General features: G+C 41.5%; 3 protein-coding genes across 3 annotated transcripts; all 3 read right to left on the bottom strand.

Moving 5' to 3' along the window:
* Positions 1-9,345: 9,345 nt before the first annotated feature.
* Positions 9,346-11,427, bottom strand: LOC136418914 (golgin subfamily A member 6-like protein 25). The gene has a single exon (XM_066405124.1). It carries the CDS (start codon positions 11,425-11,427, stop codon positions 9,346-9,348), a length of 2,082 nt encoding a protein of 693 aa, XP_066261221.1.
* Positions 11,428-57,947: 46,520 nt separating this feature from the next.
* LOC136418913 (odorant receptor 10-like) lies at positions 57,948-59,579 on the bottom strand. The gene is made up of 8 exons (XM_066405123.1): positions 59,574-59,579; positions 59,135-59,494; positions 58,877-59,083; positions 58,584-58,825; positions 58,426-58,525; positions 58,268-58,372; positions 58,058-58,213; positions 57,948-57,992 (listed from the first exon to the last, which is right to left on the bottom strand). Exons 1-8 carry the CDS (start codon positions 59,577-59,579, stop codon positions 57,948-57,950), a joined length of 1,221 nt encoding a protein of 406 aa, XP_066261220.1.
* Positions 59,580-60,241: 662 nt separating this feature from the next.
* Positions 60,242-65,363, bottom strand: LOC136418912 (piggyBac transposable element-derived protein 4-like). Its single transcript, XM_066405121.1, has 4 exons — positions 63,659-65,363; positions 63,367-63,416; positions 61,027-61,312; positions 60,242-60,309 (listed from the first exon to the last, which is right to left on the bottom strand). The coding sequence occupies exons 1-4, from the start codon at positions 65,361-65,363 to the stop codon at positions 60,242-60,244; spliced, it is 2,109 nt and encodes a 702-aa protein (XP_066261218.1).
* Between the last annotated feature and the right edge of the window lie 6,726 nt (positions 65,364-72,089).

Raw genomic sequence — 72,089 nt, 5'->3', positions numbered from 1 at the left:
CTGTCTCCTTTCCATCAACATTCCAAATCTCAAGTGTGCTTGGCCCCCCCCAGAATCCATGGGGCCAGCGCCGGCCACCGGGGCTTTCACCCGGTCGGAGCCGGCGGCGGGATTATTACCCGCCTGGGGTACATTACATTTTGGCTCACTCATCATCCCTCTTGTTGTGTCTCTCTTTGTCCGGTCCCTCTCCCAGGACCCGTCCGGCACGGTTGCACCCACCGGCATGGCTCCTGGGGTCGCAGGGACCCTCAAGCCCTCCCACCACGTCAAGGTGGAGACACCTCGGGAGGGAACCTGAACTAACCTGAACTAACCTGAACTAACCTGAACTAACCTGAACTAACCTTTTTTTTTTTTTTTTTTTTTTTTTTTTTTTTTTTTTTTTATAGAGGTAGGGGAAATGCATTTACGCACTTCCGCCAGGCCGTTGATGTTCTGTTGGTAAATCGACCTGGCTGTGTGGGGCTCCGGTGTACAGCAAAAAATGCCGACTACCCACTAAAACCCCCTTCCTCTCTTCCACCGTATGTTACTCCCCCGGAACCACCTTTCGGTATTACTTCGGGGGAGCGGTGGGAACCGTGGGAACATATTTCCCGGCCGCTATTCGGCCCCTTCCACCTCCCCGCCGACGCGGGGGACCAAGCTTCCATTCCTCCTCCTTTCGTTCTCTTTCACGCCCTTCGCCTTCATGATTCTCTCACACAATCTTTCGAATGAGTCCCATTTAGACTCACTCGCTACTATTTCTCTGCCAATTGCGTTTCGGTCCAGGTTGAGGCCGCCCTCACGGGCCGCAACGCGATCGGCCTCCCACTCAGGACACTCCCACAGCGTATGCGCAGGAGTGTCGCACACACCCTCTGTCTCGTTCCCGCAGAACCAGCAGTGGTCACTACGCTCGACGCCTATGCGCCGCAGATACTTCCCGAACACCCCGTGCCCAGTCAGCACCTGCGACACCGCGTAACCGGGCTTCCCCCATGCGCACTCGGACCACTTCCTGATGCTGGGTACGAAGACCTTCATCCACCCGTCATAAAGCGCCCATTCTTTCTCCCACTCGCTCATAACCCACTCTGCCACGTTACTCGCACTTTCACCTTCTGCTTTCATGCACCTTTCTCTTACTCTCAATCTGATCGGCGGGATTTTGGCCAGTGCCATCACCGCCGCGCCCGGTGCCGTCCTGTAAGCACAAGCCACCCTAAGAGCGAGCATGCGGTTTGCCCTCTCCAGGATGCCTTTGTACTTCCGGTAAGCCATCTCCGATTGCCAAATCGGAGCGGCGTAAAGCAGGGCTGACGATGCCACCATAACCATGACCCTCCGCCTCTCATAACTGAGCCCGTTCACACGGGGGAGGATTCCTTCCAGTTTCTGGACGATCCTCCCCACCTTGTCGACAGTTCGGCGGACGTGCTCCCCGAAACGAGCGTTCCTGCCGAACCACACCCCTAGGTACTTCACGCATTCCGCCGTGTCATACCTCACTTCGTCCACCGTCAGTCCCATACTTATCAGCTTGCGCCGTCCGGCCAAGAGCACCATCTCGGTCTTATCGGTCGCCATGCTAAGGCCCTTCCTACGGAACGTGTCGGCGACCAGTTCCATAGCCCGCCTGACTCTCGCTTCCAGGATTTCCCCGTTCTTTGCCTCCACGACTAACGCCAGGTCGTCCGCGTATGCCACCGGAGTGACACCCTTTGGATACCCCACCGTCAGCATTTCGTCGTAAAACAGGTTCCACAAAACGGGACCCAGAACGGACCCCTGAGGAACCCCACACGACAGCTCGCGAACCTCCCCGTTAGGCAACTCCAGAAATCGGTCCTGCAAGTACGATTGCACCAAGTCAATCAGGTACCTGCTCACGTGTGACCTCCTCATCACCTCGACGATGAGGTCCCACGGTGCCGTGTTGAACGCGTTCTTAACATCGATTGTTACCATAACGCAGAAGCCCGCGTGCGTGTAACTCTTCCCCCTGATCGTCTCTACTATCCGCATGACCGCCCGCATGGCGTCCATGGTGCTCCTGCCTTTCAGAAACCCAAACTGACGTTCGCAAATCATGCCGCGTGCAGTCGCTTCTTCCAGCAGTCTGGTCTTGATCACCTTTTCAACCACCTTCCCGAGTCCGTCAATAAGACAGATGGGCCGGTAGCTGGGCTCCGCGTCCGGATCTCGCTTCGGTTTCTCCACCAGGACCAGTCGAGCCCTCTTCCAGGCCTTGGGGAACGCGCCCGAGGTCAAGATGCGATTAACGCAGCCGGCCATACCCTGGGGCACTGCCCCAAGATATAGCTTCAAGACCTCGTTCGGTATCCCGTCCAACCCTGGAGCCTTGCGGCTCTTGAGTTCCCCGACCGCCCGGCGGATCTCCTCCGCCGTAACCCGAGGCACGTCCTCGCCTCCAGGTTCCCTTATAGCCCATCTGACTCTTTCCTTCGTCGGGAACAGCTCGTCCACCTTCCGAAGCATTTCTGCTTCTGGGAGGTGGCTTTTCCTGAGGTGTCCAAGTTTCCCGGCCACGATCTTATACCCCAGACCCCAGACATCCGACTCAAGGTCAGCACACAACCTCCTCCACGACTCCCTCTTTGCATTCCTTACGGACACCTTGAGGGCCTTTCTTGCCTCTTTCAGCTCCTCCTCTACCCTTTCCCATTCGCTTGCATCACGCCTAACTCTCTCTCTCGTAACCCGTCTCCGGGCCCTCACACACTCTCTCCTCTTTTCTGCAACCTCTTCATTCCACCAGTACGCAGCCTTTCGCGTCCCACTTCGACCGACATTCTTCTTGCGAAGACATACATCGCAGACGTGACTGATCTCCTTCACTATTCGTTCTGGATCATCAGCCACGTCCGTGCCCCTTCTGTCCGCCACGTACTGCCGCAATTTCTCCAATCCACTAGGATTCACTATCCAACCTTTCTTACTCTCTCCCTGTAAATCTGCTCTTGGTGCCCCTCCTCCTCCTCGTATGGAGAAGGAGACGTACCGGTGCCCACTCCCACTCTCCGTTTCACTTTCCACTCGCCACTCTTCGACCATGCCTGACGCAATCGCACCAGCCATAGTTACGTCAATCAGTGACCTCCCGTTCCGGTTCCCGAAGGTCCACTCCCCTCCATGATTAAGGGGGGAGAACTCACCCGCGTCTAAAAACTCATCCAGTAACAAGCCGTAGGCATTCCGCGCCCGGGAGCCGAAACGCCCACTCTTAGCATTTAGGTCCCCAGCAATGAGAACCCTCCTGCCGTCCAGACCCCGCACGTACCCCTCTAACCTGCTGAGAAAGGCTTCAAATTGTGCCCTCCCCTTGTTCGGCGAGAAGTACGCCGAAACCAGCGTAAGCCATCCCAGCTCCACGGCCACAAATCCCCGCCCCCTATGGATTGACTTCGCCTCCACATGGTTGGCTAGCCATATGAAAGCGTCATCGCACCGATCCCGGATTTCATTTCCCGCCGCTTTGTTCGGTTCTTGTCCCAGTACAACGTCGACGCCTCTCTCTCTGATAACCTGGTGCAGTAGGTCGGTAGCCACCCGTTTCCTGTCCAGGTTAATCTGGAGGCATCTGAGTTCTCTGATATCCGGAGCCATGACCTCGTTCACAACTCATTCGCAACACACACAAGTCTTTCGTTCATCCAGACACACGCACACACACGCGCACACAACTCACCTGCCTAGTCCTCCGCGTCGCCGCCGTCCGGTCCCGGCTGATCGGCGCACTCTGCCTCTTCCTCGGGCTCCATCCTTTCCTCGGTGGAGGATGGGGAGCGGCAACCACTTTCCGCACTCCGATCCCTCCCCATCTCAGGAGGAGGGAGGGATCGTGTGTCTTCCCACTCTCTTTCCCTCTCTTCCTCCCCGTCCTTGGGCGGAGAGGAAGATCGGGTCACGCGCGCACCTCTATCCCTTTCTCTTTTCCTCCCTCCTCCCGAGGAGGGAGGGCCAGACGTTGCACCCCTATTGGGCACCTTCTCCCCCGCCCCGCCCTTAGGCGGAGAGGTAGAGCGGTCGCCCTTCCTATTTGTTTTCGCCTGCAAGGGCGCGGACTTGATAGCCCTTTTGGCTCCTCCCCCACAGTTTGGACCACCCGCGCTGTGGCCGTCCGCATCGCAGAGGGGGCAGTACCGGGAGTTCTTACACTCCGCGGCCCTGTGCCCCTCCTTGGCGCATCTGGCGCACAGGCGTGTCCTATCCACGCCCTTGCATGATCCGGCCTTATGGCCCTCGCCCCAACAGCGGTAGCAGCGTCCGGAGTCTCTCAGTTCCCTTAGTCGGCATTTGCTGATGCCAACCCGGACTTCGGTGACTTTCCGGGCCCTGCCCACCGCCTCGTCCCCCCCAATGATTCGAAGGGTGGCGGTTTGGCAGCCTCCGAAGCTTTTGCGCAAGCCGACCAATTTGACTTGGCCCGGCGCAAGCGCGGCCGCGGAAGCTACCGCCCCTACCACCTCCTCTCCGGTCGCAATGGCGTCCAGGTTCGTCACCCGGAAGGTGACGGACCTGGATCCAAGCCCCGTTCTTGTCCGCCCCGCCCCCAATCCCCGGTCGAGGATGGAGCGGATCTCTTCCCCCTCTTTTTCTCCCCCCTTTGGCAGCACCAGGAGGAGCTCGCCGTTGCGGGTCTCCCTAACGCTGCCAATGTCCACTTGCGTCTGGCTCTCCGCCACCAGCGCGCGCACCTTTTTTAGGGTTTCCCCGTAGGTGGCGCCCTTCTCTTTCGAGACAAACACCACCTCTTCATCCCTTCTACCTCCGCCCCGTTGGACGGGCGCAGGAGGGACGGCACCCCCTTCTGTCTTCCCCGTATATACAATTACCGTCAGGCCGTCATCCCGATCCATGGCCGCCATCTCGACCAGACGCCTAAATTCCCAGGGGTTCGCCCCAGGAACCATCGGGATAACGACTCGAGTTCTCCCCTCCCTCTCCATTGTTATGAAAAGCGCCCGGAGTGCTCCGAACACTTCTCTTGGGCCCGTGCTCTTCAATTTCTTGAAGAACACGTGCCTCTCCTTAGTTTCGAGCGCCCCCCTCCTGCGCATCGTGCACGATTGGCGCAAGAAGGGAACGCCCTCCCCCCAACCTTCACACTCGGCGTCGTCCAGCTCTCCCAGTTCCGGAAAGAGTTGAAGGACCCTCCCCCTGAGAGGGCTAGACTCCGCCCCCACAATGACACCCAGATCCGCCCCGTACCCGTGTTGTAACGGATCCCCTTGGCGGACCTCGGTGGCAGTATACATCCCCGCGTCCCACTGCTCCTTCAGAGCATCGGACAGCCTGTCGTCTTTGACAAGCTGTCCGATCCTGAGTCTTTGGAGTTCCCCCCTCATCTGCTCCTCCGTCTCGGTCTGGCAACCGACCGAGGCAGTAGAGCAGCCTCTCCCCTCTTTTCCCTCCCCCTGTCCAGTTCGTCCGTCAGTCTTCGTGTCCGTCTCCATTGTCATTTTGTCCACTTGTTCATACCGGTGCTCGTCAAGCCACTGCTTTACGATGTTCCGGTTGAACAAGTCAGTCTGTTTGCGCATCTTCCCCGTGATCTCCTTGATGTCCCGTTGAGTATTGCGCTCAATCTTCCCCTCGAGCTCGGTGACTAGCATCTCAATCTGGCCTATGGCCTCGATGATGGTGAGAATCTCCGAGCTCTCCTTCCTCTTATACGCCCCTCCTCCGGAGAGAGGGGACGTGTCTCCCACCTTTCGTTTCGTCCCAGTCGTCGTCGCGGTCGTCATCGTCACCTCCTCGTCTCTTCCTCGCACGCTGAAGTAGCCCATGGAGGGGTCCGAAGGACGCCTCTCCATGAACTGTCTCCGCGTACGGGTTAAGCGTGAGTGCCCCCCCCCAGAATCCGTGGGGGCAGCGCCGGCCACCGGGGCTCTCACCCGGTCGGAGCCAGCGACGGGATTTTTACCCGCCTGGGGTACAATATTACCCTCATCGCTCATCCTCATGGTTTTTTGTGCCTCTCTTTGTTTTACGTCTCCCCGGTCCGCCGCCTCCTCCCGTTCCCGGCAAGAGTCGGCAGCCCGACGGCCGTACTAAGCCCCCCCACCACGACAAGGTGGAGACACCACGGGGGGGAACCTGAACTAACCTGAACTAACCTGAACTAACCTTTTATTTTTTCTTTTTTTTTTTTTTTTTTTTTTTTTTTGCGAAGAAAAATGCTTTATGCACGCCCGGCTGTGATGTTTGGCCAGCCGGGGAGTGTGGGACTCACGTTCCGTCCTACCCACTAAAAAACTCCGCCTCTTCTCCTGGAACCACCCTTTCGGGTATTACTTCAGGGTTATCTCCTGTCTTTCTTTCCCCAACTCAGTCCTCTCCTCTCTCTCGGTTCTCCTCTTCATTCGCCCTCTCCCTCCTTCTTTCCTCCTCCTCCTTCCTCTTCATTATCCCCCTCAACATTCGCGTCACTGCATTCCAATCTCTTTCGCTTCTCAAGATAATTTCACCCACATTACTAGTCGTGAGTCTCAATCCGCACACTTCCTCCGCCTCCCGTCTAAACTCCGTAAACTCCTCGCACTGGAACACAGTGTGTTCCACAGTATCCTCATTTGCACAGAACCAGCAGATATTCTCTTCCCTCCTCCCAATTCTCCTCAGATACTCCCCAAAGATCCCGTGTCCCGTCATTGCCTGCACCACATACCAGTCCAAGCTCCCAAACTCCCTCTCAGTCCACTCCTTCACACTTCCTACAAATCTTCCCGCCCATCCAGTATATCTCTCCCATCTCCCCTGCCACTCTCTGTACATTTGCTCCTCTGCTTTCTCTTCCATCTGTGTTCCCCCCTCCCAAACTCTCCTTCTTCTTTCCGCCAGTAGATCCAGCGGGGGGATTCCCGCCAGAGTCGTCACCACCACAGTCGCCACCGTCCTATACGCTCCCGTAACCATCAAACCCAGCCTCCTATTCACCCTTTCCAACTGGTCTCTATACTTTCCATATTTCAATGCCCTCACCCACACGGACACCCCATACATAATTGCCGAAGTTACCGTACTCGCTATCAATTTTCTGTTTCCAGTCCTCAGTCCTCCTGTCCGGGGCATCACTCTGGACAGGACGCTTATCATCTTATGTGCTTTCTCCGTACTTCTTTTTACATGCTCACTCATTTTTAAGTCCTTATCTATCCATAGCCCCAGATATCTTATACTCCCCACACTGTTCACCGTTATATTTCCCAATCGTATCTCGCACTTTGTAAATTTTCGCCTTCCCTCCAAAATTACCATCTCCGTCTTTGCCATCGCGACTTTCAATCCCATTTCTCCTATTTTCTTCACGATCCTGTTCACGTTCAAACTTGCTTTCTCTTCCAATTCCCTCCCGTTTCTCGCCACCACCACAATGGCCAAATCATCCGCATATGCCAGAAGTTTCACCCCCCTTTCCACTTTCGTTTCCAGTATCTCGTCATATGTCAAATTCCATAGCGTTGGCCCCAATATTGATCCCTGCGGTACCCCTCCAGTTAATGTATATATTTTCCCATTTTCATCAACTATTTTTCTCTCCATCAAATATGTTATTATTATGTTTATCAAATATTGTTTCATTTTTTTCCTTTCCAATGTTTCTATAATTAAATCCCAACTAATTGAGTTAAATGCATTTTCAATATCGACAGTAACCATGACACATACTTCCTGATTCTTTACCGCCTTCTTCTTTATTTCATTCCTTATCTGCATTACATTTTCCAGCGCATTCATCGTTGATAATCCTTGTCTAAACCCAAATTGTTGTTTATTAAGCATATTTTCCTTTTTTATTTCAATTTTGATTCTGTTGTTCAGTAGTATTTCCGCTAGTTTCCCTATCCCATTAATGAGACAAATTGGCCTATATGTTTTTCCCTCATTTTCATTTTTTTTTGGTTTTTCTATCATTACTAATTTTGCTGTTTTCCATCCCTTATAAAATTCCTCCCTTTCTATTATCAGGTTATACATTTTTAATAACAATTCCGGAATATTTTCAACGCATGCTACTATTATCTCTGGTACTATACCATCGGGCCCTGGCGCCTTTTTAAGTTTTATTTGTTTCACAGCCTGTTCCAATTCGGCCATTGTGAATGGACTTCCTTTCGTTCCCCCTTTTGTTTTATCTTTTATTGTTGTATTTTGCTCCGGAAAAAGCTTCTTGATTTGTTTTTCTAACTCGTCTTTAGTTATCCTTCCTTTATCTATTAGTTTCATTCTTTTTGTTATGATTTTGTAAGCTTTGCCCCACACATCCCCATCCAGTTCCTCGCATAGCCCCTTCCAATTTTTGTTTTTACTTCTTCTAATTTCCTTCTTAAGTTTCTGCTTTTCTAACTTATATGCATTTCTCATCTCCGTCTTTTTTGTTTCGTCTCTTTCTCTATTTACCCTTGTTACTTCTCTTCTTGCCGCTATGCACTTCCTTCTCTGTCTCGCTATGTCCTCACTCCACCAATACACCGGTTTCCTCTGTCTTCTCTCTTCCCCTCTCCTCCTTAAAAATGTATTGCATCCCTCCACAATGTATTTCTCTATTTCTTCCGGTTCACAATTTCTATTTATATCAGCCCTTTCTCTCATTTCCTTTTTAAATGCTTTCAACCCTTCCGTATTCACTTTCCATCTATAACTGCATTCCATTTTATTATATTTCTCCTTCTCTCTACCTCCTATTTTAAAACTAATAGTGCAGTGATCACTTAAATTTTCGATCTCATCTTCCACATGCCATTCCGTTATTTTTTCCGCCACCTTCCGCGTTGCTAATGTGAAATCTATTATTGACTGTCCCTTTGGCCCCCTGAATGTTGATTTCCCCCCTTCGTTTAACACCACCAACTCATTTTCCGCTATAAAGTCTTCCAATACTCTCCCTCTCTCGTTTAAATTTTTTGATCCAATTGCTGGTGTCTTGGCATTCAGATCCCCTGCTATAATATATCCCTTTTTCTTAAGTTTCTTTACCAATCCATCCAGGCTTCTCATGAATGTTTCAAATTCCTCCACCCTCCTATTAGGAGAGAAGTAGCACGATATGACCACCATGTCCTTTAACTCCGCTGACACAAACCCCTCCCCCTGGATTATAGACTTCACTAACAACATATTTTGTATATATAAATAGGTATCACATCTTTTATCACAGTTATAGTTTCTTTCTATCACATACTTTTCATTTGGTTCTTGTCCTATCACAATATCTATCTTTTCTTCTTCCACATATTTATCCATCAGTTCTTGTGCTGCTCTACTTTTGTTCATGTTAAGCTGTGCTATTTTTAATTCTATTTTACCCTCCATTTTGCTTTATATATATTTATCTTATTCTATCTCTTTCCCTCTACTATTTTCCTTTTTCTTTTCCATTTCTTGTTTCGTCACCTCTTCTTCATGTTCTTCATATTCTTCTTTTTTCTCTCTCATCTTACTATTTTTTCTCATCCTTTCTCTTTCTATTCTTTTGGTATTTGCGAGGGCTACCCTGTATAAGGGGCATTTGCCCGAGCCTGCTATGTGGCCCTCCTTTTTACAAGAGAAGCATTTTTCGTCCCCTTTACACTCTTTATGTATATGTCCACCTTCCCCACATCTAAAGCACACTTTTTCTTTTCTTTCCACTTTACATTGTTCTATTTTATGATCATATAGTCCGCATCCATAACATCTCTCCACCATCACGTGTTTTTCCACCACGCATTTTACTAATCCTATTCTGATCTCACCACATGTTACCAGTTTATTTGCTTCTTTTTCTTGCATACTTACTGTCACCGCTTTTGTACCGTAAGCATTTGGCCTGATTTCCCCTATTTTTATTTCCCCCTCATCTTCTTCCCCCGTTCCTAATAGATTTATTATTGCCTTCTGTATCTCCTCCTTTGTCACCGACACCTCCAGGCCTCTAATGTGAACAGCACATTTTTTCGTATATTCCCCACTTTCTTTTACTTTCAGGCTAGTCCCTTTCTGCACCTCTTTTCTTATCATTTCTAATGCTCTATTATTCTTTTCCAGTGTTATTAATAAATTACCTTCCCTTGTTTTCCTTATTTCCCTGATTGCTTCTTTTTCCGGTACGTTTATCAGTTTTTCTTTTATTTTCTTCATCGTTCCTTCATATTCTTCTTCTTTACTACTCACTATTAGTGCATAAGTCTTATCAAACCTTCCTTTTTGCTTATTTTCTGTTTCTTTTCTTTTCTCTTTTGTTGTATATATAGTTACTTTATTTTTACCCCCTCTAAATCTCACTTCTGTCATTTTCGCCATTTTTTCAGCTGTCATGCTCTCTAAATGGTGTAACGCTACCTCTTCATCCCATTCTAAATCTTCTCTAATTTTTCCCAGATACTTCCACACCTCCTCATCTGAGTGTTCACATTTAATTTTGATAATTTTTTGCACTGGTTTATTTTCCTGTATCCCCGTTCTTCTTTTTATTGTTTGTTCTATAACTTCATAGTCTTCCTCAAACTCTAATATCTCCGGGAATCTTTTTTTGTATAGAAGTTGTATACTTTTTTCCATCTTCAAATCGTTTGGCTCTATCCATACTACTTTTACTGTTTTGGCTTTCGTTTCCAGTGGATTACCCTCCTTTATTTCCGTGCATTGAAACAGATCCCTCTTCCATCTTTTACATTCTACTTTTCTAAACTCTTCCACATTTCTAATTTCGCCCAGCTCTTCTATTTCTGTCTCTCTTTCTTGTATTTCTATTTCATCTTCAAAGCTCTCTGTTTGGGTACCAATGCTGGCAGTTTCTTTTATTTTTTTGATGTCCCCCAATTCTTCATCTCTTACGTTTAGAAACATTACATTTTGCATTTCCGTCGTCATAATTCCGCTTGTAATACAATTCAAGTTTTCAGCTATTTCCTTAATTTCTTTTTTAGTATTTTGATTTTCCCTTGCCACTTTTCTTAAATGTTTTACTTCTTTTTCCATTCTTGCTAGTAGTTTTCTTAATTTCCTTTTTAGTTTTTTATCTGGCGATCCTCCCATTCTTTCTGTGTCATTATCTTCTACCCTTTTTCTTTTGACTGATTTATGTTCTTCGTCATCCCATGTCAAGTCTAGAAAAGTTATGTTTTTTTGTGTTTCTCTCGCTGGTGTCTTGCCGGGAGTATAATACTCCGATGGCGACACAACCATTGATAGTTTCTTTAGTTTTTGCGTTTTTGTAGGCGTTCTCTCTTTATTTTCCTGTTTCTCGCTGCTCTCCTGTGTTTTCTTTGTTCCAGTAGCCGTAGCCAGCGTCCCGGCCTGGTTCCCTGCCTGGGACGCTGAGAGGATGCTTGCTAACGGTCGGGGGGGGCCCTCTCGCTCACCCACCTCGCCGACCGGCACTAAGGTTTCCCTCCTTTGCGCCGTAACCGATTTTTCTTCCGTTCGTTCCATCATCTTAAAGTATTGTGGTTTTTATTCGGCGCCACCTTCCTAGACCGATTGCGTTCACCTCCGCTAAAAGCTCGGTCCGCCTTCCCCCACCCCCCTTTGCTAGTTTTGGTCCGCCCCGACTATTTGATTTCATCGGTACCATCCATATCTGGAAAGCATTCCCCTATCCGCCACCCGGGGAGGCGCCCGATGGGGGACTAGCAACCCCACACGAGAACCTGAACTAACCTGAACTAACCTGAACTAACCTGAACTAACCTGAACTAACCTTTTTTTTTTTTTTTTTTGTATAGGGAAGGAAAACCTTCATAGGTACCCGGCCTGATGGTCTGGCGACCGGGTTATGTGGGATTCACCCCCCTGAAGGGAGGGCGCCTACCCACTAAAAACCTCCCCTCTTCACCCTTGATCCCCCCCGGAACCGCCCCCCGGCATTACTTCAGGGGGGGGTGGAATTTTTCCCTTTTCTCCTCATTTCAATCACCCGTCTCATTATTTATACATATATTCCTTCATTTGTTCATTCTATTAATCCATCAATTTACAAAAAAAAATTAAAATTTCAAAAAACACCAGTTTTGTGATAATTTTTTTTTCTGATGCTGCATTTTAAAAGAAATTGCTCTAATATGGCAACGCAGCAATCAATTTAAAAAATGTTTAATGCATTTTTCTTCTAAATTAAGGCTTCATCAAATGGCGTAAAAAAACTATGGGCTGTTATTTAAAAAACTATAACTTTGTGCTGCACACAGCGAAAACTGAACACCCTGTATAAACAAAAATATTATTAAATCGTGCAGCTTTTCAATATAAACGAGTACAGTAATAAACGTTTTATATTGACATTTATACAAAGACACCAGGAACCGAGGCCGGAGTAATGATGGCGAACCCTGTATGGAAAGGACGAGTTCGAACTCTTTTCGAACAGATCACAAACCTCTTGAAGTAATATTTAGATCAAAGTGGCGACCACGTGCACGCATTGAGAGAGGGGTGCTTCGCCTTCAATCTTTTAGGCACAAAATTATTTTTCGGCCTAGAAAAGTCGGTATTGCCGATTCTTTGTCGCCAGATCGTGCCAGATCGGTCCACTTCCTTTTGGAAATCAAAGTCATGTACATCAAATAATAGAATATGCTACTTTTCGACAGCTGTAACTCTAAAGGAAATCTGAGAAAATTTGGAAAATGACCAAGAGATCCAAAAGTTGATAACTGGCATTAACGCGAATATATGGATATGAATCGATTAAATACTGTCGAACGTTCCGAGAGGAATTTTGTAAGTGCGAAGGAACCCTCTTAAGCGGCACAAAAATAGTTATTGCTAAAAAATGGAGGAAACGAACTTTGGCGGCGGCGGCTCATGAAAGGCATCCGCGAATCGTAGCCACGAAAAGTAGATCAAGAACGAAAGTTTAGTGGCCCAGGATCGATGAGAATGCCGTAAAGAAGGTAAAATCATAAAAGGGTTACACATTAGAATCTACTCCTGTTTCATCAAATCCCATGAAAAGAAGGTCGATGCCAAGTAGTCCCTGGATAGATGTAGCGGTAGACTTTATGGGGCTGTTACCAAATGGCGTTTATCTTTATGTCATAGTTGATTTCTACAGTCCATACAAAGAGGTAAAAGTTATGTGCACTATTACCGCTGATAATACTATAAAGATACTAAAAGAAATCTTTCCAAGGCTTGGATTGTCTATATCTATCACGTGTGATAATGGCAAACAATTTACAAGACGGAAGTTGAGAGAATATTTTTTGAACAAAATGAAATTAAAATTGATCACGCGGTTCAAATCAAGACTCAGTTTACTTGTCTGAGCAATTTTTGAAAATTTAACCTTTAGAGTGCTTTTCGGAGTCTTAAAGAAAACTCTGTTTTGGAAACTTTTTGCGTGGTGAAATTTTTTTAATATGATTGTAATAATCTTGCAGAGTGGATTTTTTTAAGGTATGCTCCGAAAATTTGATCAAAATCGAAACACAAATAAGGGAGTTACAGCCTTTTTAATCTGGCCAAAAAGTGACGATTTTCAAACAAAATGATGAAATCGGATCATTTTTGGCTATTTTAAAAGGCTGTAACTGCCTTATTTGTAATTCGATTTAAATCAAATTTTCAGGGCATACTTAGAAAAATCCACTCTACAAGATTATTACAATCATATTAAAAAATTTCGACCACGCAAAAAGTTTCCAAAACAGAGTTTTCTTTAAGTCCCCGAAAGGCGTCTAAAAATTAAATTTTCAAAAATTGCTTTAACAAGTAAACTGAGTTTTGATTTAAATTTTTATCGTGCTAAATTTTAACAAAATCAAGTTTCTACAGGTTTTTTGTATTTCTTAAATACGGGCTCGTACTTTTCCTCTCCCACTTTCAATACTAACTTGTCAGGAATAAGTGGATATGATTCCCATAAAAATCCTATGAATCTAATTTCAAAACTGGTTAAGAACGAAACGTCTAACTGGCATATCTCGTCAATGTCAAACTGAGGATGAGCCGATGAGCAAACCTTTTCATAGAATGTTTCAAAATTCTTTTCAAAGGTGGTCAAGGATAACTTCCACTCACAAAATTGTTTGATGTTTTGTTCGGCAAAGAGTAGAAATCTTCTTGTTCTCCAACTATGGGTTCCCCTTAATTTCTTATTATCCAACATATTCAAAAAACTTCGTAATTCAAGAAGTTTTAGGTGTTTAATATTTTCCCAATTAGAAATCATCTAAAAGATACCAACGACAATTTACATTGATTCACAGCAATTAAAGTGACGTTAACTTACTAGTTCGGTTCTCATTGTCATGACCGCAATTTCGATATCTTTTTTATGGATTTCTAAATTTTTCTTTTCAAGCTCAGTCTCGAGCCTGGTTTTAGCCTCTATGAGCTCTGTATTTTTCTTTTCAAGCTCAGTCTCGAACCTGGATGTAGCCTGTATGAGCTCAGTCTCGAGCCTGGATGTAGCCTGTATGAGCTCAGTCTCGAGCCTGGATGTAGCCTGTATGAGCTCTGTATTTTTCTTTTCAAGCTCAGTCTCGAACCTGGATGTAGCCTGTATGAGCTCAGTCTCGAGCCTGGATGTAGCCTGTATGAGCTCTGTATTTTTCTTTTCAAGCTCAGTCTCGAGCCTGGATGTAGCCAGTTCCAATGACATTGTTATAACTTTTTTGTCTATTTCACGTATGGGAAGCTCTTCTACAAGTGCCTCCAAACCAGACCCCGCACGTACCCCTCTAACCTACTGAGAAAGGCCTCAAATTGTGCCCTCCCCTTGTTCGGCGAGAAATACGCCGAAATCAGCGTAAGCCATCCCAGCTCCACCGCCACAAACCCCCGCCCCCTATGAATTGACTTCACCTCCACATGGTTGGCTAGCCATATGAAGGCGTCGTCGCACCGATCCCGGATTTCATTTCCCGCCGCTTTGTTCGGCTCTTGCCCCAGGACTACGTCGATACCCCCTTCCTCGATCGTCCGGGACAGTAGGTCGGTCGCCAACCGTTTCCTGTCCAGGTTGATCTGGAGGCACCTGAGTTCGCTGACCCACGAAGCCATGACCTCATTCGTATCCACACTCTCTCACTCACTCACTCACTCACTCACATCAACACAGTCACACACCCACGTTACACACTCACCTAGGAATCCTCCTCGGTCGCCGCCTCGTCGGTCTCCATCTCCTCTTCTTCCCGCGGAGGAGTTGGTGTCCGGCTGCCCCTCTCCTTTTCTCGATCCCTCTCTCCGTCCCCGCCCCGGGGTGGGGAAGTAGAGTGATCGCCCATTTCCCTTGTTGTTTCCTTCACCGCAGGTGGGGGGGGCTTGTGCTTTTTACGCCCTCTTATTGGGCCCCTGTCTCCGCCCTGAGGCGGGGAATGGGAACGGTCTTTACCCCCACTTTCTCGGCTCCCCTCCCCTCCCCTGGGCGGGGAGGTGGGCTGTGCCCCTACTTGTTCGTATCCCTTCCCCTCCTCTCCATCCTGAGATGAAGAGGCGGGGCGGACGCCCTTTCCCCTCCTTTTTTGCAAAGGGGCGGACTCTTTGTTGTTCCCGGTCCCAACCGCAGGGGGGGCTCCGGCTGCCGGCCGTTTGGCCGGTGCCTTCGCTGTTTTCTCGACCCTCTCCCCGCAGCTCGGCCCACCCGCACTGTGTCCTTCCGCCTCGCAGAGGGGGCAGAACCTGGAGTTTTTGCACTCCGCGGCTCTGTGCCCCTCCTTGGCGGATCGGGCGCACAGTCGGGTGCGGTCCGCCCCTTTACATTTCATCGCGCGGTGCCCCACCCCCCAACAGCGGAAGCATCACCCGGAATCCCCCATCTCCCGCAGCCGACACCGTGAGATGCCGACTCCAATGTCCGAGATCTCCCGAACTCTGCCCGCCGCTTCCTCCCCATAAACCCTGATGATGGCGGTTTGGCAACCGCCGAAGCTTCCGCGTAGGCCGACCAGTTTTATCCGGTCTGCGCCCAGCTTGGCCGCGGCAGCTACCGCCCCTACCACCTCTTCCCCTGACGCGATGGCGTCCAAGCCCGTCACCCGGAAGGTGGCGGTCCTGGACCCAGCCCCTGTTCGGACCCTCCCCGCCCCCAGCCCTTGGCCAAGGATGGAGCGGATCTCCTCACCCCCCTTTTCCCCCCCTTTCGGCAGCACCAGAAGGATTTCTCCTTTTTTGGTCTCCCTGACGCTGCCGATTTTCATCTTCGTTTGGCTCTGCGCCACCAACTGTCTCACCTTTTTGGGGGTGTCGCAGTAGGTGGTGCCAGCCTCGCGCGAAACAAAAACAACTTCATCGTCCCTCCTGCCTCCGCCCCTTGGGGCGGGCGCAGGCGTGACTGCTCCCCCCGAATTAACCCCCATGTAAAGGAGGACCTTTAGGCCGTCATCCCGATCTAGGGCCGCGATCTCTATGATCCGCCTCATGTCCCAAGGGCTCGCCCCCGGGATCATCGGGATGACCACCCTTGTCCTCCCCTCCCCCCTCATTGTCTCGAGAAGTGCCCGGACGACTCCGAGCACCTCCCGAGAGGCTGTGCTATTCAGTTTCCCTAGGAACACATACCGCTCCCTATTTTCGGTCGCCCCCCCCCTGCGCAGGCTACACGTCTGGCGCAGGAAGGGTACGCCCTCCCCCTCTGTGTCTTCCAGCTCCCCCAGCTCTGGAAAGAGTTTTAACACCCGCTCCCTGAGGGGGCTGGAATCCTCTCCCATCACGACACCAAGGTCCGCCCCGTAGCCGTGCTGTAGCGGGTCCCCGTGGAGGACCTCGGTGACGCGGTACATCCCCTCTCCCCACTTCTCTCCCAGTGCTTCCCCCAGCCTGTCCTCTTGTACAAGCCGGGTAATTTGGCGTCGCTGCTCGTCCGCCTTTAATTTCTCCTCGGATTCGGTCTGACACCCGACCGAGACCGAGGAGACCCGAGTTTCTCCCCCCGGCTGTCCGTCCGTCTGTGTCTCTATGTCGTACGTCAGTCTGTCCACTTGTTCGAAGCGGTGCTCGTCAAGCCATTTCTTAACGACGTTCCGCCCGAATACGTCCGTCTGTTTGCGTAATCTCTGCGCGATTTCTTTGATGTCGCGCTGAGTATTTCGCTCTATCTTCTTTTCGAGCTCGGCGACAAGCCTCACCGTCTGACCCATGGCCTCGGCGATGATGAATGCCTCCGAGCTCTCCTTCTTCTTGTATGCCCCTTCTCCTGAGAGAAGGGACGTGTCACTCGTCTTACGTTTTGTCCCGGTCGTCACCTCCTCTTCCTTCTCACGCACGAAAAAATAGCCCATGGAGGGGTCCGAAGGACGCCGCTCCGTGAACAACCCACGCGCGCGTATTGAGCGGGTTTGCCCCCCCCCAGAATCCGTGGGGGCAGCACCGGCCACCGGGGCTCTCACCCGGTCGGAGCCGGTGACGGGATTATCACCCGCCTGGGGTAGTATATTTTCTACCTCGCTCTTCATGTTTGTTTTTGTATCTCTCTTTGTCCGGTCCCTCTCCCAGGACCCGTCCGGCACGGTGGTACCCACCGGCATGGCTCCTGGGGTCGCAGGGACCCTCAAGCCCCCCCACCTCGACAAGGTGGAGACACCACGGGGGGGAACCTGAACTAACCTGAACTAACCTGAACTAACCTTTTTTTTTAAATTTTTTTATTTATTTTTTTTTTTATAGAGGTTTAGGGCAAAAAATGCATTTATGCATCCCAGGTCGTGATGGTCCGTTGTTGTGTGACCTGGGTATGTGGGACTCGGCGTGCGCATGCGCAATACCCACTAAAAAAAACCCTTTGTTTTCCTCTCTTCACCCTTGATCCCCCCGGAACCGCCTCTCGGTATTACTTCAGGGGGGGTGGTATCTACTTAGGCTTCGCCCCCTCTAGGAGGCGGCGCGGCCTTTCTTCTTCTTCTGTCCTCCTCCTTCGCCCTTGCGAGTGCCCTTCTGAATTCCTCACACACTCCTGATCCCGTTCTATGTTTGTTACTTCCACAGCTGACGCATTTTTCATCGTTACAACATTCCTTCTTCCCATGTCCCTTCTCCCCACACTGGTAACAGTTTCCTCTCCTATCCTCCCCCTCACAATTTCTCTCATCATGATCAAATCCCCAACATCTTGAGCATCTCCCCACTTTCACCTTCTCCTCCAACCCACAAATTGAAAACCCCACCCTAAGGCGTGGTTCCCTTATTAATTCCCTTCCCCACTTCTCCTCCATCACCACTGTTACTGCCAGAGTATCCCCTCGGCTCCCTCTCATGTTTCCCACCGTAATTTCTCCCTCTTCTATCCCTTGTATCTTATCCATTATTTCCCTCCGTACCTCCTCTCTGGTTGTTGTAACATCCATCCCCCTCACGAATATCACTATCCGTTTGTTCTTGGTCCCACCATCCTGACATTGGTCACCATCTCTTCTTGTACCCTCTTTTTCACTTCTTTGGCGGTTCCCTCTTGTCTCCCCAATTGCACTAAGATCTTTCTGTGGCGGAGACAGCAGCACTGTAATGGATTACTTACTCTACAGCTATGGATTCCGGGAACATGCACCGACGAGTGACACTCACTCGAGCGACACTGGATAGGTGACAGTACCCGGAAGTGTAGAAAGGGTTGGTTACCTTTAAAAGGAGCAACAGCCCTGTGGAAGCTCTCTTCTTCCTCAGACTCTTGATCCGACCTTCGTGCTATACACGTCGCTGCTGAACGCTTACTATTCTGATTGATTTAGTCAGTTATCTTTATTATTTCAATATATTTATTTTCGTTATAAAATAAGTGAACGATCCTGTGTCGTGTGTTTTGATCGCCCTAGCCACTCCTAGACAGCCGATCTGAAAACCCCACGTAGACAACCAGGACATTTCCTTCCCTTGTCGTCCTCAGCCCTCTTACTTCCTCTTTTGCCCCACATTTTTCAATTGTTTTCTTTATCCTGTCCACTGTATTTTCTATCTCTTCTCCCGGTTTTCTATTCAAGATCAGAGCATATGTATTCTTGTTTTTGTTTTCTTGTTTTCCGTTGTTTGTTTTATTTTTTGCATAAATTGTAACGTTTGTGCTTGTTCCGTGATAAATGCTTTCCACAATTTTCCTAAACCTCTCTATCGACACTTCTTCCAGCTCGTGCATTTCTACCCATTCATCCTTTTCCGTTTCCTCCTTTAATTCTCTAATCCTTTCAAACAGTTCCTTCTCAGTCCCGTCGTACCTTATTTTAACCACCTTTCTCAAAACTGGCTTAACCCCCCCTTTAGTCCTTATTCTGTTCTCCTGTTCTATGACCCCCATATTTTCTTCTATTTCTGCAAGCTCTGGGTATTTTTCATTAAATTTTTCTTGTATGTTATTATTCCCGTTGTTTTCTTTTGGTCCTGTTATTAAAACTTTTGTTCTATGATTTTTTATTTCCAGAGGATTTCCTTGTTTTATTTCGGTGTTTTTGTATTCCTTTTCTTCCCACTTCTCATCTATCTGTCCCAAAAATCCCTCATAACTGTTTACCCTTTCTATCTCTCCCGTTTGTGTCCCGATTTCTCTGTATTTCTGTTTTTCTATTTGTGACTTTTCTGTTTGTATATCTATGTCTATTGTCATTATTTCTGTTTTTTCGTATTTGTTCTGTTCCAAGAATTCATTTACTATTTTTAAGTTCATATTGTTTACCTGTTTTTCTAATTTGCATATTAATTCTTTTATTTCCCTTTTAGTGTTTTTCTCTATGTATGTCCTTAAGTTTCCCACCATCCCTGTCATTGCCTTAATCGCTTCCGTCAGCACAAAAACCTCTGGTCGCTCCCTCTTTTTATAAATTTCCCCTTGTTCCACTCCTTCCTCCCTCTTCCTTTTTTTGTCCGACTCGCTGAGTGTCCTACTCTTTTCCTGCATCCTCCCCTTAAACCTATCCACATGCCCTTCCATTTTGTCCTTTTCTTTCCTTTCCGTTCAACCCATTCCTTCATCCCATACAAACTCCAGCGAGTACCTCCTGTCCCTCATCCTCTCACTACTACGCCCAGAGTGCACTTGGCCCCCCCCAGAATCCGTGGGGCCAGCACCGGCCACCGGGGCTTCCACCCGGTCGGAACCGGTGGCGGGACTATCACCCGCCTGGGGTACAGTGTTTTCCGTTTCACTCATTCCCATTCCTTGTCCTTGTGTCCCTCTTTGTCCGGTCCCTCTCCCAGGACCCGTCCGGCACGGTTGCACCCACCGGCATGGCTCCTGGGGTCGCAGGGACCCTCAAGCCCTCCCACCACGTCAAGGTGGAGACACCTCGGGAGGGAACCTGAACTAACCTGAACTAACCTGAACTAACCTTTTTTTTTTTTTTTTTTTTTGCGAGGAGGAGGGAATCTTCTTAAGACACCCGACTTGGTCCACAGCCGGGTAGTGTGGGATTCGACCGACCATTACGTCGACCGCCTACCCACTAAACCCACCTCCCCTCTTCTGCCCTGGGACCGCCTCACGGCATTTCATCAGGGCTTCCTTGGTCTTCTTGACTAGGTGCGAACACGCACCCCACTTTTCTTCCTCTCGTTCTCCCTTGCAATCTTGGCCTTCAGGATTTTTTCCGTCAGGCCCACAAATGCTTCCCATTTTCTCTCACTATCCACCAATTCATTTCCTATCTTGTTTCGGTCCAGGTCGAGTCCGCTCTCCCTGGCCTCCACTCGATAGCCCTCCCATTCTGGACATTCCCAGAGCGTATGCTCCGGAGTGTCCTCATTCGCATCGCAGAACCAGCAACGCGCACTCCTCTCCACCCCGATGCGCTTCAGATACTTACCAAACACACCGTGCCCGGTAAATACCTGTGACAGCGCATACCCGCTCTTACTCCACTCGCACTCGCACCAGATCCGGATCCGGGGTATGAAGGTTTTTATCCAGCCCTCATACTTCACCCAGTCCTTCTCCCATTCTCTCATCGCCCATTCATTCGCCTCGCTCCTACCCTCACCTTCACTCAGCATACTTCTCTCTAGCACTCTTATCCGCACCGGAGGTATCTTGGCCAAAGCTAACACCGCCTCTGTTGGTGCCGTTCTGTAGGCACTGGCCACCCGGAGCGCGAGCAAACGATTTGCCCTCTCCAGGATGGCCACGTACTTGCCTCACGTCATCTCCGTCTTCCAGACAGGAGCTGCGTACAGCAGAACCGACGATGCCGCCATCACCATCAACCTCCGTCTTTCATACCCCAATCCTCCGACTCTAGGCAAAATGCCTTCGAGCTTCCCAATCACTCTAGATACCTTTTCGGCGGTCCGGCGAGCATGCTCTCCGAAGCGAGCATTTCTGCTGAACCACACTCCCAGGTACTTCAAGCATTCTTTCGTCTCGTACGAGACGTCGTCCACTCTCAGACTCATACTCCTTATTTTCCTTCGCCCGGCCAGGAGAACCATCTCGGTTTTTTCCGTGGCCATGCTAAGTCCCATTCGTTCGAACGTGTCGGCGACCAGTTCCATGGCCTGCCTAGTCCGCGTCTCTAGGGTTTCCCCGTCCCCGGCCGTGACCACCAACGCCAAGTCGTCCGCGTAAGCCACCGGAGTGACTCCACGCGGGTACCCGGCCGTCAGTATCCCGTCGTAGTAGAGGTTCCACAAGACGGGGCCCAGCACAGACCCCTGAGGCACCCCACACGACAACTCTCGGACCCCCCCGTCTGGCAACACCAAAACCCGAGCATGCAGGTACGACTGAACTACGTTCAAGAGGTACCCGCTCACCTGGGACCTCCTCAAAACATTCATGATGAGGTCCCACGGTGCACTATTGAAAGCGTTCTTCACATTTATCGTTACCATGACGCAGAAGCCCGCATGCGTGTAACTTTTCCTCCTGATCCCCTCCACGACCTGCATGACAGACCGCATGGCGTCCAGGGTGCTCCTGCCCTTAACGAACCCATACTGCCGATCATCAATCATCCCATACCTCGTCGCTTCTTCCAGCAATCTGGTCTTGACCACCTTTTCCGCCACTTTCCCGAGTCCGTCCACTAGGCATATGGGCCGGTACGTGGCCTCCGCACCCGGGTCACGCTTCGGTTTCTCCACCAGCACGAGTCGAGTCCTCTTCCAAACCTTAGGGTACTCGCCCGAGGTCAAGATGCGATTCACGCAACCCACCATACCCTGGGGCACTGCCCCAAGATACAGCTTCAAGACCTCGTTCGGTATTCCGTCCAGTCCCGGAGCCTTGCGGCTCTTGAGTTCCCCGACCGCCCGGCGGATCTCCTCCGCCGTAACCCGAGGCACGTCATCCGGCACTACCCGCACCTTTTCCCACATTACCCGCGGCTTCACCGGGAACAGCGTGTCCACCTGCCTGTGCATTTCTGCCGTGAGCAGGGGACCACTTCTCAGTCGGCCAAGTTTCCCGGCCACAATCTTGTAACCGAGTCCCCAGACGTCCGTTTCCAGCTCCGCACACACACGATTCCACTCATCTCTCTTGGCCTTCCTTACGGACGCCTTGAGAGCTTTCTTTTCCCTTTTATACATGTCGGCTGCCTCGATCTCGACCGTTTCGGATCTAGACCGGTGCCGCCCCCTTCCTCTCTCTCTCGTCCACTTCCTTCTTGCTCTCACACATGCTTTCCGCCTTTCGGCGACCTCTTCATTCCACCAGTACACCTCTCGTTTCGCATTCCCACTCTCACGTTTCCTTAAACACTGGTCACAGGCTTCACTTATCTCCCGAACTATTCCTTCGGGAGTTTCCACTTCGCCCAGACCGTCATTCACCATCACGTACTGGCTCAATCGCCCTAACCCCTTCTCGTTCACCTTCCATCCTACCTTCTTCTCCCTACTGTCCATGCCAACAGGTACTGTTCCCCCTCGCGCCAAGCGATAGGAGATGTACCTGTGGCCACTTCCACTCTCCAATCACGCACGCAATCATGCACAGTCGTACCTGCCATGGTCACGTCAATCAGCGACCTGCCGTTTCGGTTCCCGAACGTCCACTCGCCCCCGGTGTTGATGGGGACGAGTTCCACGGCCTCCAGGAACTCTTCCAGGACCCGCCCGTAGGCATTCGTCACCCAGGAGCCGAACCGCCCACTCTTGGCGTTCAGGTCCCCAGCGATGAGAACCTTCCTGCCGTCACGCCCCCTGACATACCCCTCCAGTCGCCGAATCCACGCCTCGAATGAAGCAGTGGACCGGTTCGGAGAGAAGTACGCGGAGACGAGAGTGACGCCGTCCAGCTCCGCCGCAACGAACCCCCGGTCTCGGTGGATTGACTGCACGCTCACACCCGGCGCAAGCCAGATGAAAGCGTCGTCGCACCTGTCCCTTACTAGGCTCCCTTCAGCCACGCACGGTTCCTGACCGAGCACCACGTGGATGCCCTGCTCTCTGATCACCTGGTACATGAGGTCCATCGCGAGACGGCCCCTCTCCAGGTTGATCTGCAGGCACCGCAGTCCCCTGTCCGACGCCATGACCCCATACAAACCCACACCAACACTCACATTCACGCACACTCACCCGTGTCCGCTCCTAGTCCTTCCCCGTCCCTTCCACGGCTCCTTCATCTCCATCGACCACCAGCGACCGCAGGAAGCTGGTTGATGGAGAGTCCTCGCCATCCTGCTCCGTCCTGGGGGTGGAGGCCGCCACCGGCCTCTGCCTGGTCTTCGGGGTGCCCTCCGACCCCTCGCCCTTGGGCTCGCCCTTCGTCTTGGGTTTCCCCCCTGCTTTGGGTTCGCCCTTGGCCTTAGGTTCCCCCTTGGCCTTGGGCTCACCCTCAGCCTTGGGTCCTCCCTTGGCTCCGGTTTCCCCCTTGGGCTTGGGCTCGCACCCGGGCCCCCCAGCACTGTGCCCCCCCTTTTTGCACAGGGGGCAGTACCGCTCCGCTTTGCAGGCGGCGGCCTTGTGGCCCCCCTGCGCGCACCTTGCGCAAAGCTGCGAGCGGTCCTCCCCCTTGCAATCCCCGGCCTTGTGGCCTCCCTGCCAGCACCGGTAGCATCGACCGGACTCCCTTCTCTCCCGCAGCCGGCACCTCGAGATGCCAACCCGGAGATCCGCGATCCGCCGGACGCTCGCCGCTACCTCGGCCTCCACTAGAATGGTGGCGGTTTGGCAGCTTCCGAAGCTGGGCCGGATGCTCAGCAGCCGTAGCCGCCCTTGCTCCACCCCCGCCGCGGCCGCCACCGCCCCTACCACCTCCTCCCCTGTGGTAACCCCGTCCAGGCCGTATACCAGGAAGGCCACCGGTCTCCCAGCCCCCCCCCCGTACACGTCCCCCTCCCAGTTCCTTGGAGAGAAGCTCCCTCAGCTTCTCCCCCTTCCCCCCCTTGGGCACAGTCAGAAGGACCTCGCCCTTCTTGGTTTCCCTGACCGTGCCCACCTTCACCTCTCCCCCCCGGTCGCGACCACCTGGCGTACCCTTTTCAGGGCATCCAGGTAGGTCGTCCCCGCCTCCCTGGTGACGAAGATGGCCTCCTCCTCCCTTGAGGTGGCCCTCCCCGTCCCGCTCTCCCCGGCCCCTGCCAGATAGAAGCGGAGCGTAACTCCGCCTCCCTCCGCCGCCAGTTCCCCCAACTTCCTCATCTTCCGGGGGTCCGTCCCCTGAACATGAGGGACCACCACCCTGCTCCTGCCCTCCTCCCTGGCGGTCTCCACGAGCTCCTTAAGGGCCTCGTAAACCCCCTCCGAGCTCACTTCCCCCTTTAACCTCCGGTAGAAGACGTATCTTGTGTTCTCCTCGGTTCTCCCCCCCTTCCGCAGCCGGCACGATTGTACCAAGAATGGCACCCTTCCTCTCTGGTCCTCCCCCATCTCTTTCAGTTCGGGGAGCATCCTCAACACCCCGTCCCGTGCCGCGGAAGCTTCCTCCCCCACTATGACCGCCAGGTCACTCCCATACCCTTCCCCCCATGCATCCCCACTCACCTGCTCCGTTTGAGAGAACAGACCCTCCTCCCAGCGCTCCCGGATCGCCGCACGCAGCTCTCCAGATGCAACTAGTCGGCGGATCCGCTCTCTCTGCTCCCTGGTCCTCCGCTCCTCTTCCGACTCCGTCTGGGTGGCATAGTCGACCCTCTCCACCGCCGTCCTGCCCTCCCTCTCCATCGCCTCGATCCTCCTCCTTAAGGCCCCGTTCTCCTCCCGCAGCCTCTCCGTCTCCTCACACGTCCTATTCTCCCGGGCTGCTCTGCGCAGGACGCTCCGCAGCCCGGAGACAGCGTTCACGAAGTCCTGGTTTGGCCTGTAACTCTTCTTGAGCTGCCTCTCCAGGTCCTCCGCCCTCGCCACGGCCTCCTCCAGTGCCGTTCCTCTCTCCCCGGTGGACTGGGAGAAGCTGTCCTCCGCCTCTCTCCTTCTTTTGCCCCTCTGGCTAGGGGTGCTTGTAGGTGGGGGCATCTCCAAGGAGAAGGCGGAGAAGAACTCCTCCCCCCCCAGGGCGCTCACCGCTCCCTCCGATGCCCTCCTAGTGGGTAGTGCGTCGGACACCGCCAGCGACCTCCACACCTCGCCCGGAGCAGTCTCCCTGCGAGTGGGCGGGGATCGCTGCATCCTACCACTCCTCGCAAACGGGCTCTCCATATCCCGTTCCTCCACATCTCCAACGACGCCTTCAGCGTCGGAGCGGTTCTGGCCCCCCCCAGAATCCTTGGGGCCAGCATTGGTCACCGGGGCTTTCACCCGGTCGGAACCAATGGCGGGATTATTACCCGCCTGGGGTACACGTTTGGGGTGACCACTCATCATGACTGAAAATTAAACACATATACGGACGCCACACATCCAGGTAAGTATTGGGTAAGTATAGGTTATTTAGGATAGGAATAGACTAGTAATTTGGATCATTTTCAGGATACTCCGAGGAGGCGGCTCATCACAAGGATAAGGATAAGGATAAGGTAAGTGGATAAATTGCACTTTGGGATTGAAGTACAATTTCAGCTCGAGTACCGCAGATTCGCCACGTCTGTGTTCAATGGATGAAGGTGAACCCCCACGGAGCCGCTAGGAACTGGTCTTCCATCCAGCCACGCATCCCTTCGGCGCGCACCCCACCTTAGGATTTGGGAGGTGTTTATAGTGGCCTCACCACGCGATCCCGGAGGATCCCCACGCACCCAATCATCCCGGATGTTGACCACATCGCTGCAGCCCCCACCAAGACCCATCGGCTGTTTGCGGTTTGCTCCTTGGATAGCGATGGAAGAACAGGATACTCCAGCGAGTTGGAATTTCAAAGGACGACAGGTAAGTTGGGAGAAGTTGCACTCTTTGAGGTAAGTACAATTTCAGCTAAGGTACCGCGCGCTCGCCAAGCCCGTATCCGCAGTGTGGACCCCTTCGAGGCCGCTGAGGACTGGGCTTCCCCCCATCCTTGCATCTCTTTGGCGCGCGCCTGCCACGAGAATTGGAAGGTGTTACAGTGGCCTCACCACTCGATCCCCGAAGGGATCCCCGTTCACCTGATCCACCCCGGCCCCGAAGACATCCTTGCCCCCGTGGCCGAAATCCATCAGCTGTTTACTGTTTGTTAAGCTGGTCCACGGCGGAAGTTTTCGTTCCGGACTTGCAGTTCTTAGGCTGAAGCCATCACTTATCACTCCCACTAACCAGTGACCTCGCGAGAAGTCCTGGCCGTTCCCCTATCCGCCACCCGGGAGACGCGCCCGATAGGTTGCTCAATCCACGGGAACCTGAACTAACCTGAACTAACCTTTTTTTTATAGAGGGGGGGCGGGAATCTTCCAAAGACACCCGGCCTGCTGTTTGGCGGCCGGGTAGTGTGGGATTCGTCCCTGAATGGGACGCCTACCCACTAAAAAACCCTCCTCTCTTCACCCTAAATCCCCCCCGGAACCGCCGCCAAGCATTACTTCAGGGGGAGGGTGGAACTCTTCCTAATTGCGCTGCCTCAAAACTATCTACCCCATCAAGATCGTCTTTTCCCTCCTCCTCTCCTCGATTGCCTTTGCTCTCATTATGTCCTCCAAAAATCCCTCAACCGCCGTCCAACACTTCTCGTTTCTCATAAAGATCTCAGCCACGTTCTCTTTATTTATTTCTGGTACTTCACACACATCTGCTGCTTTCTTCCTCTCCATTTCAAACCTTCGACAAACAAACACCGTATGCTCCGGATCATCCACTTCGTCGCAAAACCAACATCGACTGTCTCCCGCCTTCCCAATCCTAAACAAGTATGACCCAAACACTCCATGCCCCCCTATTGCCTGTGTAACGTAGAAATTAACACTTCCAAAGCTCCTTGTAACCCATTTTTTCACATCCAAAATAAAGTTCTTCGCAAAACCCCCGTACATATTCCACCTTACTTGCCATTTTTCCATTAATTCATCCCTAAACCGCCGCCTATCACCCACATTTCCATTAAACAGTTTAACCCTCTCCTCTATTAACAGATCTATAGGTGGCATCCCCGCGATAACCTGCACCGCCTCCAGTGAGATCGTTCTGTACGTCGACGCCACGCCAATAGCCAGTCTCCGATTAACCCTTTCCAGCTTTCCCAAATGTGCCCTAACCTTATAGACGTCCCCCCAAATTGGAGCGGCGTACAGAACTACGGAGACTATAGCACTTGCCATTAGCTTCCTCTTTCCCGACGTACATCCCCCCGTTCTTGGCATTATTCTAGTATACAGGTTAATGAGCTGATTTGCCCTTTCCCCTATCTTCTGTACGTGAGCCCCCATACTAAAATTTCTTCTCAGTTTCACTCCCAAATAATTCACGCTTTCACTGCTACTTATTTTCTCCTCTCCCAACTTGATTTGCATGCTTCTAACTTTTCTTCTTCCCGCCAGCACCAACATCTCCGTCTTTTGTTTTGCCACCATCAAACCCATTTCCTCCAACTTGTTTGTGATCCTCCTCACCGTATATGTTGTTTTTTCTTCCAGAAGTTCCTGTGATTTCGCTCTGATCACCACCGCCAAATCGTCCGCATACGCTATGAGATCTACGCTCGGCTCCATCTTCATTTCAAGAACATCATAGTAAAGAATATTCCACAGTATGGGCCCAAGCACCGACTTCTGGGACACCCCACATGTCATCCGGTAAGGATCCTTATTGGTAAGTATTAATTCTCTTTCTTCCAGGTAAGATTCCACAAGATCAACAAGGTAAGTACTAATATGATTTTTTTCCAGAGATTTAATGATATTTTCCCACGGGGCACTGTTGAACGCATTTTCTATGTCAATTAACACCATGGCACAAAAGTCTCGGTTTTTTACCGTTTTATTTTTTATTTCTTCAGTTATCTTCTTTACTTGCCATAACGCATCCACCGTTGACCTCCCCTTCCTAAATCCATATTGCGCTTCCGATATTATATTTTGTGACGTCAATTCCTTTTGTATTCTTTCCCCCCCCAATCTCTCAAACAACTTACCTGCTGCATCTATCAGGCATATGGGACGATATGACACTGCGCCCTCGGTAGTTTTTTTCGACTTCTCTATGAGAACCAATTTTGCCTTTTTCCAGATCCCAGGGAAGGTCGCAGTCCTTAAGTAGCGATTAAACATATTTAGAAAGATATTTTCATTTTCTTTTACACATTTCCTTAGTATTTCCACAGTTATCCCATCCGGTCCAGGGGCCTTTCTTATTTTCATTTTACCCAAAGCTATATTCAGTTCTTCCTTATCGAAACTTTTAATATTTTCCTATTGCAATTTTTTCTCCTTTCGTTTTAATTTTGTCTTACGCGGAAAGAGTTTATTTACTTGTTCTTTAATCCTTGCCTCACTTAATCCCTGTTTCCTTGCCCCTTTCAATTTTCCCACCACAATCTGGTAAGCCTTCCCCCAAACATTTTCTTCCAAATCACTACAAACTTGCTTCCAATTCTCCGTCTTACTTTTAATAATTTCTTTCTTTAATTCTTTTTTCGCCCTTTTATATTTTACCTGTATCGGCTCCAGCTCCTCTAATGTATGTTTTTTCGCTCTGATTCTAGTCATCTTTCTCCTTTGCATATTGCACACGTATCTCTTTTCCTTTATTTGTTCATTCCACCAATAAACTGGCCCTTTATTTTTCCCATTGCTTTTATTTATTAGACATTCATCGCATACTTTCTTAATCTGTTGCACAATCTCTTTCGCCGTATAGTCCTCTTTTCCCTCAAACCGCTTTCGGATATTTCTTTCGAATTTTGCCACATTCTTAGGTGTTATTTTCCAGCCCTTTCCCTTTTCGTCCCCCTCGAAGCCTTCCCCCTGTTTCCCCCCAATTTCAAATTTTATTGTCTGGTGATCATTTAGGTTTTCTTGTTTTCCATCCACTCTCCAATTCCGTATTCTTTTTGCTATCTGTTCTGTCCCCATAGTAAAATCTATTACCGACGTTGCATTGTCACGAACGAACGTAGGCTCTTTTCCGCAATTTATAACCACCATCCTATTTGCTTCAATCCAACTCTCTAAATACAGCCCTCTCCTATTTGCATTTCCAGAGCCCAGCACCGGTGTCTTAGCGTTTAAATCCCCCCCAATTATTATTTCCTTTCCAGAATTTTTGATCAACCGAGATATATCTTCCAGTAACCTTTTAAAATCCGCTTCCATACCATTTGATGAGAAATAGCATGCCGCAACAACCAATTCCTTTAATTCAACATACACATATCCCTCTCCTCCTCCACTCTCTATCACAGCTAGATTTTTGTATATGTTTATAAAACGATCACACCTTCTATCACAGTAGTCCTTAATTCCTATTTTCATATTTTGTTCACAGCCTATCAAGATATCTATATTTTCTTCTTTAACCGTTTTGTATCATCAACTCATGCGCCGCCTTACATCTATTAAAATTAACTTGCAGTACTCTTAAAGTTAATTCTCTCTCTTGTGTATATTTTTGATTTTGGATCATTTTGTTTGTAAAAGTATTTTCCCTTTTCTCCCCTGTTTGTTTGCCCACGATAAGCTTCTTTTAAATATTTTACACCTACTTGTTCCTGCCCTATGCCCTTCCTCCCCGCACATCGGGCAGTTTTCTTCGTTTGCCTAACGTGCCCCGGTTTGCCACATTTGTAACATAGCTGCCTCCTGTCCATTCCCTGACATTTCTCTGCCCCGTGTCCATATTCCCAACACTTAGAGCACCTATCCAATTCCACTCTCTTTTCCATATGGCACCTCACCAGCCCCACTCTTATTGCTCTCTCTTTCATTAATTCTTCAACCGTTTTTCTATCCGCACTAAACGTTGTCGCCTGCGTATTATTTCTCATTGGTCTTAGGTCGCTCAGTTTATATTCCTCCCTGTCTAAGTTTGGTATTTTTTCCCTTAAGCTTTTAGTAAGTCCTCCTTGGTGGCAAGCGCGTCTATACCTCTTATATAAATCCCTTTACTTTCCTTAGGCCTTCCTACCATTTTTCTAATCATAGTGTTATTTTCTTTTATCCCCTTTAAAGCTTTTTCCAGTCTATCTACTGTTTCTTGGTTTCTTTCCGTAACAATCAGTAACTTTCCTTCCTTAATACTTCTCATACCCATAACCTTTTGCGCATCCGCACCGTGTTCCAGACAGTCTTTTACTTGCTTTAATGTTTCGTTGTATGTTTTTTCTTTATTTTCCACCATTAGTGCGTATGTTTTTCTCTCCCTTATGTGTATATCTTTTTTCGTTCCTGCCCTTGTATATATTATTACCTTAGTCTTCGTCTCATGAAAAATACCTTCGATTATTTTCTTAAGATTTTCAGTCGGAACCTCCTCCATTTCATGTATCGCCACCTCTTTATCATTTACCGTTTCCTCTGCAAGTTCTAATAGCCTATCAAACAGATCCTCTTCCCTACCATCATACATCAATTTAATAATCTTCTTTGCCACTGGTTTAGTTTCCCCTTTTGTCCGTATCCTGCATGTCTGCTCCAAAATGCCAAAGCTCTCTTCAATTTCCAATAGCTCCGGGTATCTTTTACTAAATGTTCCTTGTATTTCTTGTTCCATTTTTATTTCTTTAGGTCCTACAATAACCACTTTTATTATATCGTCCTTTATGTTTACTGGGTTTCCTTCTTTCATTTTTGTGTTTAAGAATTCTTCTTCTCTCCATGGATGTTTACACTGTGCTTGATGGTCCTCATATTTGTTAACTCTTTCTATGCTTCCTGTTTGTGTGCCTATCTCCCTAACTCCTTGCCTTTCAGTTTGCACGTCCGTATCAATTACCATTTTTTTAGTTGCTTCATATTTGTGTTTTTCTAAGAATTCTTTCACTATGTTTTGGTTTATATTGTTTATTTGCCTTTCCAGCGTTGTAGTTAATTCTTTTATTTCTTTTTTTATATTATTTTCTATATTTGATCTCAAGATTCCTACCATAGACGTAATTGACCTAATCGCTTCCTTCAAGACAAACACTTCTGTAGATTCTCGTTTTTTATACAGTATCTCCTTTCCTGTTTCATCTTCCGTTGCTTCTTCTCTTTTTCTTTTTTTGTCTGATTCGCTTAATGTTCTTCTGCCTTTTTCTTGTATTCTATTTTTAACTTTTTCCACCATAGTTTCAGCTCTTCCTCTGTCACATTTCATTGACTTTGCCCTTTTCTCATCCCACACTAAATCAATAGAATGCCTTCTCTCCACTGCTCCCTCCCTCTCGTATATAAAGTGGGCTCGGCCCCCCCCAGAATCTTCGGGGCCTGTATCGACCACCGGGGCTCCCACCCGGTCGGAGTCGATGGCGGGACTGCCACCCGCCTGGGGTACTATGTTTTTTGCTCCACTCATCATCATACCTTTTGTGTCTCTCTTTGTCAGTCTCCTCCCCATCGACCCGTCCGGCAAGGTTGCACCTACCAGTAGCTACGCTACCGCCGACATAGCTCTTAGGATCATAGAAGACTTCAAGCCCTCCCACCACGTCAAGGTGGAGACACCTCGGGAGGGAACCTGAACTAACCTTTTTTTTTTTGTTTTTGTATAGGGAAGGAAAACCTTCATAGGTACTCGGCCTGGTGGTCTGGCGACCGGGTTATGTGGGATTCACCCCCCTGAAGGGAAGGCGCCTACCCACTAAAAACCTCCCCTCTTCACCCTGGATCCCCCCCGGAACCACCTTTCGGCATTACTTCAGGGGGGGCGGTGGTATCTTCACGGCTATGCCCCTCCCTCTTCAGGGGGTGGGGCCGCCAATCTCCTTCTCCTTTCCTCTTCCTTGGCCTTCGCTAGGGCCCTCTTAAACTCCTCACACACTCCTGATCCGGTCCTGTGTATGGCCCTCTCGCAGTTAACGCACTTCTCATCATTGTGGCACTCCTTCATCCCATGTCCCTTCTCTCCGCATCCATAACAGTTCCCTCTCCTATCCTCTCCCTTACAACTCCTCTCGTCGTGGTCTAATCCCCAACACCTCGCGACCTTCCCACTCTCACCTTCTCCTCCAGCCCACACACAGAGAACCCCACCCTAAGGCGCGGCTCCCTCATCATTTCCCTTCCCCACTTCTCCGGCATTACCACCGTCACCGCCAGAGTATCCCCCCGGTTTCCTCTCATATTTCCCACTGTCATTTCTCCATCATCCATTCCTTGTATCTTTTCCATTATTGCATTTCGCACCTGCTCCCTTGTCGCTGTTATATCCATTCCCCTCACAAATATAACCATTCTTTTTGCTCTCGGTCCCACCATTCTAACCTAGGTTACCATTTCTTCCTGTACCCACCTTTACACTTCCTTGGCGCTCCCTTCCTTGCTCTCCATCTCCACCAAGATTCTTCCCTCCCTTGTCGTCCTCAGTCCCCTAACCTCCTCCTTTGCTCCACACATTCCTATTGTTCTTTTTATTCTACCTACCGTGGTCTCTATTTCTTCTCCAGGTTTTTTCTCCAAAATCAAGGCATATGTTCTTTTCCCTTTTATTTCTTTTTTTGCCTCCTTTTTTATATAGATTGTAATTTTTGTTTTTGCTTCATAAAATATACTCTCCACCATTTTCCTCAGCCTCTCTGTTGCCATTCCCTCCAATTCATTTATTTCCACCCATTCATCCTTATCCGTTTCCTCTTTCAGCTCCAAAATCCTTCCAAACAAGTCCCTCTCACTCCCATCATACTCCAACTTAACAATTTTTTTCGAAATTGGCTTCACCATCCCTTTTGTTCTAATTCCAAATTCCTGCTCCATTACCCCCATATTCTCCTTAATTTCCGTAAGTTCTGGATACATTTTTATAAATTCATCTTGCATCATTCCATTTTTTTCTTCCGGCCCAATTACAATTACTTTTGTACCATTGTTTTTTGTTTCTAATAAATTTCCTACTTTTAATTCCGTGTTTTTGTAATTTCCTTCCTCCCATTTACTATCTACTTGTTCCAAAAACTCTTCATAATTGCCAACCCTTTCTATCCCTCCCGTTTGTGTACCAATTTCCCGTTTTTGTATTTGTGATTTTTCTGTTCGTAATTGTTCTGTTTGTGTGTCTGCATCATGCGTCATTGTTTCAATCCTTTCGTATTTGTTCTTCCCAAACCAATTTTTTATAATGTCTCGTCCAAACACCTCCCCCTGCTTTGCCAACTTTTTTGTTATATCCTTAATATCCCTTTGTGTGTTTTTTTCAATTTTCCCCTCAAGTTTCCCTATTAACGTCCTCACCCTATCAATAGTCTCTATCAAAACAAAAACTTCCGCACTTTCTTTCTTTTTGTAGGCGTCCCCCATGTAATCTTTCCCTATTGTAGTGTCCATTATTTTCCGTTTTTTGTTTCCCTCCCTATCCTGTCCCGTCGTGTCCGTGTCCGTTTGTGTCATTATTCCCCTTCCCTGTATCTCAGAGAAACTTCCGTACATAGAGGGCTCCGACTGGCGCCTCTCCATGTACACACCCCTCAAGAACTTCAAGCGAGCTTGGCCCCCCCCCAGAATCCTTGAGGCCAGCGCCGGCCACCGGGGCTTTCACCCGGTCGGAGCCGGCGGCGGGATTATCACCCGCCTGGGGTACTCTGTTTCCTGCTTCACTTTCCATTTCCATATCCTTGTCATGTGTGTCTCTCTTTGTCCGGTCCCTCTCCCAGGACCCGTCCGGCACAACTGCACCCACTGGCATGGCTGCCGGGGTCGCAGGGACCCTCAAGCCCTCCCACCACGTCAAGGTGGAGACACCTTGGGAGGGACCTAAATTTACCTAAACTTACCTCAACTTACTTCAGCTTACCTCAACTTACCTCAATTTATTTTTATTTATCTCACCCAGCACCCCTGTTCGCTTCACGGTCCCGTAAGAGAGTCAAGTATTGAAATAAATGTGGAAAAGCAAACTTTTGAACAAAGCATTTCCGCACCAAAAAAAAATATATTGGTGAACTACTAAGCGAGTAGATTACGGGGAAAAAAAAGTAACGTTCTAAGCGGTTTCTGTGATATCCAAGTTGATCCGTTTAATGTTATGTGCAATATGCAAAACATTTTTAAAAAAATTATTTTCCTTTTATTGTATATGTCGGGGTAATATTAGAGACGTTTTCCATGTTTAACGTTATAATAATTTTTGGAAAGCAAAAATAGAAAGGCAATACGAATTCACTACTACTCGACCACCCTTCTGCCCTTCTATCTCTTAACTGCTTGTTCTTTTTCTCCTCTTAACTTTCCCCGATCGGGTGGTTCTTAAGATCCAAGGGGAGTACCTGCTAGTCCCTGTTTCTCGTGGACAAATCCCACACGTGGGCACTTAATTATGTCGGTAGTAGTGACCTCGTTTGACAATGCTTTATCTTCAAGATGGCTTTGTCAGCCTGCCCCTCATCTATTATCAGTTCTAATGGTACAATTCTAACTTAAGAGCTAATAAATCTCCGACATATACATATTTGATGTCTAGTTGCATACAAACTCATTTGTAGTTTGGTTTAGAAATGTTTCGTGTCTTCCTTAACTTGTTTTTTTGTTAAATTACCATTTATATATTTTTCATTTAAACTGTATATAAATTTATCACGTACATGTCCATTTTCTGTTATGATACGGCTTTTAGCCGAGATAGCGTTACACAATTCAGATTTATGTTTTGCAGTTTTATTATCGTTAGATTGTGTTGCTTCACTCAATCGTTCACTTTTTTTGCCTTTCACCACCTTTTCGTTACTGTTAATGACAGTATCATTAATATCACATTTTGTTTGAACTTCAGCACGAGGTCGTTGCGACCTCCTAAGATACGAAGTATCCATATTATTACGCATTTGTTGCATTTGAGTAGTAACGTTTTCACATTTCTCTTTCAATTTAGTTATAGGATTTTTTAGTCCATGATTTTTCATCATATATTCAATTATAAATTCTTAATACATTCGCTCTAGAAATGTTATATTTACGTCTTATTTTTTGTTTGTTATAGAACACTTCGTTCTCGACTAGTTTGTAAATTTTTAACTTTTGTTCAGGATTCATTGTAATATTTATTTATTAATATTAAAATGAAATTTTTATAACATCAACAAAACACTTACTATACATATAATCTTGTAACGTAAGTGTAACAGTAATACAACAAATTACCTAAATTTCCTCTTTTAAAGTATTTTTTAGTATATCATGATGAAAACTTATATTTGAAATCACAATTAGGTAACATGTCGTTCTTTCTGAGGCCCTCGTTGGAGCAATGACATATAGCTTTATTAAAATTTACAAGAGGAATAATTTTGTTTTTTGAACCAGAAATATTGACAGGCTGCCGAGTATTGTTGAATGGTACAGGTGTATAAAGAGGAACTGTATTACCAAAGAATTTACAAAAGGGTGGAGGGTCTGGGAAAATATTATACAGGGTGTTTCAAAATAGTATCTCATAAATTTAAGGGGTGATTCTATGAGTGATTTTGAGAAAAAAGTTTATATGAACCTAGATCCATTTTCGCTTTCTGTCTGACATACAGGATGTTAAAATTTGCTATATTTTTTTGTTTTTTTTAATAAGTCCGGACCTGCATTAAATATTTTTATCAAACTTGGTGGGCGTAGGTTAAGTATACAAACACATCTGTTAAGTGAAAAATGAATTTTTAAATTTAAATAGTGGCGCCACCAAACACATGACCCTGATTATTTCTTGTAAAAAATATATTGTTAATTATTTATTATAATTATGAAAATGAAAATGAAGATGGTATCTCTTAATAGATTATATTTTCTCTTCAATACCATCCATCTCTGATTCACTTAGAATCAAGAGGAATAATTGGACCCCGTTATGCAATAAAGATCCAACCGACAGAATTTAAAAAAATTAGTTATTTATTAAAATAGTATTGAGAATAGTTTTAAATACTATTTTAATAAATAACTAATTTTTTAAAATTGTGTCGGTTAGATCCTTGTTGCATAACGGGGTCCAATTGAGAGAGTTCAATCTCTGTACAACTTAAATACTAAAAGTTCTAGAGAACACACACAGGCGTGCCCAAGCTAGGAGGCCATCGTCGCCATATTTCCTAGACCTATTTTACAATCTTAACTACATAATTGAGGTTTTATTGGAGGGTAGTAGGTAAAGCAATTGTGAACGTGCTTAAACTCTAATTCGTGCAAAAATCGGCGACAAAGTTTATTACAGAGATTTCTTTGATTTGTGAAATATGTATTCAGACATTTGGTTCTAATAGATAAACCATCTATCCCTAATAATTGGAAAAACCCAGTCACTGATGTGAACAATACTACGGCTTACGATACGCATAGGCGTGGCATCAGGATACATTATGGTTAGTAATAAACTGCTCGGTATTATATGGCATTTTTCTTAGTAAAAAATACTAACTGCTCAGTAAAAATGCTGAATGCACAGTATTTAATATATGAACTTCCCAGTATTTTGTATAATCTTGCACGGTGAAATAATGAATTTACTCAGAAACCTGTGCCCGATGTTTATTAAAATTTCGTCCATTAATTATGTATTAACAAACAGTACAATACCATGTTTTCTTGAACATAACATAAAAAGTTCAGTGTGTTTTGATGGTTTCGTGCGGTTAGCTACCTAGATTTAGTGTATTTAAATTATGATAAACCAAAACCAAGAAATACCCAAATATGCAAGTGACACAGAGAGTTTAAGCGAAACAGAAATGACAGTAAAGACGAAAGAAAACAAACAAATCGTGGAAAAGGGAGCAAATTTTTAAGGAGAAAATCTCGGCATTAGCAGCAGTGAAAAATGAAAATCTCTGGAACTTTCATTACAAGAATACAAAGACTGATGGAAATATCAATGAAATATTTAGATGCAACACAGTTAAATATCGAGGTCAGCAGTGTGACGTTGGTGTGAAGTTATGCATTATCCTTCAACTAATAATGAAGTAATTTTATTTAGATCTGAACTTGCTCATACTTGTAACGAAATTTCTCCCAAAGTTAAAAGTAAAATCAGCAACGAAATAAAATCTGAAATTAAAGGTCTTTTCGATTATGATTCAAAAATAAAGCCAAAAAAAATTATGGAAATCCTACCGAAAAAACAATTCACTTTGCCAAAGAAGAAGGAATTAGATAATTATGTGGCGTCAATAAGAAAATCCAAATATGGGCCTAGTTCAATAAGTCTTGAAGAATTGGAAAAATTTTGTATCGATAACTTATAAGCACCTGAAAATGTTGATGAGACTTTCATATCATCATTTCACGTATTTTATGAAGAAACTCCTTGTTTTCGTTTCTTTATGACTTCCAAAAATATGTTGAAATTATCTATTAATATTAGACATGTTCATACCGATGCTACATATAAATTAATTTAGTGAGGTTTTCCGGTATTAATTTTAGGAACAACAGACAGAAACCGTATGTTTCATATGTTTGGATTGGCAGTTTGTACCAACGAACAGACTGAAGATTTTATATTTTCATTCAACTTCCTAAAAAATGGTGTTGAGAAAATATTTAATGAAATCATTAACCCAAGTATCCTTGTGTGTGACGCTGCTTCAAACATTAAAAATGCTTTCAAACATGTATTTGGCAGAGAAACCGAAATACAGATGTGCTGGGGTCACGTGAAGAAAAATTGTCAAAAGAAAGCAGATAAACTTATAAGATCAAATGAAAATGCAATCAAAATTCTTGAAGATATTGATCTTCTGCAACTGAGAAAAAACGATAAGGATTTCGATAAAGCGTCCTGTTTGTTTATTTCTAAGTGGAAAAGAATATGTCCAGAATTTGTGGAATACTTTCGAAGTGAATGGCTTAACTCCAATAGAAACTGCTTCGAAGGTGTTGACAAATTAAGTTCAAGTACAAAGAGACTTTTAATAGGGTAATAAAAGATGAGAAAACTGATGAGAAGAAAAGAACGACTTCCAATATCTCGTTTTTCAATAATTTTAAAAGAATACATACATAACTGGTCATTTGCTTATACAGCATGCGCAAAGGAATTTCATTGTGAGCCTGTTTTAAATTTGAATTTGTGAACTAAATCATATCAATGAACAAAGGAGGAAATAACAATTCCATCAGAACATAGCAGTGATGGTAAAATATATGTAATTTCCTCAAAAGGTGTTGCAGAGATCAACAACAATGATTTAGAAAAATCAAATACTAAGAATTTTCATAGTTTTGAAGAGTACCAGGCTGTCATATTTAACATGTGGACTGTAATTATTCCACAAGATCACCATAAATGGATGTAAAGAGAGTGTGACTGTCCAAAATTTTTGAAGGAAAAAATTAGTAAACACGTTTTAGGCATAGCCATTACGACTCGAACATGCGACTGTTCCTTCTGAAGCGAAAGCTATACCAATTGGAGTGAAAAGGCGTCGAGGCTGACCGTCGACATCAAAATGGGCACTTTTAATATAATAGATATGTTTTTTACATAAGTATTTGAAACGTAATATATGAAGCAACATTTGTTCATTGTTGCAGATTTGATTAAAAAGCTAGCTCCAGCAATTACCAATTTAAGTTTGTTTTGTGCATTTTTCTATTTTATTTTTGTGTTATAACTTGTAACTTATTTACTTTTTGTACCTCGGTATTACTATTTTTTTATTACATATTTGTTTTTTATTAATTGCTTTATTTTTAGACACTTAACTAGTTTATAATCAATAAATATTGTTGTTTACATTTATTAATCATGTGATACCTATTTGTACTCAACATTTAATTTGTATACTGCGCGTTTACTATTTAGTTTGAAACTTTTATGATTTATACTAGGCGTGTAGTATTTTTCTGCGAGTTTAATTTATCAACAGGTAATTTTGCAAATTTTACTAAGCATTAAGTATATTTACTGAGTATTAAGTATTTTATTGAGCATTACAATAAAATAATAAAAATGTGAATATTACATTTGTACATAATACCGAGCATATAATTTGTATCGATACATTATAACATAAATAAATAATATTAAATACGGAACATATGTTACGCCGCTGTTTCTTCAAAAAATAAAAATCATTTTCTTAATTCTAGCTCTTTTTGTTAAAAAAATGGTCTTTTGAATTTTTTCCGTAATATCAAGAGTTTTCATGCAAAAAAATTTGAAAAGAATATCTGTAATTTTTTACTTTATTGAAAACTGGATTTTAAAATTATTATAAAATATTTAAATTCGTTTTTTCTTAAAAGGTGTGTTTCTACACTTAACTTACGCTCACCAAGTTTGATAAAAATATTTAATGCAGGTCCGGACTTTAAAAAAAAAAAACAAAAAAATATAACAAACTTTAAAACCCTGTATTTCAGACAGAAAGCAAAAACGGACCTAGGTTCATATAAACTTTCTTTCTCAAAATCACTCATAGAATCGCCCCTTAAATTTATGACGTACTATTCTGAAACACCCTGTATTATGTAGGTAAAAACTAATGCTTGGGCCAGTGCTGTGCCAGGTGTCATCGCCGGCCATTCTAATTTCGTGATATTGTGATTTTCCAATTATATTATATCCAACCACACTATTAGGGATATAATAAATTTATATTTGTAATTGACATAGAGGTGCAAGACTTTTCAAAGTGAGTATATTTATCAACATATCTTGGGGTATGATAATGCTTTCATATTTATAATGCGCAGCGAAATTATTCGTCCACTTGGCTCGCCCAACAAAATATTTGGTATTTCTTTAGATATTTATTTTTTCTAAAGTCCCTCCAGATAAATTGAACAAAGTATTTGTGATATCTGAATAGTATTCACATTCACAGAAGGAGAGTTAATTTTCAAAATGGATCGTAGATACTTTATACGAATTATTATACTGAGTGTTACAATTTTTTATAACTAAAAATAGACATGTAGGTTTTTCTCGGTTGTCTAGGGGTTTATTAATTGGAGCTTCGGCAACTATGTTTTAGGGATAATTAGGGATCTTTCAATGATATCCACGTTAACTTAATGACATGAATATATTAGATTTAAAAAAAACTGAGTAAAAAAGCGCGGGCACGACCCTTGAGTCTTCAGTCCACCAGGAAGCCAGGAAAAAGAGCGCGATCCGCTTTCTCCCTAGCCTTAAGTATGAACATCCATGGTCGTAAACCATGGGCGTACCATCTAAACAATACTTAAAGGCATTGGGACAGCCCTCCTCATGGAGCCGCTGCGTCCACATCTGGCACTCAGCCCTTGGCGAAGACCTCGCCAAAGGGAACCAGCATTGTACTTCCCATGCCAACAAAGCATCGTGGAAAAAACCCAGGGTACCGGGTAATGCCAACCATGGGCGTACATTAAGGGTAAATCGCCTTCATGCCCTAATCCTTAATCCTAACTTATAGCATGATATTTACAAACTATGTACACTAAGCGGTCTGACAAGCGGATCCCACAGACATAACACCCATATCTCCGCCACTGGTGAATGGTTTAAATTTGTTGAATTATACCTACCCATATGCTAAATAAATTTACGAAATTTGGTTAAAAACTTTTAAGCCGTTTGGAAGTTAAAAAATAAAAAAATGTTTTCATAAACTTTAACACCCCGTATCACGAAACTAAAGGCCAATTAGATATTTGTTTATATAAACTTTATACCTCATTTCGGTCACGAGAACCTACAGTATGCAGTTGGCAGAACGATTCTGATACACTCTGTATATACTATTGGCAATAAAAATAGTACCCGCGAAAGAAAAATTTTGTTATCCGTAATTTTCGATTGCTTTTGTTCAAATTTTGTATAATGAAAATTCAAATCAAAACTCAATTTACGTGTTCGAGTAATTTTTGAAAATTTAATTTTTAGAGTGCTCTTCAGAGCCTTAAAAAACTTCTGTTTTGGAAATTTTTTGTGTGGTGGAATTTTTTTTATATGATTGCAATGATCTTTTATAATGGATTTTTCTAAATGTACCCTGAAAATTTGATCAGAATCGAATCGCAAATAAGGGAGTTATATCCTTTTAAAATCGCCAAAAATGACCCGATTTCATCATTTTGCTTGAAAACCGTTACTTATATTGAGTACCAAGTTTACCAACCAATACCAAATTTACATTTTAAAGATGAGCTGCAGTGACTGAATTTTGTTGTGATTCCCCGTATGCCAGTATCATATCCAAGAGTTCTTCGTTTGAGAAATTATGTGCCATACTTTCGAATACGACCACAATAGTTAAGAAAGTACTGTTAGAAACATCACTCATATCGTCCTGACATGTTTACTTCTTAGTTTTTATTAAAAAAATATCCACCTGATAAACATTTCTTTTCAATTATTTCCAAAATAAAAAATATTTTATTAGAATTTTTAAAAATTTTTAGTAATTTTTTGCCCTCAGCCGTAATTTCCCAAGTTTATGCGTATAAGTTATGATTCATCCTCTAGATATATCTGCAATATTTTAGATCGTCAAATTGTCAAAATCGGATTGTAGAGATTTTACAGGGGTGGTACGGTTTTAAAAACCCGCACTAACTGCGAAAATCCTTTTAGGGTTTTGTTGTGGGAACCTTAAACTTTCATTTCCTTTCAATTTTATTCCATTTTAAATTTCTTGTATCACAGTGTAATGAACGTATTACCGAAAATTTGATGGCACTTTGCAATCAAATCGGTTAAAAAAAAATTCGGTTAGAGGTTTATCCTTGTATCAAAACCTTGTGAGTTCAATGAGCCGACGGCTACAAGACATCATTGACGCGGGGGTGTGCTACCTATGGGGGGTAACCCACTGTTAAAATTGTTTTCCGTATTGTTTATATTTAATTTTGTCATTTATTTATATACATTTTAAATTTATTTTCTCTCGATCGTACTGTATTTCCGAAAAAAATGTGTTTTGAAATTTTTGTTTTTAACGTAAGTATTATGAAAAACATCGTTTATGTAATCTTTTGTCTAAAGAAAAACTTTTGCGACATGGCAATCACTTGATTGTTAGGTGATAGGTTAGAAACAGGCGGATTAGTTACATAATTCCTAGCAAAATATTATTGTTAACGAAAATCTTGAAGTTTATTAAATTGTTCTGTATAAAATGCTTTGTGAATTATTGATCTTGTTTATAATTGAATTTAATATGTATTTTTTGGTATTTATCTTGAACAAATATATGCTCATACCGATTTTTGCAATTTATAAAATTCAATGTTAATATAATGATGTTTTCATACAATTGTAGTATCGGGTTTTGATACTACTGTAGATATAGGATGGTGTTTATATCTTATAATGAAATCACAGATAGGAAAGGACTATAAGTATGCGTTTATTAATGTAAAGTGAACAAAAGAGAGTATACAGTAACTTGTAAGTTTAGCGAGCGCGGACGCGACTTCTGAGTTACCAACGACAACCGAATCCAGAAAAAAGAGAGCTTGTACATGCCCTGCAAAATCTTAAATACTAAAACCCATGGTGATAAACCATAGGCGTACCTTGGCTAGGGTGCCATCTGCACCACCCGCTGCATCAAACCGTTACGTCTTAAGCTGGGAATTGGAACTGCCACTATAGGGCCAACGAAATTTATCAAGGGCAATTCAAATGCCGACAAAGTATATTACAGGCAGTTCCAATGCCGACCCGGTTTGTTGCGGAGATTTCTAACACCGACAAGGCATGGCATGAGAAGTTTCCATGCCCCAACTAATGCCCACCAGGGTCGTACCCCAGGGGTATGACAATCTTAAAGTTAATTCCTACTATCTAATATGTATCCAACGTAACAGTAACACCTATCTACAAGGGACGCGATCCTATACAATTAACAACCGAATTAATTTATTTGAGATTTTTCAACCTGAAAATATTATCGCACACTTGGTATTCGATGTAAAATTCTAAATTTATTCGGTTAAGAAAACGTTTCTGTTGTGGATTATTTTTTGTAAACTGATAAGGCTCCTTTGCTCGAAATATGCGTCAAGTGATTTTGAATTTTAGCGTGATCGGCCACTTTTGTGGGCGACAGTATGTGTACAAGGGTCATTAGTTATATTTTCACCACCCACCTAGAGGTTTTCTTTTTAATCAGAGAAGAAAAAGTTTAATACAAAAGTTGTAGATAATCATATGTAGTTTATTTCTATATACAGGGTTATTCACGCTATACGGCGCGGAATATTGTGGCTAAAATACGAGGCTTTCAAAAGGTTTCACTTTTGGGCTATACGGGGATCTGTTATGGCTACTTTTTAAAATTATTTTCATATTATACAGGGTGTCCCAAAAGCCCTAAAAATATCAAAGGTGTGTTTTTTTAAATGGAACCCTCTGTATATTATTGTATTTTTGGATTCTCCGATAAAAATAAGTGTTTGTTTTAATAAGGTTTAATACCTAAAACTTAAGGTTTTTTAAATCATTTGAATTTTATTAAAATTTGACCTAATTTTTGTTTTAAACAGATTAACTTTAAACAGATTAAATAAATTATCTGACATTTTGAAATATCATAGGCAACTAGATATTATACATTGGAATTTTGAACTAAATAATACCAAATGGTGCAAAGAACAATTATTTAGCGTATTCTGTAAAAACGCGAAGACTTAGCTACGAACACCCTAATACCATTCGATAGGTAATTAAAAATTATATATCCTGGTAAGTTAAGAAATATAGCATTGTATTTAAATTAATCAAGTTATAGTAACTTAAATTTCTTATTTGATTAGTTTTAATTTTTGCACATCCTGTATAAAATGGCAAGTTTATCATGATTGGGATATAAAATATGATCTATTGTTACACTACACTGTAAATTATACTTGCATAACTTAAATACTTCTTAAGTGTTTAAAACATAAAAATTAGGTCAAATTTTGATGAAATTCAAATGATTTAAAAAACCTTAAGTTTTAGGTATAGTAAACCTTATTAAAATAGACACTTATTTTGATCGGAGAATCCAAAAATGCAATAATATACAGGGAGTTCCATTTAAAAAAACACAACTTTGATACTTCTAGGGCTTTTGGGACACCCTGTATAATATGAAAATAATTTTAAAAAGTAGCCATAATAGATCCTCATATAGCCCAAAAGTGAAACTTTTTGAAAACCTCGTATTTTAGTTATAATATTCCGCGTCGTATAGCGTGAATAACCCTGTATATTACGCGTTAGAAAAAACAGAGCATTCTGTTGAAAGATTGTTTATAAAGATGTCACAAGTCAGACTAACAACTAAAGTTGAAAGAATAGAAACCCAGCTAGGAAACTTACAAAATATTAAAAGTTGTATTAGAGAATATTATATCAAGAAATCTACTTTCCTAAAGTTTGAACAATTAAAAACATGAGGATGGTTTTGAACATTTAAGGGTTTAAAAATTTAAAAAAAAAACAATGTATCAAATCCATTGTAAGTTGGTTAGTATAAATTTAAATTTTAATTAAGCAGCAATAACAAATCATTCACGTTCTGAAGATGTTATTAAGATTATTATTGGACAGTAATAGCATTTCTTTAGTTTTTTAATTTTCTTTTTAACTTAAAATCAAGTTAATCTTCTTAAAGTTCAAATATATAAAAATAGGAATAATTAAATCTAGCAGCAAAAAATGATGTGGAGTATAAATATGCTCGTTTTCAATGTAGAACTTTAATACTGCAATGATAGTCATACAAAGTAAGCAGTTATTTTCAGTTAGCGAAAAGAAAATTTTTATATGAATTTGTCTAGAAGAGGGTGCTAAGCTAAGATAACTTAATTAATCTATTGTTGCGTTTTCAATTCAGAGCATTAATACTGTAGTGATAGTGACACATATGCAAAGTAAGTAGTAGTTATATTCATTCAGTTAGCGAAAAGGGAATTTTATATGAATTCTATTATTAGATACTAATTTAGAAACCTAACCTACATTTGTCTAGGAGAGGGTGCTAAGCTAAGATAACTTAATTAATCCATTATTCATTTTTAGAACTATTTGTCATATAAAAGTTTGAATATAAAGTTAAGTTTGCCGTATTGGACATGTAAGGTTATATCATTAAGAAAAGGTTTACCGTAAAAGAACTTGCTATCTGTGACGGTAAACTTTTGAAATCCTTTTTATTTAAATCCCCAATCAAATATTCTAGTTTATATGCAGATGATCGGAAAACGGCCGTATATCTCTATAACCACATTCATGGCATTCCCTTTGATTCAGGGAATATTAAATATGAACAAATTGACAATATTTTAGAAAATAATCTAAAGGATATTGATTTGGTATTTGTGAAAGGACAGGCAAAATTAGAGTTTTTAAACCAATATCTTACAGATTTGATACAAACTTTCAGTCTAGAAAACAATAACACTAGTCAGGTTTCCAAACTAGGACCTAGAAAAGACAATTGTGATAATCATGCCTTCAAATCATGTAATTATAGCAGTCGAAATGTTGAAGTGCTCTTTGAATATATTTTTAAAAAATAATTGCTTCATAAATTTAAGTAAAACCGGAACTAAGTGCCAAATTCTCATATCGGTTTATATCAGAAAACAATGCTAAATACCAACTTTGCGTGAAATGTTGTTATAGAAGTTTTTAATTCAAGTCTTGTTATTGTTAGTATCATTATTTCACTTTCATTTATTATTTTCGTAGATGGATTCTCTAAAGGATCTATGCATTAAAGCAATATGTCAATATACACTCACTTTCACATGAAATGCACCACCCAGTAATAATAATAATTAAGTCTTGTAATTTTGGCAAAATAATGCTTCATAATAGAGTATCAAATGATCAAACTTTCAGTTAAAAGATACAACATTTGATAATGAAAAAATTAATAATAAGTGACATCGCCCCGTACGGCAATGCAAGCACGTACTCTTCGCGGTATGCTTTGCAACAAATGATCAATATCTTCCTGGGGTATTTCATTCCATGCTACCTCAAGATGATGTCGTAGGTCATCCACATTGTTTCGAGGCCTCGGTAAATTTCGAAGACGGCGACTCATCATATCCCAAAGATGTTCGATGGGCGATAGGTCCGGTGACCGTGCAGGCCAAGGCAGTATTTCCAATTGTGCTTCTTCCAGGTATCTTCGAGTAATATTCGCACTATGTGGTCTTGCATTACCCTGTTGGAAAATGCCATTTGGCAAAGTTTGCATGAAAGGTACTAATACTGGCCTCAGAACATTGTCAATGTAGCGACGTGCGTTTAGGGTGCCTGGAATGAACACAAGAGAAGATCTTCGGCCAACACATATCGCACCCCAGACCATAACACTAGGTGTTAAAGCTGTGTGGTACCTTTCAGAAAATTGCAAATTTTTTCTTTCACCTCGGTATCGTCTTTCTCTTCTACGACCATCATTGATCCACAAACAAAATCGCGACTCGTCACTGAAGATGATATTGTTCCACTCATGATTTTAATCAATTCGTTCTTGACACCATGCCAATCTGGAAGCTTGGTGTTGAGCGATTAGTGGCAGTCGTAGATTTGGGCGGTATGAAAGCAGGCCAAAAGACGAAATTCTTCTGTAAACCGTTGTCATAGACACCCGACGATTTAGAGCTCCCATCCAATCTACTGCAACAGACATTGTTTGAAATCGATCACCAATGGCCTTCCGTCTAAGAAGTCGATCTTCACGTGCGTTGCTGCTACGGGGAGGACGTCCAGCTGGACGATGTCGCTGAATCCTTTCTTCAGACCACGAACACCATATTCTCGCAATCGTGGTGTGGTTCCGATTCATTCTTCGGGCAATCTCATGAAAAGAAAGTCCACCCTCCTTCATGCCGATAATTCGCCCTCTATCAAAATCCGAAACGTGGGAAAAATTTCGACGCTGTCTCACTGGGGGCATTTTGAGATGTCTTGTTCACAGTTCAACAACAAAATAAACTGATATTTCCATGTAAATATTATTTTATTTATTTACAATTGAATAAAAAATCTAATAGGTCGATGACAAAAAAACCACTAGCATTCTTTCTTTTTACTGAAAGTCTGATCATTTGATACTCTATTATGAAGCATTATTTTGCCAAAATTACAAGACTTAATTATTATTATTACTGGGTGGTTTATTTCATGTGAAAGTGAGTGTAGTTCAAATGCTGCAGAGTTTACATTACAATCGAAATTATCTAGGATACTAACCAAATAAATTTTGAGAAATTATTGCAAGTACAAATGGGTATACATTAAAGAAAGGGCGCGTTCTTCCATTCAGGCAGTTAAGAAGATATTGTAAACCTAAGATTCCATTTTCCAAATTGCTTATTTAATCTCGATAAGGTCATGCCAATTAAGTATAGAAATATTATACTTTCCAACTCGAACTGGGAGGACATTTTCTGAGAGCGAGAAAAATGTTGGGAAAATACCCAACATCTTCACCTAATAATAAATTTCTTTCTTTACCAACGTAAACCCTACTTAATCACCCTTAAGGGCAGTGTTTACATTATCCAAATGCATACACATTCCACACTCTTCCCACGCTCATAACTCTTCTCACCCATCATTTTTCTCACACCTTCATGGCACCGTATTGATAAGCAATCCTTATTCCCCTGCACTAATAATTCACACTAATTGGCATGACTATGATGTGGTAAAAATATATATGGATAAGATGAGGTTCATATTCGGTGGGAAAATTAAGTTTTTGAGTCAGTCTCGGACAGTTTCATATAGTCTCTCACACAACACGCAACGCCTCTTGGAGGTGTTTAAGACTCTCTTCATACAATCCCACAGCCTTAGTAGGATCTCAATACTGCTCTCAGTTAAAACATAACATTTGCACTATTCCAAAAAACTCCCGATCGTCAAAAGTTCTTGATAACCGGTGGTCGCTTTTGGTTCTCTAGTTTACCCTAACTTTACACTTTGTTATGACTTTTGTCACTTGTGCAGTAGTGTTGGACATTTAGTTAAATAAATATAAGTGTTTTGTTATCAAGTGTGTTTGTTTTGCATTGGTTCAGCGCCAAATAAACTGTGGTCCTTCGAACAAAAATAAGATATACGCAAAGGAGATACAGTTCACCTCGGCACTGCCAACCAACTGTGCCCCCCTTGTGTCTGGGGTGAGATAGCAAGCAAAACGCAAACTTGCCCCGTTCAACAAATACTGTTTATGGATGAATTATTATAAAATATATGGTGTCAATATGATTGTTTGTAAAGATTGCTATGATGATATAAAAATATTTAACAAACATTCTATTCATAAATTGCGTATTGGGAACCAACATTTTCACATGGCTTGGTCGAGAAGGTATATCGAAACGAATCTTTTTGGTGTCAAAGTTGTTTTCAAGAAGTCTTATTTCTAATTATGACTGAAGACGATTGTAGCGAACAAATATATAACAATTCTTGTACTACGAAAATTCGTTTTCGATGTAAATATGAGTATGATACTAATAGTGATGGATAATTCACAAAACGTGCTCTCAGGTTCCCAAAATTAAGTCATACAACGGACGATTAACCGTATATCGAAAAAAAAGAAAAAATGTAAATTGTTATTCTCACGGGTTCCGATATCGTACAACGGACCATTGTATTAATTACTTACATTGTACAAATACGTCTGATATTAGTTTATAGTATTGTTCACTTAAGTTAGTATTCTAATGTGCTAAGAAATAAAAATATTAGGACAGAATTTTTTTTTACTTACCTGAATTTAAGTTTTTGGGGAACACTACACACGCGCACAACCCGGGGTTTGCACCATGGGTACGAACCTGTCTCCACTGGGGTCCCAAAGTACGCTCCTCCTAACCCCCCCATACCAAAGACACACCTTCTGCCATAAGACACCTGTTAATCGTTACGTAATGACAAATAGATAAGTTCGGACCTGTCTCTATTGGTGCCCCAAAGTACGCTCCTGTCTAATGCCCCTCCTAACCCCAAAGAAAGACAGAGAGACATTTAACGTTGTCTTTAACGTAACGACAAACTTTCTGTCATAAGACTCCACGTTAATCTTGACGTAAACACAGAAAGTAATTTTCGCAATACCCTAATAAATTAACGTTACGATAACCGATCATTCCCCAACACAACAGAAAAATAACGTAATATCGGGTGTGCGAAAACGGCACATTTGGTGTAGAACCCTCCTTGCTTAACTACTGTTAGGTCACCCTGTATTTGAATGTATCGAGTCTAAACAGGTTAAGGAAAAAAATTATTACTTATACAAGGTGGCACAGGAATTACCACGCATTTAATAGGGTAAGAGAGAAATATTTTTCCATCAAAATTAGAGCTATCTGAGTGATACTAAAATTGGAAAAAGAGAACATTAGGCGTGCAATACACCAAGCTAAAGGTTTTTATACCCCCTATCTCCAAACAAGCCGTCAGAAAATATAAAAATCAATATGATATATCCTCCTAAAGGGTACAGCAGGATAAGCATGGCAAATCGGCCTATAAAAGGGATTTAAAATTTTTTGTGTAGAATAGATGTATTCGGTTATAAAAACAACAATTACTTTGACTTTGGGTCGATTTTTCAAGGTGACCTTGAAATATGTCAAAAAGACTGCCTAAGTAGCTTTATTACTTTAAACTCAAATATCTCAGGAACTAGAAGAGATACAAAAAGGAATCAAAAACCAGTTTGTTGTAACTGAGACTCTGAAAAATATTTGTGTATTTTTTTATAATTTTTAGAAGATCGCAATATTTTGAAAAATTTTAAAATTTTAGGTGCTATTTTTTCATTTTCTTTTTGAGTGACAATCACAAATTTAATGTATGCTATAATATGGTTCAAATTTTATCTCCTGTAAAAATTTCAATTTTTAAAAAGTGTTGCAACACATTCAAATATATAAAAAGCGAAGAGCGCGTCACCAATTATTATATTCGTTAATGTTTCGAGTATAAAATAGAAACTAATAATAACTTATACAAATACAAATAAAAAATAATAACTAATACAAATACAAGTAAAAAATAATAAATTATAACTACTAACTAGTGCAGGATATTATTATATTCTACAATTTAACCAATTATTATTCTTCATCACTATCTTCATTAATAATCACTGTTGTCTTAGTTTTTTCAAAAATTGAAGATAAAATTGCGGCTGGTCTTAAAATACGAGATAAATATCGTCCATAAAACAAATAGTAAATAATGGCAGCCACATAGGAACAACATCCTACAGTACGGTTGCCATTAGGACAATCACAGCAATAACGTCTTATACTTTCATAGTATGTCCCATTTGGAACATAATCAATGTAAATACGGTAAATTTTTCGGTTTATGTGTCGTGATTTTACTTCTGCTTTTAGTATGTTAGTTGCTTTTTTTACGTAGTTTATTGATAAATTATCATTATCCATTAACTCGGCCAAATAAGAAACAGCTACAGTAAATTGATATGAGCCAGTAAAAAACACTTTCAACTGGTCTTCATTTAAGCGAGGAAAATCAAGAAAGTCATTTGTATTGAGCTGTTTGAATTTAGATTTTCTGCGATTCCATTTTTTTACTGAAACTTCTTGACTCAATGTACTAGGCATGTTTAATCTATTATCTATATATTGCACTATAATGTCATTCAATTCACTGTCTGTACCTAATATTTTATTATACAGGGTGTTAGTGAAATAACTTTCGTAAATTTAACCAGTGATTAAGAACACCATTTTGAACAAAAAAGTTCCTTACAACAGGGGTCGTAAATACAACCATTTCCCTGGAAAATTAAAAAAACATTTTCTGAGAATTGGCAACGTCGCGTTGAATTTATTTCATTTTCACACCTACCTAAGTAGCCGCATGAAGTGGGTTTGCTTCTTTACCCGTTTTTTTTTGGGTCTGGTAGGTTTTACAGTACATAATTAACAAAATGCACTAAATTTATGAAATTTAAAAATTATGTGATTCTTATTATTTTTAAAAGCTACTTACCTTTAAATCATTGTTGTCATCTCTTATTGGTATAACATGTTACATTACACATTTTACACCACTAATATCTCAATCAAAATACAAAGTTATAATTGTTTTTACTACATCAAATGTTCAAAATGTCCACCATTTGAGTCCATACATGCACGACAGCGTTTTAACCAATTTTCCCGTACGCGATGAAAAATTCCTGGTGTATTCCTAATATGATCGGCAGCAGCAAAAATACGTTGTCGTAACTGGTTTTCGTCCTTTATTTCCACGGCGTAGACCAAATTCTTCATGAAACCCCAAAAGAAAAAATCTAAAGGATTAAGATCCGGAGATCTGGCAGGCCAATGATTAGGGCCATTTCTTCCTATCCATCTATTTTCAAACTTATTGTGTAAATGTTCCACAACTGGACGGCTTATGTGTGCAGGAGCTCCATCATGCAAATACCATATCATGGCACGCAATTGAAGAGGTACATTTTCTAACAAATTTGGCAAATCATTTGTTAAAAATTCTAAATAGATGGGTCCATTTAACCTTGAAGGTAATACAAAAGGCCCAATAAGCTGATCTCCCACTATTACAGCCCATAAATTTATTGAAAATTCATGTTGGAATTTTTTTGGAGAAATGGCGTGAGGATTTTCATCTGCCCAGTTATGACAATTGTGAAAATTCCAAATTCCATTCCTTGTGAAAGAAGCTTCGTCCGTTGATAAAATGGTAGACAAGAAATTTGGATTTCTTTGTTGTTCAATGAACCATTCACAAAATTGTTGCCTTGATGCAAAATCAGTGGGTAAAAGTCCTTGAACTCTCTGTACGTGGAAAGGATAGAGCAATTGCTCCTTTAGCGTTCTATGAACAGTCCAATTAGAAACACCTACGTAGCGAGCAATACTCCGGGTACTCCTTGTTGAATCCTCTTCCACAAAGTTTATTATTTGTTCCTCGGCTTCAGAACCAACTTCTCGCTGTCGACCTCGTCCTTTATAAGTAGGAATAACACTACCTGTATCCAGAAGCCTTTGGGAAACTTGCACAAATGTTTGTCCCGCTGGAAGTTTTCTTTCTGGATAACGATCACCGTAAATGCATCTAGCTTCTTCAGAATTTTGTGACGCCTCACCATAGATTAAAAGCATGTCATGATACTCGCGTACAGAATACATTGTCACATAGGTACTATTAATAAGTAGGGATAAAATCACTTAAAGCTCGCCCAAATTAACTTTGCGGATAATTTGTTGCGTGTACCGACAGAAGATGCATTCAGCAAGACCGAAATCACACTAAAATATTAAAAGTATGGAAGGACATACAGTCCATGACAAATTTGAAAAATAAGGGTGGTTTTTGTCTTTTGTCTCTTCTTGATGGTCACTAATGGGCTACACATGTCCATGGCGCCAGGCATCTTTGCCTGGGATCATATGTCACATAAAATGGGATAAAGTGTAGATGGTTACATAACTCATGTACTATTGAGGTACTAAGTCAATCTGTTTACTGCGCATTCCAATGCCTTATCACTTCACCCGCAACGTGGGTGAGCGACCCTCATAAGGGCCATAAAAAACAACCCTGACGAAAATAAACTTCTCTTCTTCGGTAACATTCAGTGCGGCGTTGCCACTTACGTTTTTTTTTACCGCTTAAGTTATTAATTAAGTTTTCAATTGCTTTTAGCAATGTTATTGTTGAATTATTTTAAGTTTTTTTGTTACACGTCAAACAACCTGTATGTGTCAAGTACATTTTTCCACATTTTATTCAAATTTTAAACCTTATTATAGCTTTTCGGTTACCAACTTTGACATTTTTTGTTGAAAAAACTATTAGGTTTTCGACCCCTGTTGTAAGGAACTTTTTTGTTCAAAATGATGTTCTTAATCACTGGTTAAATTTACGAAAGTTATTTCACTAACACCCTGTATTTATTATGCAGAAAACCAACAATTTTGCATAATCTTTCCATTTTAGGCAAAAGTACATTATGAACTTGATAATGTAAAAGTTTATATTGTTGACCAATAATACCATGCACAGCTTCGATTATCTATCTGACTTTAGTGATTTTACGTGATATATTAGCTTCCTCTGATGTTAGTTGAGTTCGGTCACCTTACATTGCTGGTATAAACACTTTGAAACCTTTTTGAGTTAAATTCTCTATAACATCCAGAAATCCACGACCAGCAATAAATATATCATCTGGTAACAGAATGGAACTTATGTCTGCTGGATCTTTTAAAACCACTTTCATTATTGAAGCATAGTTTTCAGTGCCATAGAAAGTTTCCAGCGAAATCCACTACTACACCGTTTGTTGTACATATAGCAAAGGGCTTACATAAATGAATTGTTTTTATCCGGAATAAGATTTTCTTTGATAATTATTTTTACTTTTTTGATGCCGAATATAGGTACCATCAATAATTAGTATCAGCTGATTTTCGCCTAAATTGAATAGTTTTTTTGCGGTTCGATAGTGTTAGCTATGATGTCTTCACGTGAAATGGCACTATATCCGAAATTAAAAGGTAAAATGTCTCTTTCAAAACCTTCAATTGTTTCATTGAAAAACTCAAACACCCACTGTGCATGTTTTATACCAAAAATGTTGGCAATAATTTTATTGGAATTTCTAGTTCTTAGTTTAAATAAGAAGATAAAAAGGGCTTGCAGTATTGATCTTGTGTTAGTATCCCTCATGGAAGTGAGTAATCGTCTAAGATTTAGTATTATATTATCCCATGATAAACCAGTCAACGTTTTCACTTAATGCTCCGACATATCATTGCGATTATTAATTCTTTGAAACATTGAAGATTGCGTTTGATTTGATAGTAAATACAAAAACATCTTAATTTCAGATATTTCAATCGCACTTTTATGAGACACAATATGCAAATTAGAAAGTACATCTTCATAAAAGCTTTGTCCTATTAAATGATCGCTACAGCAACGATCACCTTTTGGTATGAAAATGTGTTTTTTTGCAAATACTTCAATTCTTGTTTCTAATGAAATTACATTAAGATTTTCTTTTTTATAACAAATAATACAATGTGCGTGAGTACAAGTGACGCGTTTAAACGGAAGTTCTACGTAATCTTCGGGCAGCTTATGTTCCAAATTATAATCACTATCATCACTGGTAAGAGTCAAATCACTACTTCCCAAGGATGAACTAAAGTGCGATTGATTCGTATCTTCCGTAGCAACAGACGTTCTTTCGCATTCTTCCACAGGCAGTTCTTGATTCATTTCGTCTACAGTTGTTGGAATTTCAACACTCTGTTCTGTCCTTGGTGTATTTCGATATTTCAGAAGTCTGCATTTATTGCAAAGAGCATCATTGATTGCAATTTTTTTTATTGCAACATTCACTGTAAAGTCTAGCTTCTTCTTCTGATTTAATTATTTTTTTATAACCCACACAGGATCGATTTCGAAAATACTTGGAACAATTTTGGCACTTGTCAGACATGTTTTTGATTCAAAATTACTTTATTATATTTAATGAATTATTGTTTTAACCACTATACGAAGTTAGCGTTATAGCGAACTCTGTTTAGTCCAGATGATGTGACGAATGTAGTTTGATTCATGGACTGGATAATCACACGAGAAAAAGACGATTTAAACTAACTGACAACTTTGGAAACACGAGATATTCACGAGTCACAAGAGATTGATGAATGATTGAGTACCAACACTGATATGAAGTTATGCTTCCTTCTGTTCGTACTTTGTATCCTTTGGCAGAAATGTCTGTCATCAATTATGTTGATGACAACTGTAGGATACATCGCGCAAACATCGTGAAGGACTGGTATCACGAGCATCCAGACATAAATAATCTTCCCTGGCCTGCATATTCATCAGACCTAAACCCCATAGAAAATTTATGGGATCTAATGGTTCAAAGGTGGCACAATAACAATGAATGTACTACCGAAGATTTGGTGGCATATTGCAACCAAATCTGGAATGGGGTTAGAGGTTCACCCTTGTGTCAAAATCTTGTGGGTTCAATGGGCCGGAGGCTACAAGACGTCATCGACGCCAATGGGGGAGTAACCCGCTATTAGAATTGTTTTTTAATTTAGTCATTTATTTATATAAATTTTAAGTTTATTTTCTCTCGATCGTACTGTATTTCCGAAAAAAATGTGTCTTGAAATTTTTCCTTTTAACGTACGCATTACGAAAAACGCTATTTATGTCATCTTTTGTCTAAAGAACTTTTGCGACATAGAAATCACTTGATTGTTAAGTGAGAGGTAGGAAACAGTCGGACTAGTTAATTCCTAATTCCCAGCAAAATATTATTGTTAATAAAAGTCTTGAAGTTTAGTAAGTTGTACTACAGTGTTCTGTAAATTGTTGGTCTTGTTTATAATTGAATTTAACATGTATTTTTTTTAGTTTTCATCTTAAACAATTATATAGCCATATCAACTTTTGCAATTTACAAAATTCAATGTTAATATAGTTAAGGTTGCATACAATTACTAGCAGAATTGATTTATTTGAAATTATCATCCTGAAAATATTCCGGCAAACTTGGTATTCGATGTAAAATTCTAAATTTATTAGCTTGACAGAACGTTTTTGTTGTGGATCATTTTTTGTTAACTGATAAGGTACAGTTATATGGCTATTTTGCCTTACATTGTAAGATTTAGATATGATTCATCATCTATTGTACGTGTCAAAATGACGAATACCAAGTTTAGCCATATCAGCAACTAATTACTATAAAAGGCAAAACCATGTAAACCAACAGTTAGTTATAAGTTGACATTCAAACTAGATGTAGTTATCTAAAAGAATCTTGTATCGCTCTAATGAATAAAGTTTTAATATTTTTTTAAAACATTCATTTCACGATCAGAAGTAAGGTGTACAACTTTGCTTCCGCCGTTTTTTTTCCGAATTTCGCGATTTTATTGTAAAAAACTAATTATACCTTTAGGATCCAAAGTATTGTCCATCGCTGGCCACTACTTTCTCCCATCTTTCGGGCAGCATACGAATCCCATGTTGAAAAAATTGGACATCTTTTGAAGCGATCCACGATTCTATCCAATTTCTTACTTCTTCATAAGACCGGAAGTGTTGGTCAGCTAGCCCATGTGCCATGGATCGAAACAAGTGATAATCAGAAGGAGCTAGGTCAGGAGAATATGGCGGGTGGGGTAGGACTTCCCATTTCAATGTTTCCAAGTATTTCTTGACCACTTGCGCAACATGGGGTCGAGCATTATCGTGCTGCAAAATCACTTTATCATGTCTCTCGTTGTATTGCAGCCGTTTCTTTTTCAATGCTCGGCTCAAACGCATTAATTGGGTTCGATAAAGAGCACCTGTGATTGTTTCAGTTTGTTGTAACAGCTCATAATATATTACGCCGAGTTGATCCCACCAAATACAGAGCATGATTTTGGAACCATGAATAGACGGTTTGGCCGTCGACGTGGAAGCATGGCCGGGATATCCCCAAGTCTTTTTGCGTTTGGGATTATCGTAATGAACCCATTTCTCGTCCCCAGTCACAATACGATGCAGAAATCCCTTCCGTCTTTGCCTTGCAAGCAACTGTTCACAAGCGAACAGACGCCTGTCAATATCTCTTGGTTTCAACTCGTACGGCACCCAATATCCTTGCTTCTGAATCATTCCCATGTCTTTGAGGCGTTTTGAGATTGTTTGTTGAGTCACTCCCAATGATTGTGCCAATTCTTGTTGACTTTGACACGAGTCTTCGTCAAGTAATGCTTCCAAGTTCGCATCTTGGAAAACCTTCTTTCTTCCACCGCTATGTTGGTCTTCGACGTGAAAATCACCGTTCTTGAAGCGCTGAAACCACTCACGACATGTCCTTTCACTAATAGTGGCTTCCCCATAAGTATCTGAGAGCATTCGATGAGCCTCAGCAGCAGATTTCTTCATATTGAAGCAGAAAAGTAAAACCTCCCGCAAATGACGAGAATTTGGCTCGTACACTGACATTTTCAATTGCGAATAACTTTATGATGAAGACACAAATAGACTAATATTTTTATGAGGTTATGTTAACAGGTGCCCAAGGCTCCTGCATGCCCACATGGGGTTATTTATTTCGATCATTACTTACCGCTACATACATCTATTCAAAAACGGCGGAAGCAAAGTTGTACTATAATTGTACCTTCGCTTGGAATACGCGTCAAGCGGTTTTGAATCTTAGCGTGGTCGATCACTTTTGTGGCCGATAGTACATTCATGTCACTAGGAACTTTTTTTTTGCAATGAGCTAAGGAGTCACTCCCTTCATTTACGGACACATGTTTTGAAACACACTGTATAATAAATTAGTTTACTTACATGGCCACAATCTATTTTATGTTTTGGTTACATTATTAAATTTACATATGGAGGTACGAGGTAAGTTGTAGTTGTTTGGAGTAAAGCCGACTTCTGCTGATCTGCGTGCTAATTTATTATCTTTGATAGTACATCTATCGCTACTATTACTATTTAGTAGCATCTAAAGCGTGGTATGCATATATTTATTTTTGATTTGAAAATTCGTATAAGTGACGTATCCATCATGTATTGGAGACGATCCGTCGTGTCTCAACACATACCTACGCCCATTACATTATCAATTACGTCAAAATGAGCATCACGTATGAATATGTAGCCTTAAGTATCTAAAAATGAGTGAGTTCCATGGGGACCGTACTTACATCAATGAGATCAGTAGATGAAAACTTACAGAGATAAGGGATTCTATCGACATCTTACTAAATGGACCAATTGCGAAGGCAAGAGGTTTCTGAACTCTCATGGTAAAAATCAATACCATGAATTTGATTTTAGGAGTCTCGTCTGGCCAATTGCTTTCCCAGACTGAGTGGGACAATTTCTGACTCTAAAATCGAATAAGAGCAGAGGCTTTTATGAATTCTCGATGATATGTGCTTACCAGAATTAAAAGTTCATCGGCATGGTAATAATACAAAGAAAGCCTTAATAACATGCTTATTGAGAAAATGGTTATAGATGTGACTAACATGAAATTCATTTCGTTCTAATTAAAAGATAAGGTTAGAGATTATTGTGATGAGAAGGGAAGTTACCAACCCCTGAGACTTGCGTGATAGCGGAGGCAATTTGCATTGAGCTCTGAATAAAATCCAACACCATAGGATAGGCCATGTTCTTGTTGTAAGTGTTAACATATCTAAAAAAGTGACAATAATCCAAAAGTGGGTTATATGTAGAACGTGTTTGTGACTTGCTGAATAATATTCTCATGTCTGACAATGAGGTGTTTAAAAAATAAGAAACCAGCCAATTCCTCATCCTCAATGGCATTCAAAGTTTGATATTTCCGTTTGAAATGCTGAAAATTCCTGAACAAATGATCTAGCTTTCTTAGCTGTCTGCAGGGATAGAGAATTAAACTGATCATGAGGATATCGATGACCATTACAGAATTAGCTCCAACTAAAGCATCTATAGATTGAAAAATATACGCCATCTAAAAATGATAATATTTGATTTGTTCATATGAGCATGTAATTCAATGGACCTTGTAATGCTCTTGTGCATCAAAAGGAAACCAAGAGGATAGAGGCAATTCTCTTACAATCCGGGTTACATTTCCATATGTTTCTTCAACAGTTCCAACCATAATGGGTTTTAGAAAGTATAACAAACATACGGTAAACACGTTGTAAATGTAAATCCTATACTTCCAATTGACGTTTTCAATGTTCTTTTTATCAAGTTTTTGAATCTTAAATTTTGGAATATTATATCATGAAAACTAAACCATCGCTAACCCTACCAATTCATCATCAATAGGGTCTTCGTTTACCTCATCTTCAATAATTGTCTTAATAATTTTCTTGAAACTGGAACTTATTAGTATTATCAATTTCTTACTGATAGTGACGGTGTATAGTAAGGTAATACATAGGTTCAAAGACATCAGATCTTTTTTAATGGGGTTTTCGTTCAGAATCAAGAATAGTTGTATGTATTGCGTGACTATGAATCCGGCCCAATAAACAAGTATTATGTTGGAATAGAGGTGATAAGCGCTTCGCATCTTTTTGTTTTTTGGAAACATAAACTCCGACGGGAAAATTCCCAACATAGAGCATCCTTTTACGGCTATTCTCAAGTTTTCGCATTTGGGATATATCTAAAAAAAGTTTTTGGGATAGGGAACTAATATCTAAAGAGATTTTTTATAATTAACAGGATTTTTAAGATTGACTTACGATCATATTTTTTGGTAGTAGTAGCTGTAGTTATCACCCGGCAGATGCAAATATGTAACTGCCAATAAAGTGGGGTAATCAAACTGCGGCGCAAATCATATAGGTAATATAGTATTGTATTGTATACAGCATGTCCATTATTCGCGTCTTAAAGGAATTTAGTGTTAATTTAAATGCTCAAAATAGTAAGTAAGGCAGATTCAAATGCTAGATGTTTTTTGGAAACGATTTTTTCTATGTTAGAATAATTCAAAGATTGATTGCAACTATTTCTACCATATGGTATGTGATAATTACATAACAAAGGCACGTACAGTAATGCATTTTTTTATTAAATATAAAGCATCATAGCTGTCCACACAGTTTCTAGTGTAAATAATTTACATGTTGATGAAAACCCGTTTAATTGAAATTTAGGTACTAATGTACGCTAATAGAATCTAATAAGAATGTTGGCAAATGCTGTAGTGAAACGGCAATTTCATTTGCAACAAAAACCAAAACTTTTCAAAGTAATTTGTGCCTTTTGCCTTTATTTCAATTTATGCGCTTGCATAATTTGGTTTTCTTCCCAAAGAAAAGACCTTCACTCACGGGGTGCCTCCAACTGGCGCCTATCTGCAAGACTGTGCATGGAGTTCGACAGCTATAAAGGTTCCGGAGGAGGCCTAAATACCCCACCTTCCACCAATTTTCTTTTGGAGGATACCAAAGTGGTAGCACTCTCTCAACCCATCTAAGAAAAGGATTTCTCTGTAGTCATATTAAACTATATTATTTTCCTCTATAACTTTTTTGGGAAAATACTTGAAATAAACAAAATTCATTCACACTAATGATCATCACAAGAGATTACGAAGAATCTCAGATCAGGCTCATATTGGTTTCGTGTTTCATGGCACATATTAGACAGTCATGAAGGGAAGGAAAGAAACACATATAGGATTTGCATCCTTTTAAAAATTTCGCAACTTGAGAAAAATATTCATTGGTAAGGCGACAGTTATTTGCGACATACTGTATAATAGTCTGACGATAATAAATTATAGCATTGTCCTTTTATTTAGTTAACATTTTAATTCTTACATATATATAATTATATACAAATTATATTAGTATGTAAGTAAGTGCCTAGTTACTAATTCATGACTCTATTATAACTTTAGTCTATAATTACTATTACTTTGGTCACATTGCAACAATAGGTTTTCATCCTTGATAAGAAAATCTATTCGATTTTGATATCTATATATTTTATAATTTAATTTGCTTATATTGTATTAATGACTGACCTCGGAACACAACTATTCCTTGAAACCGAAGGACACTTAATGGCAATACAAAATCACGTTGTGCCAATCCAGAACTATCTGAAACAAGTCATTCGGAACGTAACGGTGACGAACGATGAATGCAGATATGGACGTAATGCATCTGAAACTATTTAACACACCACCGGAGGCTATCAAGCGTTTGCAGAGATGAAGTATAAGGAGCGACAGGTCTTGCACACATTGCCTCGGTAAGTGGCTGGTAAGCTGGGTCTCCTTCAAGTGGGCAGGATCCCCTACTATAAGTACGTACTGGAGTCTGTTTTGGAGAGCGAAAGCTATAGGCTGTACTGGAACCGTACAGTTCTCATAGACCGCATGGTCGGTCACAATAGACCAGACATAATACTTGTGAATAAGACTCTTAGACATACCGCCCTGATTTACGTAGTCATCTCGAACAACAATCTAGTGACAAAGCAAAATGAAAAAATCCATAAATAAAAAGATTTGCAGGAGTAGATCGGAGAACAATGAGGAATGTGGACATATATTTCCGAAAAAAATTTTGACTAATCTGAAGGATCTGGGAGTTGGCAAAAATCTGTTTAACACTATGCAGAGAGCACGGCGCTTTTAGCAACAGCGCATACTGTGCGCATATTTTTAGAAAAGAAGGCACTGCACAGTCCCATCTAGGACCTGCTATCACCATGCAAGCCCTATCGTATATTAATCATCCTTTTGATAGTTATGGTATCTGGGACTAGGCAATTCCCTCCTTGCCTTCGCTCGTAAGGGGAATGAAAAAGCATATTCTTGTAACATGATAATTAAAAAATAATTCATTAATTTCAATTTATAATTTAATAATATACAGGGTGTTTAAAAACTGCACGACACTATTTCAGATACGTATTTTCTAGTGCAAAATAAAACAAAAAGTTCATATGAACGTGGGTTCTATCTCGATCAGTGGCGGAGTTACAGGGTGTCAAAGTGTAAGAAAATATTAGGCTTTTTGTTATTTTGATTGACCTATTGCAGATAGAGTTTTTAAATTTTATACGTGTACTAGGTAATGGGTGCTGCTTAAAACAAGACTAAATTACCTTCAACTACTATAGAGGGTATTGCATTTTCTGAGGTCTTGCTCCATAAATTCCTTTAGAAAAATTTGCTACTACGTCGTCACTGACGTATTCTAATATTTTTCTTTAATTCTCCTATCTATTACCTATATTTTATCTCTCCTGAGTTTTGGTCAAATTATGTTCAGTTTCCTCATAAATTAATTACTTACTGAACTTTTACCTAGTACGCATATAAAATTTAAAAGCTCTATTTGCAATAGGTCAAGCATAATAAAAAAAAACAAATATTTTCTTACACTTTAACACCCTTTAACTCCGCCACTGATCAAGATAGGACCTATGTTCATATGAACTTTTGACTTTATTTTGCACTAGAGAATACGTATCTGAAATAGTGCCGTACAGTTTTGAAACACACTATTTACAGGGTGTTTCCAAAAATGTGGGCAATATCTCGGATATGAAAAGTATTCGTGAAAAGATTGTACTTACGCTTATAAGTTGATTTCCAAAAACTTACCCCTACGAAAAAACAACCCTTCAAAATTTTATGCCAAAATAGTATTTTCTAAATAACTTTTCTTTCAGTTGATGAAATCTAATGAACTTTGGATCACTTGTGTATCATACCAAGGTTAATAAGATAGGATCTAACATTTCTTTCTACATGTTCAGGGGGGTGAAGGGGAGGCTACCCTCAACTTCTTTACCCCTAAACTTTTAAGATCTTGGGTTTTTTTTAACCGTAACGTGGTTTATTAGATTTCTGGCGTATCTAAGAAAAAAAAGGTACTTTTGGTTGATGCACGTAAACTGAACCGTTTTCCTGCAAAACAACATTTTGTAAAAGGATGTATTTTACAAAAGTAATGGAATATTGCGTGCATTTTTTACTCTATCACCTAGATATCAAAATAAACAACATTTTTTTTGTGTCAAAACTGTGAAAAATAAATTTATTAGTTTGAGTTTGTACTTCAGAGAGATATTTCTTGTGGTGGTAAACTTGAAATTTAAAAATCATTGTTCATTGAAAATGGATTACACATTTAGTGAATATGCCAATATGTATTTAATGTACGGTCTTGCGGAATGTAACGGTTTAGAAGCCAGAATACTGTTCCAGGAAAGGTTTTTTAATCGTAGAATTCCAGATGGAAAAACATTTGAACGTGTTGACCAACGTTTACGAAAGACTGGTAATTTTTTTATATGATTCAAGGAATAGTTATTTATTGCAATGTATTGTAGGAAAAGTTGCTAAAGTCGCTACCAACGCCGGAGTCCAAAGAACTGTTCGTAGACCGGCGTTGGAAGAAAACATATTAGATGTCGTATTTGAAAATCCTTCAACTAGCGTTAGAAAATTAGCAAGCCAATTTGTTACCTCTGAGAAGACGGTATTTAACGTTCTTAACCCTAGAATACCGGAGTGTTGTCACCAAACGTGATTACCGGACTGTCGTAAATTTTACGATCTTAAACAAAAACTGTGATATGGCCTAAATCTTTATTCAAAAAAAATCTATAAAACTCAAAAAAACTCTCTTTATGTCATATAAACAAATTTAATGTTAATTTGCAGCACAATTTCTGCAAACATTCCCTCGGTGTTCACCACAAATTGGTTGACTACATGTATTGCAGTAAACGGTCGTCATACGTCGTCTTTTGCTTGAACAGTAAAAACACATTTTCCTTTTTTTTTGTTGAGGCTTACCCAGTTCAGGCTCCACAGAAATTGCAGGAATATTAAGAATGGCGCTAATATCTGCACGAATATCGCGACGCAAAGTTTTGGTACTAATTCTTTGTCTCATCCATGGTTCAGCAAGGCTGTAGCTCAAATCTATCATGAACTGGTAGCGTGAAACTGGTTTTTGGCCTTTCTTCAACATATTGGAACAATACAGAACATATGAGTTGATAGAGGCCATATTTAGCATCCCATAAAACACACATAAAGGCCATCTTTTGGTTTTTCTGTTACAATTGATGTTGGAACACATTTGGTCAAATGTATCTACTCCGGCTTTTGTCTCGTTGTAATTTTGTATAATTGCTGGTTTGTGTGTTCCTTCTATGATTTCTGCACCCTGATGCATAGTTGAAAGTAACAAAACTACTTTTTTTTTTTTTGGCATGTAAGACAGCAGAGTTTTTTGCTGATCAAAACAGAACATTGAAGTGTTTGTGTTACGATTCTCTAGATCCAACAATTCTGGAGGAATTTCTCTTTTGTTTTTACGTAGTGTTCCTATAATTGTTATTTTATACGGATCCTTCAACAATTGATCAGCTAAACTAACTGAAGTAAACCAGTTGTCCATGGTAACATTTCTATTGCTACCATGGACCGACTTTGTGAGCTTCTTTACGTAGTATTCAGCAAGCGGTAATCCATTAGTCGGTGTTTTTTTTCCCAAATAAGGACTTGCATCTATCATATATTTTGTTGATGAATCACACACCATCACAATTTTGATGCCATATTTGGCCGGCTTGTTGGGGATGTACATCTTGAATGGGCAACGTCCACGAAATCCTAAAAGCTGTTCGTCAATTGTTAAATAGGATGATGGCGCATATGAAGTTCTGCAAGTCTCCATAAACATATCCCATATTTCCCGAATATGCGCGAAAGGATCAAGAGTTTTCCTTTCTTGTCTTGTTTCCTTGGAATCGAATCTAAGACAATTCACTAGAAAGTTGAAGCGATCACAACTCATGCAGGCTCGATAAAATCTACCGGAAATATTGGAGTCAAACATATGTTTGGCAGACAAATGATTATCCTTCTTCGCAGCGGAAAGGATCAAAATTGAAAACAAGCCTTTTAGTTCTTCTTTTGTAATTTTAGATACATTAGAATGACATTTATAGTGTTTCGCCTGCCTAGAGATTTCTTTATTGGTGTGTTTAACAACAATGTCAATTATGTTTTCAGAAAAAAAATGTAAAAAACAGTCTTCTACATTATTAAACTGCCTTGCTTGGCCTTTAGGACCTGATAAAAAATGTATAATGTTTCTAGATGTTGTCCTTCGTCCTCTGACCGGCAATTTTGCAGACCACCTATGACCATTCTTTCCAAGCAACTTCATTTTCTTGGGTTTAATTATGTAGCTGTTTATTCCAGACTTTGTAGGTTGCGATTGATTTGAACTGGTCTCAACCATAACTTCTTCACCTTCTTTTTGACAGTTTTCTTGTAAAGTATTTGGTGACTTGGGTTGTAATGAAACAACTGCTACATCAAATTCATCATCTGACGCATCCGAGTTAGGTGCTTCCAGCTCTAAATTGTCTTCCTCCCAGTCACTTCCACTTTCCTCAAAAGGATTTGGATCACTGTCTTCTCCATTCATAATTCGCTTTATCTCCTCCGTCAATTGCACTTTAGTCAATGATTTTCGCGATGCCATTTTGCTAAAAAAATATTATAAAAAAACACAACCTAAGACAATATTTTACCTTACCACAAAATTCTAAATGTGTACAGCTGATTTGGAAATCGTCATACGTTAATACCGGACTATCGTCAAAACTACGATAATTCAGCAAAAAATCCGTCACTGCGTAAAACAAAGCGCATTCGCACACATCACTGTCTAGGTAAACACTAATTAAGAGGGTACTGAAAATATCGTTTTGCTGAATTGGCTGAAAATATCCAAACATCGTCGATTTGAAACGCGCGTCGTAAAATTAACGAGTGACCGGTAATCTAGGGTTAAAGAGCAACTGTTGCATTCGTATCATGTTCAAAAAGTTCATGATGATCATGATGATCTTCCACGTCGATTAGAATTCGCAAACTGGATGTTACAACAACACACGAATAACAATAACTTTATCGGAAATATTTTGTTCTCTAACGAAGAAGGATTTATCAGAAACGACATAATTAATTCGCACAACTTACACACTTGGTCCGCTGAAAACCCTCATTCCACTGTTATTGGCAAATATCAGCACCAATTCAATTCAATTAATATACTATATATAACATCTTTATTTCATTATGAAATAGCCTATCGACCGTTGTGGTCTTTCTGCCTGTGCAATAGATTAATTTTATAATTAATTGTATTATATAGCTTAATTATACCTATACTACATGCTTGTCATAATCTGTGTCACCAGGAGTACTCTTAATTTAGCCAGTATCAATATAAGAAAGAGGCAAAAACCCGAAGGAATGAATTCCTTTAATTATTAAGATATTCCAGTAATGTGGATTCTGGAATATCGAAGGGGATATGGGAAGGTATATCGGGATTGTCTATCTGATATTATGAGTGAAAGAGGACTCAGTATAGTCCAGTTGTGTAAATTTATTTTTCCATTTTGTTTGTAGTAGCGTCAGTTTCTCAGTTATTTATGTCATTTGTATCTTTTCGTACAGGTATTCGTTTGAAGGGTTGTGTAGGGGGTTATGGGGGCTGTTTAATTTTTGTTATTAGTCGAAGTGCAATTTGTTCTGTGGTTTGTATGTGCTTTTTCATCTTGTTAGAAGCACTTACCCTCAAAATATGTCCGTAGTCGAGTAGCGGTCTACAAATGGATTTGTATATTTTGGTTGCTGTTGCAGTACTTATTCCTCTGTCGTTGTACGTAAGTACTCTGAAGTATTTAGTTCTTTTAATAATTTCGGTTCTTATGTTCTGTGCCTGTTTTGTAAATTTCAGTTTCTGGTCTAGAGTTATTCTTAAGTATTTTACGTCTTGTTTTGGTACCGTTGTGTCCGTCCATTAGAATTGTTAAGGAGTTATCTTTAATTCGATGGTGTGGTAGTAATAATTGATTCTTTGTGGCGTTCGGTATTAATCTCCATCTGTAAAACCATTCTATCGTTTAGTCTGTTATTGTTTGAAGTTTGGCTGCGGCTTTTTTATATTTCTATCGTGTACAACGAGTGACGTGTCGTCCGCATATTGTAGCACATACGCAGTTTTATCGAAGTATTTTTTGTCCCGTCTGTTTTCATTGTATTTGTCATGGCAGTATATGTTGTAAAGGAAAGGTGAAAGTGGTGACCCTTGCGGGAGTCCTTGTTCGGGGGAAAAAGGAAAGGATAGAGTGTTGTCAATTCGTACTTCCAATTGTCTGTTTTCCAGTAGGTTCTTAATTGTGTATAGTAAGTATTTTGGTGTTTTAAGTTGGTGCAGTTTGTATAGGAGTCCTTTGTGCCAGACACTGTCAAATGCTTTGTTTATGTCCATAATCAAACAGGCTGATTTGTTGTTGGAGAGGTGTGTTGTTTGTATATTGTTAATTAGTACAAAGAGTGGGTGTATTGTCGAATGCTTCCGTTTAAAGCCAAATTGATAAGTCGGTATGTGTTGTCCGATCAGTTTTTGAAGTCTGTTCTTCATAATATGTTCGAATACTTTACTCAACACTGGTAGTCATGTAATTGGTCTGTAGTTTTTTGTTCGCGTATTGTCCAATTCGCTTTTTGGAATTGGAATAATAATTCCCCTTTTCCATGTCTCTGGAATTGTGTTTGTCGCAATGCAGTTGTTGAGCAAATCCAGTATGGTTTCGTGGGTCTGTGAAGTCGGGATCTTTAATACTTTAATTTTAATATTGTCTTTGCCTGGTGCTGTATTTTTCATATGTGTAAGTGCTTCGTCATATTCTACATTCGTAATTGGTTGATATGTGCATTTTGCCTCGTCAATGAAGTAACTGTCGTACCAGTCATTTACTCTCATCCAGTTGTGTATATCAAAGTTAGGGTTGTTTGAGGTTGAAAAGGCTTTCTGAAAATGTCTAGCAAATGCGTCGGTTTTATTCTGATCCGTGTGCTGTTCTGTTCCGTTTTCCTCTATTGTACCACTGTTATTAGTTTTTTTGTAATGTGATAGTTTTTTTTTTGCCAGTATGTTTTCCCTTTGACCCGTTCAATTTCCTGGCAGGTCTCTAACCATTTCTCTTGTCTAAATTAATATATCAGATATTTAATATTTCGGTTAAGACTGTTGAGTTCCTTTTTTAGTTCATGGTTTTGAGTTGTTGTGTAAAGTCTATATAGTTCTCTTTTGTTTGTTGATCAGTCTTAAGATAAATTTGGGTAGGGAGTGTTGGTAGAAGGAATTTTTTGTCGTGGGGTAAATTTTTCTATTGCTAGTGAGATTTGATTTTGTACATTTCCTATTGAGGTGAGTTCTGTTTGTGATTGTATGTGTTCGTGTACGAGTTTCCGTACTTTATCTGTGTCTGTTTTGTTGAGGTCTAGTTTATGTGCTTTGTTCTTCTGGGGAATTGTTTGAGTCTGCCTAAGCTCGATGTTAAATGTTATTGCTAAGTGATCCGAACCAAGTTCGTTTGTTAATTGTACGTTGTTTATATTATTTGTAAGGTTACTTGTATGAAGAAGTACGTCTGGTGTTAAGTCTGGATTCCTCGGCATAAGGAATGTGGGGGATGTATGTTGTTTTACAAAATCCGAATTTGTTACGAATTTGTTCAAATAAGACGTTTTGTTTTAGTTGAGGTTGAAGTCTCCTATAATTATCGAATATTTGTATAGGCATGTCTTCGTTAGTATATTTTGTTCTATATGAGAGTGGAGGTGTATGTATACTAGAAAAATATGGATGAAGTTATTCAGGTAGGGAACGGTGAAGTGTAGGCAGTCATTCAGGGGATTATTAGGGGCTGGGGGGTTTGCTTTACCCAGTTTTATTTTCGGATGCATCAGGGTCAAGGCACCACCTCTGGCGTTGTTAATAGTATTGCCATGCTTACATATAGTATATTACCAGTCTCTATATGTCGGTGTCAGTCTCAGTTTGGTTTTTGTTTCTACAAACATACCGCAGTCAGTGTCATTGCGTTCTATATAATTATAAATGAGATGTTTCTTATGGTTTATTCCGTTGATGTTGGCATAGAGTATTTTCAAGTTGAATGTTCTAGATTTGTAATTGTTTGTTTGAGCTGTTCTATAAGTTCAGTTAGGGAATTTGTTTTGGGTGACTGCAAGTCAAACATTAATATATATGTCGGAGATTTATTAGTCCTTAAGTTAGAATTGTACCATTAGAACCGATAATGGATGAGGGGCAGGCTGACAAAGCCATCTTGAAGATAAAGCATTGTCAAACGAGGTCACTACTACCGACATAATTAAGTGCCCACGTATGGGATTTGTCCATGGAAAACAGGGATTAGCAGGTACTCCCCTTGGGTCTTAAGGACCACCCGATCGGGGAAAGTTAAGAAAGGAATCAAGAACAAGTAGTTAAGAGATATAAGGGCGGAAGAGCGGTCGAGTAGTAGTGAATTCGTTCGTTTGCTTTTCTACTTTTGCTTTTTCTATAAAATAATACAACGCTAAATATGGAAAACGTTCCTAATGTTACCCCGACATACACATACATGAGCCAAAGAAAACAACCGAGGAGTCTATTTCGAAATCGTCTATGAATTTTTTATGAAGTTTTTTAAGCAATTCTTCCCTATTTGTATTGGTGGTTTTGTTGATTCGACTTTATTATTTATTTATTATGAAGTCATGAGTTGTTATAGGTGAGTGAATTCGACTTTGTGTCGTCGTTTCTTTTGACATCTCGGCTGTTTTCCTGTTGAGGCACTTAATTTTGACATTTAGAATACCCTCGATTAGAGTCATGGGTCTTTTTGGGCACTTCATGCTCCAAGCTGCATGGTCGTTGGATTTGCAGGTGGCGCATCGGATTGGGAGTGACGATGTACAGGCTGCCGTGATGTGTGATCTCTGTGACACTTGTTGCATCTCAAGGGCTGTTTGCAGTCCTCAGTCTTATGGCTGAATGTGTTGCATTTGCTACATGGAGCGGGGAGAGGAGCTGGTGGTTTGCTTTCTACAATCCTGAAGATGCGTCCCAGAAATTGTATGGCTCTGTCGTTCATCAATTGTTCGAAGGTTTTAAGGTCACCCGTTATCAACCTCATCATTGATGTTGGTGTGCCTCTTTCCCTTGACATGATTCGCTTGCAGAATCTGATCTGTAGGTTACGTTTCTTCAATTGGTTTAGGAACATCTCGTCGGATATGTCGAGGTTTACCCCTGTGGCCACCACTGAGTAAGAGAGTGTGAATTGTCTGTTGGAGTTTTTGTTCCATTGGCGTTGTGATGTGTTGGAAGTTCGATTGATTTTGAATTCCGTTATTTTGTTGTGCTGTTTTAGGACTGTCAATGTTTTTGTTGCTTTTTCTACAGTTTACAGTCTACAGTTTTCTACAGTTTGTCTTTATTAGAAAGCAAGTATCCTTTTTTATAATGATGTCTGTATTGTCTGCGTTTGTTTCCTCCCACTTGAGTGCCAGTTGGATCCTGGTAGTAGTTGGCGGTACATAAACTGTGAAAGAGTGAGTAAAAGTTGGAAACCTTTGCAGTTGTTTCATGCTTGTTGTTGATGTTGTTCTGGAATGTGTTGCTGTGGAAGTGGAAACTTGTGCTGATGCCTCAAATGCTGGCCTTTTGGTCTGTTGTGCGGGGGATGTAGGGTTAGAATTGGTAGGGTGGCATTGGGTTTCCTGCCCCTTTGCCTTGTTCTTGCTTTTTTAAACTCCTCATCCTGTAATCTGTCTGATTCGGACTCCTGGGAGCTCTCAGGGTCCATTATGTGGGTGGGATTGAACTATTCCTGTGTTAGCTCTGCTTGTTGCTTGTTAATTAGGCTGTATAGAGATAGTTTATATTCTTTATCGCGAAACTAATAAAAAATTGTTTTGTACTGATCGCACTAGCACGACTCCGCACGGTATTGGACTCACTTTTCGTCTCTTCAATTAATATTTGGGCAGGAATTTTTGGACAATTTCTAATTGGTCCATTCGTATTGCCAATGTGGTTGGATGAACTACATTATTTGGATTTCCTTCAAAATTCACTACCCGCTTTATTAGAAGAAGTTCCTCTTGAAACCCGTGGTAATAAGTGGTTCATGCATGATGGTGCTCCTCCACATTTCAGTGTTGAAGTACGAAGATATTTAGATAATGTTTTTGCAAATCGGTGGATAGGTCGTGGAGGTCCTGTTACTTGGCCGCCTCGATCTCTAGATCTAAATCCTTTGGACTTTTACTTGTGGGGACATTTAAAAATTTTAGTATATACCACTCCAGTAGAGAACAGAGAAGAATTATTAGAAAAAATACGTTTTTATTGTCACCAAATTAGAAATAATGTCCAGGTATTATGGAGAGTGCAACAGTCTTCCACATATCGAGCTCAAAAATGTGTGAGAGTTAATGGCAGTCATGATGAATTATTATGAATATTCAAATTTGCTTTTCCATTTTTTTATAATTTTGTTTGTAAAATTTGACTTTTGTAAAATATATCCTTTTACAAAATGCTGTCTTTCAGGAAAATGGTTCAGTTTACGTGTATCAACCAAAAATACCTTTTTTTTTCTTAGATACGCTAGAAATCTAATAAACCACGTTACGGTTAAAAAAACCCAAGATCTTAAAAGTTTAGGGGTAAAGAAGTTGAGGGTAGCTTCCCCTCCACCCCCCTCAATATGTAGAAAGAAATGTTAGATCCTATCTTATTAACCTTGGTATGATACACATATGATCCAAAGTTCATTAAATTTCATCAACTGGAAGAAAAGTTATTTAGAAAATATCATTTTCGCCATAAAATTTTGAAGGGTTGTTTTTCCATAGGGATAAGTTTTTGGAAATAAACTTATAAGCGTAAGTACAATCTTTTCACGAATACTTTTCATATCCGAGATATTGCCCACATTTTGAAAACACCTTGTATAATGACAGCAGTTAGTTCAATATATTGGATTAAAGCTATTTTTGTAGCTTGTGATAAATCTGATTCGGAATTTATTTTTAGAGTAATTCTAGAAATTAGTTCTCTTAGCCTATCTATAAAATCTAAAGGATTCTCATTCCTATTTCTAGTCATGAAAGCTAATTGTTGTGAGAGAACGTTTCTTGAAATTCTATCTCCGAATTTTTGACTTAAAGCGGGTTTAATTAATTCCCAAGTAGTTAAATCAGATTTACATATAAGAAAATTTCCAGCTTCTATAATAATTTTTGCTTGTATTAAAGCAAAAATGAATTCCTTTAAACACATCAATTCAATTTACATAATACCTATGATAATATACAGGGTTATTCACCCAAACCG

This window comes from Euwallacea similis, unplaced genomic scaffold, assembly GCF_039881205.1.
Source record: "Euwallacea similis isolate ESF13 unplaced genomic scaffold, ESF131.1 scaffold_45, whole genome shotgun sequence".
Lineage (NCBI taxonomy): Eukaryota > Metazoa > Arthropoda > Insecta > Coleoptera > Curculionidae > Euwallacea > Euwallacea similis.
Note: the sequence above shows the minus strand (reverse complement) of the source record. Positions and strands in the feature narration are given on the sequence as shown.

Coding starts and splice junctions, on each gene's coding strand:
- LOC136418914 (XM_066405124.1), bottom strand. CDS start 11,427: ATGATGGAACGAACGGAAGAAAAATCGGTTACGGCGCAAAGGAGGGAA.
- LOC136418913 (XM_066405123.1), bottom strand. Junction 58,373..58,425: donor CTATCACGCAAGTCTCAGGG/GTTGGTAACTTC, acceptor TCTTTTAATTAG/AACGAAATGAATTTCATGTT. Junction 58,214..58,267: donor CCGATGAACTTTTAATTCTG/GTAAGCACATAT, acceptor ATTCGATTTTAG/AGTCAGAAATTGTCCCACTC.
- LOC136418912 (XM_066405121.1), bottom strand. CDS start 65,363: ATGGCATCGCGAAAATCATTGACTAAAGTGCAATTGACGGAGGAGATA. Junction 63,417..63,658: donor TTCTGTGGAGCCTGAACTGG/GTAAGCCTCAAC, acceptor TTTTTGTTTAAG/ATCGTAAAATTTACGACAGT. Junction 60,310..61,026: donor ACGCTTGATAGCCTCCGGTG/GTGTGTTAAATA, acceptor TCCTTTTCTTAG/ATGGGTTGAGAGAGTGCTAC.